Source organism: Benincasa hispida, chromosome 10 (genome assembly GCF_027475165.1).
Source record: "Benincasa hispida cultivar pf3 chromosome 10, pf3_genome.v1.1, whole genome shotgun sequence".
NCBI classification, from domain to species: domain Eukaryota; kingdom Viridiplantae; phylum Streptophyta; class Magnoliopsida; order Cucurbitales; family Cucurbitaceae; genus Benincasa; species Benincasa hispida.
In genome coordinates this window covers 4,858,587-4,930,675 of record NC_143487.1, presented here as the reverse complement: position 1 = coordinate 4,930,675, position 72,089 = coordinate 4,858,587, and the positions used below count along the sequence as shown (strand labels likewise).

At 34.6% G+C, this 72,089-nt stretch overlaps 5 protein-coding genes across 8 annotated transcripts in view; 3 read left to right on the top strand and 2 right to left on the bottom strand.

The window, feature by feature from the left end:
- LOC120089362 (rhodanese-like domain-containing protein / PPIC-type PPIASE domain-containing protein) overlaps nucleotides 1-12,735 on the top strand; it is a 14,700-nt gene extending 1,965 nt beyond the window's left edge. Inside the window, exons 2-8 of the mRNA XM_039046802.2 lie at nucleotides 365-481; nucleotides 785-876; nucleotides 9,351-9,451; nucleotides 9,553-9,663; nucleotides 10,146-10,254; nucleotides 11,490-11,540; nucleotides 12,514-12,735. Of these exons, the coding sequence (XP_038902730.1) occupies nucleotides 365-481; nucleotides 785-876; nucleotides 9,351-9,451; nucleotides 9,553-9,663; nucleotides 10,146-10,254; nucleotides 11,490-11,540; nucleotides 12,514-12,594 (662 nt within the window). The 3' untranslated portion in view covers nucleotides 12,595-12,735. The remainder of the gene's footprint in view (nucleotides 1-364; nucleotides 482-784; nucleotides 877-9,350; nucleotides 9,452-9,552; nucleotides 9,664-10,145; nucleotides 10,255-11,489; nucleotides 11,541-12,513) is intronic.
- Nucleotides 12,736-19,408: 6,673 nt separating this feature from the next.
- On the top strand, nucleotides 19,409-22,094 carry LOC120088682 (calcium-dependent protein kinase 2-like). Its single transcript, XM_039046101.2, has 8 exons — nucleotides 19,409-20,305; nucleotides 20,415-20,558; nucleotides 20,633-20,785; nucleotides 20,946-21,061; nucleotides 21,175-21,342; nucleotides 21,422-21,549; nucleotides 21,655-21,754; nucleotides 21,847-22,094. Exons 1-8 carry the CDS (start codon nucleotides 19,603-19,605, stop codon nucleotides 21,937-21,939), a joined length of 1,605 nt encoding a protein of 534 aa, XP_038902029.1. The 5' UTR covers nucleotides 19,409-19,602; the 3' UTR covers nucleotides 21,940-22,094.
- A 2,884-nt stretch (nucleotides 22,095-24,978) lies between these two features.
- LOC120089468 (RNA-binding (RRM/RBD/RNP motifs) family protein) lies at nucleotides 24,979-27,032 on the bottom strand. Of its 2 annotated transcripts, none has more exons than XM_039046948.2 (2): nucleotides 26,561-27,031; nucleotides 24,979-25,216 (listed from the first exon to the last, which is right to left on the bottom strand). In XM_039046948.2, the coding sequence occupies exon 1, from the start codon at nucleotides 26,939-26,941 to the stop codon at nucleotides 26,564-26,566; it is 378 nt and encodes a 125-aa protein (XP_038902876.1). In that variant the 5' UTR covers nucleotides 26,942-27,031; the 3' UTR covers nucleotides 24,979-25,216; nucleotides 26,561-26,563. The 2 variants fall into 2 exon arrangements, with proteins under 2 accessions (XP_038902876.1, XP_038902877.1); XM_039046949.2 differs by lacking the exon at nucleotides 24,979-25,216 and adding an exon at nucleotides 26,269-26,469 and having other exon boundaries at nucleotides 26,561-27,032.
- A 768-nt stretch (nucleotides 27,033-27,800) lies between these two features.
- On the top strand, nucleotides 27,801-30,478 carry LOC120088135 (RPM1-interacting protein 4 (RIN4) family protein). Of its 2 annotated transcripts, none has more exons than XM_039045224.2 (3): nucleotides 27,801-27,910; nucleotides 28,768-29,082; nucleotides 30,236-30,478. In XM_039045224.2, the coding sequence occupies exons 1-3, from the start codon at nucleotides 27,893-27,895 to the stop codon at nucleotides 30,281-30,283; spliced, it is 381 nt and encodes a 126-aa protein (XP_038901152.1). In that variant the 5' UTR covers nucleotides 27,801-27,892; the 3' UTR covers nucleotides 30,284-30,478. The 2 variants fall into 2 exon arrangements, with proteins under 2 accessions (XP_038901152.1, XP_038901151.1); XM_039045223.2 differs by having other exon boundaries at nucleotides 30,233-30,478.
- Nucleotides 30,446-36,137, bottom strand: PYD2 (pyrimidine 2). 2 transcript variants are annotated; one of them, XR_005484833.2, is made up of 13 exons: nucleotides 35,861-36,096; nucleotides 35,534-35,695; nucleotides 35,332-35,383; nucleotides 34,442-34,711; nucleotides 34,114-34,325; nucleotides 33,727-33,847; nucleotides 33,073-33,160; nucleotides 32,893-32,971; nucleotides 32,520-32,607; nucleotides 32,288-32,328; nucleotides 32,142-32,211; nucleotides 31,613-31,769; nucleotides 30,446-30,852 (listed from the first exon to the last, which is right to left on the bottom strand). XR_005484833.2 is itself a non-coding variant. In XM_039045221.2 (13 exons), the coding sequence occupies exons 1-13, from the start codon at nucleotides 35,963-35,965 to the stop codon at nucleotides 30,661-30,663; spliced, it is 1,620 nt and encodes a 539-aa protein (XP_038901149.1). In that variant the 5' UTR covers nucleotides 35,966-36,137; the 3' UTR covers nucleotides 30,446-30,660. The 2 variants fall into 2 exon arrangements, 1 of the variants encoding a protein (XP_038901149.1); XM_039045221.2 differs by having other exon boundaries at nucleotides 32,142-32,194; nucleotides 35,861-36,137.
- Between the last annotated feature and the right edge of the window lie 35,952 nt (nucleotides 36,138-72,089).

The window sequence follows — 72,089 nt, the reverse complement described above, 5'->3', positions numbered from 1 at the left end:
TCTTTTAGCAGATATGTGTATGCTAGATGTCTGTTTCTAGTCTAATAGCATGTACCCTAAGAAGATCTCAGCATGACTATACAAAGTGCGAGGCTCTCACATCATAGTAGTCATCCTTCAATCCATTTGTCTCAGTATTGTTGGATGTTCTTATGCCATGGATATCTTTTATCTATGAAATTGATCTCCTATAACAAATTCCAAATATATGAGTGAAGTGGGTTAAATAACTAGAATTCAAGAATGTTGCAGACATGCATAGTTATTCACTCTGAGAAATAGATGCAGCTACACATGGATGCAAGCACCATTAGATTGTATGACCTACTTCGATGTTCATTTGCTTTATATCCATCATTTTCAGCTTCTATTAGTTCTGCTGGAGGCAGTGGAGATAGTAGGGAATTATTGGTGCAGCACTTGCTTGTTAAAGAAGATGACATTAAGCTCTTGTTGGATCTTCAGCAGAGAATTGCCGGAGGTTAGTATTAATATACATTAACATGGTCTGACGCACTTCATCTTACCCCCTCCCAGTGAGAGTACAGTCTGAAGTTGTATAATTTAAGTGCCGTTGATTTTTTGTTTTCCTTCTGGCGAGATACACGCTTTCATTAAATATTAAGGTGACATGGAAATATTAGATGAGAGAAGCTCAAGAGTATAAATATTACAAATATTACATCATATGAACATGGATTTTTTGTCTTTTACATATATTTGTGGTAGTTCTGACTAAACGTTCAATGATGTCTCATGTTCTATTTTCCTTTGCTGCATTCAGGTGAGGATCTAAGCGATCTTGCTGTGGAGTACTCAGTCTGTCCATCCAAAGAAGAAGGGGGAATGCTTGGATGGGTGAGGAAGGGGCAAATGGTACGCATTATGATGTCAAGTGATGATTTAATTTTCGCCTACATTCTTAAGTATTAAAGAACTTAAAACTTTATTATCTATACAAATTACGTGTGGTTATGATTAGTTCTTCGAATTTCTAAGCTATAGTGGAAGAACACACCTAAGATTGTGGTTGGTATTTCCTATCTCTTAGTGGTTCATTTCATATTCTAATGTGATTTTGATAGACCCTCGGTGTTGAAGGTCTATGGCCGGAGGAATAGGAAAGGATAAGGTTCGTTATGTAGTGGGCCCCATAGGAGTCTTGTTAGTTAAGAGGGACATGAATCTATTATGGTTGTTTTGTTTACTCTCTTTTTATATCATGTATCTGTGAGAGGGAGGGATATCTTTGAACAATCGTCTTGTATCAGGTCTCTTAGAGAATTGTGGAGAGATTGGGAGGCTCTCGAAATCCTTCCCCGTTGTTGATAAATAAAGTTGAGGCTTAGGCCTATCAACTTTGGTAGCAAAGCGGTTGGTTTTGGAATGGTGGGGAAAATGGAAGCTAGAGTGATTGATTTGGAGGAGAAGATGACTAGCCTATCGGCCAAAGTAGCAAAGATTGAACGGTTGGTGGAAGCTCGATTCACTGAAGCTTCTGGCCGCCACAGGGTGTTGGAAGAGGAGATGGAAACCAGATCTGTAGAAGCTAAAGCACGATGAGCGAATGTGGAACATAGATCGGAAACAACATTTTCCTTAATGAGATAGAGATAGGATATGAAGAAGTAGATGCAAGTAATAGGAGTGTTGGGGGGAGGATCGGTGAAGGAGGTGTCATCATCGGAAAAAACAATTACGGATAAGGGGAAGAAACCCATGGATGAAAATGCAGCTCAGGAAGGGAAGGGGGATCAGAACCCAAACCTCATGAGTGACGGGGAGACCAGTGCTCTGACGATTAGCGCTCCCTGCAATCCGAACAATTGAGAAGTCCCTCTGTTTGATATGCGGCTACGAAAATTAGAGGTTCCCATTTTCAAAGGGGAAGAGGAGGAAAATGTTGATGGATGGCTACACCGTGTGAAGAGATACTTCGTGGTGAATGGGCCGACGAAGAGGGATAAGTTGGATGCTGTTGTCCTTTGTCTGGAAGGAAAAGCTCTGGATTCGTCGGTGGAAGGAAGATAGGGAGCCCATTGGAAGCTGGAGTGTGTTTTGCAACTTGCTGTGGAAGCGCTTCCGGCCGTCAGATCATGGTGACAAACATGCTCAATTGTTGAATATGGAAAATCTCCTCCTACCTTGTACATATGATTTTATTCCCTGTAATTAGGTTTTATTTTTATTCTTACCATATGTACATTTTTTGACTGTTATAGGTTTTTCCATACTTAGCGCTATCATAGAGTTGTATATATAAGGGGTGCTCCCTCTTGTAAAATTATCACAAGAAATAAAAAGAAAGAGTTATGTATTACAACATGGTATCAGAGCCATCTCTTTGAATCTTTTCTATTGGTTTCACGTCTGAAACCTTAGAAAAGAAAAAAAACAGAACATTGAAATCTCAAACATACCGTTTTCCTTGAAGCAGTACATCAGATTCTTTGGAGCTTCACGTCTGAAGCAAATTCGTACTCTAACTCTGACGAACGGCCGGTACTAATTGAAGCATTCCCGGTCGAAAACACATTCTTCGGTCGACGACCACGGAGCTCGTTCATCAATCGAAATTCGTCAACTGTGGCTCAAAGTCATCGACCGTGGGTGCCGATTCTCGTAAGCATTGTCTTTGATCGTGGGTGGCCACTGATTGTGGATGCAGAGTGGCGATCGGCTGCTGAACTGGGTCGGATCGTGTTAAGGAAGATCGTGACGAGTCGAGCAATCTTTAAACCTAATCGGGTCGGTAAGTTTTTGTGAACCTGATCAGGTCGGGTCTGGAGCAGCATTTTTCGGATTTTTTGTTAACCTAATCGGGTCGATAAACCAGGTCTGGAGTAGCTCCTTGAAATCGGGTCTGGAGCAACGTTTTTCGGTTTTTTGTTAACCTAATTGGGTTGATAAACCGGGTCTGGAGAGTTTTTTTTTTTTTTTTATAAGTTTTCCTTTTTTATCTTCCCCTATTTCGTCCTTAATTTCTTGTTTTGCCAATCATCTATTTTTCTATGGCATCTATAAATTCTAACAATATTGAAGGGACCATTCTTCCAATCACTAATCATAAATTAAATGGAAAAAATTATCTACATTGGTCACAATCAGTCATGATGTTCATATGTGGAAAAGGAAAGGAAGACTACCTGTCAAGCAAAAATCCTATCCCAGACCAAACTGATCAAAGATACAAGACATAGAAAGCAGAAAATAATATGGTTATGTCATGGCTAATCAACTCCATGACGACAAAAATTGATGAAGGATTTTTACTCTTCTCAATTGCAAGCAAAATTTGGGAAGCAGCCCGTTAAACTTATTTTGACCAAGGAAATACTGCAGAATCATTTGAAATTGAAGGAAAAATCCATGAGCTACAACAAGGGGATATGTAAGTCACTCACTATTTCACTCAACTATCTCGCCTTTGGCAGCAGCTAGATGTTTTTGAAAGCCATAAGTGGGAGTGCACTACAGATGAAGTTATGTTAAAAAAGATAGTTGAAAAGAAACGAGTGTTCAAATTCCTACTTGGCCTTAATAAAGAACTCAATGAGGTACGTGGTAGAATCTTAGCTATTAAACCATTACCTAACATCAGAGAAGTGTTTGCAGAAGTACGAAGAGAAGAAAGTAGGAAGAAACTAATGTTAGGAGTGATTGCAAGTTCTGAATCTGAAGGATCAGCCTTACTTGCTCGAAACCTTGGTAATGAGGTACGTACAAATACTCATGATAACCGTTACAATCGAAACCAGAACTACACAGGAACTGAAAATCGGCCACGAAAACCAAGACCATAGTGTAAACACTGTAAAAAACCAGGACACACTAAAGAAGCGTGTTGGGATATTCATGAAAAACCTCCAGATTGGAAGCCCAACAAAGGTGCAGGAGACAGACGTGGAAAGGCATATCAAGCAAGTACATCATCAAAAGGTAACGTCAACCCTGAATATAATGTGTTTACTAAGGAGCAGTTGGACCTTCTCCAAAAATTATTCGGCCAACCGAAACCTACTCAAAAGACATCAAAAACCATATACACTTATTTATTGTTTGAGTAGATTCTACACCGGCTGGTATATCCATATACACTTCTTCTAAGTCTCCATTAAGGAAGGCATTCTTTATGTCTAATTGGTGAAGAACCCAATCATTATTCACATCTAGGGAAAACAGGACACGAATAGTATTTAATTTTGCCACCGGGGCAAATGTTTCTTGATAGTCAATGCCATAGGACTGGGTGAATCATTTGGCGATGAGTCTGGCTTTGAACCTATCTATTTCTCCATTAGCCTTGTACTTGATGGTGAAGACCCATTTGCATCCTACTGTTTTCTTTCTTGGAGGTAGGTCTATTATTTCCCATGTGTTGTTCTTTTCCAAGGACTTTATTTCATCTAATACAGCTTGCTTCCAATTAATGTCCTTGAGGGCTTCATAGACATTGTTTGGAATGTAAACTTGGGATAGTATAGTTGTGAATGCTTTAAACTTGGGAGAGAGCTTTTTATAGGATAGGTAGTTTTGGATTGGATGCATCGTACAGGTTCTTACCCCTTTCCTTTTGCAATGGGAAGATCAATGTCTTCAGTAGGTGTTTCAACTGTGGAGTTAGAGACATGATTTTCCTGTATTTCGGTTGGATTTTGATTGAGTACTGGTGCACGTTCAAGGGTGTTCTTCCTTCTAGTATAGTCTATAGGATCTTTCCTACTTTCTGGTGGGCCTTGATTGGGAATATCTATTTCATGTATACAAGGAACATATGGAGCACTCTCTTCAATGAGATCTAGTTTTTGGTTTCCTTCGTTTTCCTTCGTTTTTCGTTTTCTATGAGGGTGGAAGGTTCAGTGGTGTCTTGCTTTTTGAAGTAAGATTGGGTTTCAAAGAAGGTTACATCCATAGATGTATAGAACCTTTTTGTAGTTGGTGAATAGCATTTGTATCCCTTTTGGCTTGGAACATAGTCGAGAAAGATGCATTTTATTGCGTTAGGATCTAACTTACTCCCATTGGGTCTATGATCTTGGACAAAAACTGTGCAACCAAATATTTTTAAACGGACTTGAGAAAATAATCTATCATGAGGAAATACTTCCTTAAGTTTTTGTAAGGGGGTTTTGAAGCCTAATATTCGAGAGGGCATTCTATTAATAAGGTATGTGGCTGTTAGAACCGCTTCTCCCCAAAAACAATGGGGGGTGTTGGCGTGACACATTAAAGTTCTAGAAACTTTTAGGAGATGTCTGTTTTTTCTCTCCGCAATTCCATTTTGCTGGGGAGTGTTAGGACATATACTCAGGTGGGCAATACCCTTTTCGTTTAAATTTTTTTTAAGGAAGTGTTAAAATAATCCTTAGCATTGTCAGTGTGAAGGATTTGGATTTTGGTGTTAAAGAGATTGAGAATCATGGCAAACAGATTTTGGAATATGGAAGTAACTTCAGATTTTTCTTTCATTAAAAATACCCAAGTAAGTCTAGTGTGATCATCGATAAATGAAACAAACCATTTAGCTCCTGTTACATTCTGAACTCTACTAGGTCCCCAAACATCACTATGCATCATAGAAAAGGGATAAGAGGGTTTATATGCGCTTACTGGATATGAGGATCGAGCCAACTTTGCCATTTCACAAGACTCACATTGAAACACCTGAGAACTTTTATTGAAAATATCTGGAAACATTCGTTTCAAATATAGAAAATTGGGATGTCCTAAACGATTATGCCATAACATTATTGTACTATCATAATTGTCTTTAGAAGCAACAAAAGTAGATGTACTAACATAATTATCTTTAGAGACAACAAAATTAGATGTACTAGATGCACTATCATAATAGTCTTTAGAAATAAAACGAGATTTACTAAGACCCAACTCCTTGACTTGTGGCTTAAGAGCATTTAGTATGTAGAGACTGGAGGTTTCTGTTAAACCTCCAGTCTTCCCTGCTCTTTTCCAACTTACGATTGATTAACAAGAAGAGTAAGAGAATAAGAATAAGAGAGATTTAACAAATCACTCCAGCTTTTTATTTATAAACCTTGACAGAAGTCAAATTCCAGCAGTGGAATACAGAGGAAAAAGAAAATACTGAACAGACAAATAAACGGCAAACTCAGGAAAAATTAGAAAGAAAACTAAACCATCCCAGCCTGGAATTCGAGAGATGCTGGTATCCTCTCCTCAAGGTCGAATCCCCTTTCAGCCAAATTCTCCCTTCTCCTTTCCTTCTTCTCTTCCTATTTGTTTACCTCTTTGTGGTCCCACCTCCAACGGCTTCCTCAACAAATTTGCCCTTTGCCAGCTATCTTCACCTTCCACTATCTTTCTAACTAACTCTTGATGTAATTTTTCCTTTTTGTCCCTCATTTTATAGGTGAATATAATGGGGGGTTTTACAGTTTCCTTAGCATTGTCAATCATCTTCCCCGAATTCAAATCCTAAAATATGCAATTATGTGAGTAGAAAGTTGCACTGCAGTTTTTCATAGACGTTAGTTTGCTTATGGAAAGAAGATTGCATTTAAGATTTGGGACATGCAACACATTCTCTAATACTAGATCTTTAGATACAAACACATTATCAATTCCCATTACTTTAGAATAGGTACCATCGACAATCTTTACAGTAATTTGATTGTTACAGTGTGTGTAGTTAGTTAAAAGTGAGATGTCACCTGTCTTGTGATCTGATGCACCAGAGTCAATAATCCAAGTACTACAATTTTCTTTGGTTGTATTAAGGGCCCAAAGAAAGTTATCTGATTGTGCCATTGTTGCTACGCTGGTTTCTCATGTCTTTTGAGTAGGTTTCAGTTGGCCGAATAATTTTTGGAGAAGGTCCAACTGCTCCTTAGTAAACACATTATATTCAGGGTTGACGTTACCTTCTGATGATGTACTTGCTTGATATGCCTTTCCACTTCTGTCTTCTGCACCTTTGTTGGGCTTCCAATCTGGAGGTTTTCCATGAATATCTCAACACACTTCTTTAGTGTGTCTTGGTTTTTTATAGTGTTCACACTATGGTCTTGGTTTTCGTTGCCGATTTTCAGTTCTTGTGTAGTTCTGATTTTGATGGTAACAGTTATCATGAGTATTTGTACGTACCTCATTACCAAGGTTTCGAGCAAGTAAGGTTGATCCTTCAGATTTAGAGCTTGCAGTCACTCCTAATATTAGTTTCTTCCTACTTTCTTTTCTTCGTACTTCTGCAAACACTTCTTTGATGTTAGGTAATAGTTTAATAGCTAAGATTCTACCACGTACCTCATCTAGTTCTTTATTAAGCCCAAATAGGAATTTGAACACTCGTTTCTTTTCAACTATCTTTTTGAATGTAGCTTTATCTGCAGTGCACTCCCACTTGGCTTTCAAAAACATCCAGTTGCTGCTAAAGGTGAGATAGTTGAGTGAAATAGTGAGTGACTTGCATATCCCCTTGTCGTAGCTCATGGATTTTTCCTTCAATTTCAAATGACTCTACAGTATTTTCTTGGTCAGAATAAGTTTCACGGGCTGCTTCCCAAATTTCGCTTGCAGTTGAGAAGAGTAAAAATCCTTCATCAATCTTTGTCGTCATGGAGTTGATTAGCCATGACATAATCATATTATTTTCCGCTTTCCATGTCTTGTATCTTTGATCAGTTTAGTCTGGGATAGGAATTTTGCTTGACAGGTAGTCTTCCTTTCCTTTTCCACATATGAACATCATGACTGATTGTGACCAATGTAGATAATTCCTTCTATTTAATTTGTGATTAGTGATTGGAAGAATAGTCCCTTCAGTATTGTTAGAATTTATGGATGCCATAGAAAAATAGATGATTGGCAAAAACAAGAAATTAAGGATGAAATAGGGGAAAGTAAAAATGAAAACTTATAAAAACCTCTTCAGACCCGTTTTTTGTCAAATATTGCTCCATACTCGGTTAGGTTAAAAAAAAAAGAAAATGTTGCTCCAGACTCGGTTTATTAACCCGATTAGGTTAACAAAAAACCCGAAAAACGTTGTCCCAGATCTGGTTCCAAAGAGCTGCTCCAGACCCGACCCGATCAGGCTGACAAAACTTACCGACCTGATTAGGTTTAAAGCCTGCTTGACTTCGTCACGATCTTCCTTAACACGATCCGACCCGGTTCAGCAGTCGATCGCCACTCTGCATCCACGATCAGCGGCCACCCACGAATGGAGACGACGCTTACGAGAATTGGCACCCACGTTCAACGACTTTGAGCCACAGTTGACGACTTTCGATTGATGAACGAGCTTCGGTTGACGACTTTGAGCCACGATTAGTACCAGCCGTTCGTGAGAGTTGGAGTACGAATTTGCTTCGGACGTGAAGCTCCAAAGAATCTGATGTACTGCTTCAAAGAAAACGGTATGTTTGAGATTTCAACTTTTTGTTTTTTCTTTTCTAGGGTTTCGGATGTGAAACCAATAGAAAAGATTCAAAGAGATGGCTCTGATACCATGTTGTAATACATAACTCTTTCCTTTTTATTTCTTGTGATGATTTTACAAGAGGGAGCACCCCTTATATATACAACTATGATAGCTAAGTATGGAAAGACCTATAATAGTAAAAAATTGTACATAAGGTAAGAATAAAAATAAAACCTAATTACAGGGAATAAAATCATATGTACAAGGTAGGAGGAGATTTTCCATAATCAACAATAATTTACCCATCATTCCCCTTCCACACAAGATTGCTTCTTGATCTCTTGGTACAAATAACCCCCGTTGCCTTGTTGGGGCTGCGAAAATCCTCAGCCACTGAGGCGGATTTGCAAGTCTTAATTCAGTGGGATAATAGTTCACTAGAAGATGCAGCTTGGGAGCAGGCTGATGTAATTCAACCCCTTTTTCCTGATTTCTACCTCGAGGACAAGGTGGCTCTTTGGGGGGTGGGTAATGATAGACCCTGGTGTTGAAGGTCTATGACACAGACGAATAGGAAAGGATAAGGTTTGTTATGCAGTGGGCCCCATAGGAATGTTGTTAGTTAAGAGGGGCATGAGTCTGTTATGGTGTTTTGTTTACTCCATGTATCTGCGAGGGGGAGGGATATCTTTGAACAATCGTCTTGTATTGGGTCGCTTAGAGAATTGTGGAGAGATTGGGAGGCTCTCGAAATCCTTCTCCGTTGTTGATAAATAAAGTTGAGACTTAGGCCTATCAGATTCTTCAAACAGAGAGAATGATGTAATGTTAAGAGTATGCAATGCAGTCAAGAAATGAGTTTGGTTATACTAGCTTCATAATGAGCTGCTTTTTCGTTTTTCTTTATCCACAGCATGATCAATCTTTTGTGGTGACATATGTCCAGGTACCAGAGTTTGAGGAGGCTGCCTTTAATGCACCCTTAAACAAAGTGGTAAAATGTAAAACAAAGTTTGGATGGCATTTATTGCAGGTTCTGTCTGAGAGGTATGACCACAAGACAAATTTCTTCCAAGTTACTTGAATGCCTAGACTGTGATACTGCATCATTGTATAATATTTTGCACATTTGCAAATCTTCCTCTTAGAGAACAATCGGTACTTCTGGAGATTCAACCTGAGGAGCTTCATTTGAAAATGCAAGATCCGAACTTCTTGAACGAGGCACAGTTGATTGATGTCCGAGAACCAGAAGAAGTGTATGCACTTATTCCTCTACTCTTTTCTGTGGGTTCACTGATGTTTTGAAGAATCCCTTTTGGCTTCCTTATTTTGTCAAAGATAGTGAAAAGGGGTTCATCCAAATCCAAACATTTGATTGACATTAGTTGCAACTAGTGGACTTCACTCCATATCATATTATATTGATCAAGTAACTGTGAACTTGCCCATTATCAAGTCCCTTAAATTGTCGGATTTGTCATTGGGAACTTATTTCAGTCACTCCAATCATGTATAGAAATTTGTTTAGGTATTTGAATGAACCAAAGTACATATAGAGCTCATTTGTGTGGTGGATCTTGCTAATTGTGCCAGATATTTCAAATTTGAATTGTTCTACCTTGTCTAACTGTACGGAAAATTTTGTTTTCCTCCCATATATTGTATCTCGTAAAAGGAAAAAAAAATTATTCCATATTATATTATGTATGAAGCTATCCTGAACTCTTTTTTTTAACAGGGACCAGGCTTCTTTGCCAGCTTTTCAGGTACTACCTCTCCGCCAATTTGGAAGCTGGGGTCCAGAAGTAACTACGAAGTTTGATCCTCAAAAGGATACTTACGTAATGGTAAATGATTTATATTTTCTTTAAACATGAACTACGGTTTATTGAAAAGATGAAATATACAAACGTGCCCAGGGGATTAAAAGGAAACTTTCCAATTGGAAGCAATTAAATGAGTATAGTTAGAGACGAGAGAACTTCTTTGGATTTTCATTCCAAATAGAAGCAAAAAGAAGTAACTGGACGCCTAACCTCCACAAATTCTTGGTCTCTTGGAAACTTCTCATGTTTCTCTTCAATCACTAAAAATAGCCCACACAATATTAGACCAGAAAAATATCCTTTTGCTTTTGGAAGGTGCCCCACACAACTGGGAAACGAACCCCTCATCTCCAGTCTAGGAAATTTGACTACGTTTCCATGGGAAAACCACAATAGACAAATAAGTGATCACCACTTTATTGTTGTTCATACAGCCCTCATCAATTCGGTTGAGGAGCAAGTAAAGAATTTCTGGCTTAGATTTTATCAATTGTATTCATCCCTTCTCCGAACAAAATCCATAGAGAAACTTTTTATTTTATCCTTTTAGAGATCTATTTTTTCAAATAGCTTTAGCATTGTTGCTTAGCTCTTTTTAAAATTTAATCCTGATTTGCTTCACGTTTGTTTTTATGTTTGAAAAGAAATAGTATACCCTTCGTTACCACAAAAAGATACCACGAAAATCCTCTTTGATGGCTTCGTTATAAACAAAAAGAATAATTAAGAAAGAGATTTCCATTATATTCTAATTGGTTTCTTTCATTTCATGAGGGACAACTAAACAAGTGGACACGATATCCTGGATTCCTTTTAAGTTGATGTTTGCATGTTTTATGTGTGTATATATATATGTTATTATTATTATTATTATTTTTCAATGTTGTGAAAAAATGAAAGAATATAAGGACATATAAAAAACAAGCCCAAAAAACAACCCCGTAAAATATTGGATGTATTGGATGTATTTTGAGGGTTAGGCTAACCCATCTTGGATACATTTGAAACCTGTAAAATTGCTGGCGAAGTTTAATCTTATTGGGTTTCAACAGTAGTATATAATTTATAAATTTATATCATTACAAAATCTTAGAATTCAATATAGATAATTAATTTATTTGTATTTGGTATGAAATTTAGAATTAAGATAAAATCCCACCCATATTGCGGCCTACCATTTTCGAAATATGCCTGTTTTTTCATGAAAAGCCGGTTTTGCTTGAGTTTTTTTAAACTTTGTTTGCCAATGAATGCAGTGTCACCATGGAGTGAGGTCGTTGCAGGTCGCAAGATACTTACAGACGCAGGTAATATCACCGTGAAATTTCCCCTCAATGCATTATAGAGATGTCAATGTCATTTATACACTTCATTGGTGATTTTTTTTTTTATCTCCTTCAAGCCCTGGAAGAAGCAGTCGTCTCAAGTTTGAATATCTGAGGCTATTTATGTCAATAGCTAAACATTCATAGTGTTGTTAATCATATTTACACTAGAATCAAGGGAGATTTTTCAAAAATAGAAAAATAAGGAAAATTATTTACATAAAATAGCAAAATTTAATCTTCTTTGATAGAGGTTGATAGAAGTCTATCGGTGTCTTATCAATAATAGAAACTGATAATATCATTGATACTATGTGATAGATGCCGATAGAAATCTATTAATATTTCTTTTTTCTATTTCTGTAAATAGTTTGACATTTTTTCTATATGTAAAAATTTCCTTAGAATTTCCAGTAAGCTATAATAAAAAGGCTAGGAGGAAATAAGGTGAATCTATGGTGATCACCTACTTAGTATTTGATATCCTTCGAGTTTCCAAATATTGAGAATCATCGATTAAAAAAAGCAAAAAAGCAATTGAGTTTATCAGCTTCTTACTGCATCTCACTCATTTAAGCCTAGGGCCAGAGGATATTGATAGGAATAGTATCGGGGTGTTATTAGGATATCAAGGATATGTTAGAAATTAGTTAGTGAGGTTGTTATGATATTTGGTTATAAATAGAGCGGGAGAGGGAGGGAGTAAGAGGTGGTTCAAGGCTCGAGTGATCTTAAAAAAGGGAGGATCCAAGTTTCTCAAATTATTTAGTTTGTCTTGTAAGTCCTTTACATTTTATATTATAATGTATTGTGGTCTTGTTTTGGTTCTTATCGGATACTTTTCCTTTTCACTTTCGCGGTTAACATTTATCAATATCTATCCTTAATATATTGTATATTTTTTTCCTTTTGGAAGGGTAGAGTGGCTTTATTTATTCTTACTTATAATATTCAGGGTTTTAAGAATGTCTACAATGTGTCTGGAGGAATTCATGCATACTCTCTCAAAGTTGATCCATCTATCCCTACCTACTGACATATTGCCCTTTCCCTTTTCTCCATTTTTTTTTTTCAGTTTAATAATTGTATGGTCGAAAAATTGAATCATCGATTTTTGAAATTGTAATAGGTATTTTATTCACTAAACTATATTTAGATTGACCCATCTTTCTTCCAACTCTTGTCTCAATCATGATTTTGTGTTTCCACGTTTGTTTTGAATTGTATTATGAGTTTTTTTTTTCCTTCCTTCCTTATGCCTCTTTTATTTATTTATTTTTTAAATTTCCTTGGGTTAAGATATACTACTAATTCTCTTAAACATTTTGGTCATCAAACTTTTATTTACAACAATTTGTTCATTAGATGTTAGTGGTCTTAGTTTTCACTACCTTGCAGACATAACTGTGATTTTAATTCTTTGCTCACCTAAATTGATTATGTTTCAGAAATGAGAATGAATATTAGTTGAAAACAAATTCACAAACTGATTTGCAATGAAGCGTTGGAGTTGGTGATTGAATCTCTGATTTCGAAATTGATGATACAAATTTACTCTTGTTTGACAACTAAATTATTATATTATTGTTCAATAATGTGGGGTGGGAATAGTACTTTTTTTTACTTTTATTTTTTGAATGAGTAGTTTTAAATTAATATACACCTTCCACAAAAGATATGTTAAATTATTTGAGTTATTTTGACTAAATAAATAAAGCATTTTTTTTAATGAAATACAGCAGACTGTATGCTAGACATGTTGTATAATGTAATTAACATTATTTGTGGCTTTTCGGAAGTGTTTGGGGTAAGGCGTGGAATAGTGAACTTGAAGGAGTTTCTAAGGACTTGTGAACTCTAGAAGCCCATAATGTAAGGAGTCGATATTGTATAAAATTGATGTTTTTAGTAATGGATCAACAAACTTCTTGAGTCAAATAAGGAGTGGAGTTTATAACTCTTATTTCTCAACATTTGGGACCAAATCTACCTTTTGGAAGTATATATATATATTTGACATAGGGCAAAAAAGTAATGGCCCTTTTAAAAATAACCAAAAAACTTTAAAAAAAAAGTGTCATGTCTGAAATGTAAAATGTAAATAGTACAAAATTTTAGTAACAAATCAAGGAGCAAAATTATAAAATATATATTAAGTTATTAACATCATTTACAGCATCATCCATCTAAATTGATGTGGCATGTGTAAAAATTGATGTGAATGATACTGAAAAATTAAAAATATCTTTTCAAATCGATGTGAATGATGATAATATAATTTAATCATCTATATAGTTGAAATTTGGTCCGGAATTTATCATCTTTTAGTACAATGGGAATGAAACATTAAAAAGGAACCAAAGGGGTAAATCAATGATGACAGACACAGTGGGAGTGATGGAGGATACTCCTCAATGAAAACTTCATTCAACAGAAATGTTACACGTGGAAAGCAAGATCATGAATTGCCATATTATCAACTTGTAGTGTGAACGTCAAACCACTAACACTACCTCGTTACTTACAAATGGTCTCATCAACTTAAGGGCTATTTGGGGTCTAACATAATATGAATTGGTATATCATCTCAGTGTTTAGGAGTCCATTATCCTATCTTACCGATTTTAATTATTTGTAGGTCCATTTTCCTTCTCTGTTTCGTATCTCACTGTTTCATTTTCCTCCGCGTATGGTATGTCACGTTTCATTTTCCTTCCACTTCACACTTGAACATATTCGATCATACTCGATCATACTCAATCATGATTGAACATACTCGATCATGCTTGAACATACTTGATCGTCCATACTCAATCATACTTGATCATACTCGATCATATTTGTTCATACTCGATCATGCTTGAACATACTCGATCATACTCGATCATATTTGTTCATACTCGATCATACCAGAATTGAACTGGATGCTTTTTATTCCTCGATGAAGATATATTTGTAAATCATATAATGATGTAAAAATACCATAAAGGGCATAACAGAAACTTCAATAACAGAATGGTATGACTAATATCTAACTAATTAGTTTTATGTATAATACCAGCCATGTTTAATTTTTCTAAACAATCTATGATGAGACTATTTTGTTTCTTGTTTCATTTTTAATATTGTGTCTTGTTCTGTGTCTTTCTCCTCAAATTTTCAATTTCATTTTTAATCCTGCCATTTTTTATTTTCTAACTATGTTTGATTTTCTAGCCATGTTTAATTTCAAATTTTCGTTTTCAATTTCATGTCTCATTTTGATTTTCCAACCATGTTTAATTTTAAATTTTTCTATACATACAACCTATTGTTTCGTTTTTAATATTGTTCTATGTTGTTATAATCATGATGCCCATGTGAATCTTGAATTGTGTTAGTCCTATTTATTAATTTTTTGCATGTTTCAATATTATGCATTATTAGTTACTTCATTTATTAAATTGTCCACTAACTTTAGTAATGACTGTTCTGATTGTTTGCTAATTTTATTAATAACTATTTTGATTATTTGTTGATTTTATTCCACTTGCGTATTTCCACTGTCCATTCAACCACTTCATTAATGACTCAACCAATTTATTAATTGGATTTGAGTTCATTTACCCATGATGGATGCAAACTTTTCTAAGCAAGTTGTAAAATGGTCATGTATACATCAAATTATGTAAATTTTTTTGAGGGAAATGATTTTAATCAATTTCATATCCAGTCTCAATTTTTTTTAATCAGTGGAATGAATTTAATGAATTTCATATCCGGTCTAAATTAATACTATTTTGTAAAATCATTAATGAATTTCATATCCGGTCTAAATTAACACTATTTTGTAAAACCATTTGGCTTTCTAATGAGAAGTTTGGAATGAATAATATCAAATTGAATTGTATATCATATCTTGAGATTGGAAAAAAAAAAAGAAATATATAGTGTTCATACAGACAAATTATTATAGAGAACAAAAACTGAACCAAATAGCACTAACATATGAACTCTGCACACCCAAACACAAACATATGAACTCAGACATAACAACTTTGCACACTTAAACAGAGACATCATAACTCCTCATATATTAGAACTCCAGACATCCTATATCATCCCAGCGCCCCAAACAACCCCTTGGTCTTTTTCTAACATTAACTTTCATATAATCTTTGAATCAATGATAAAATTGATTTCTTCATGTAATGTTGTTGCTTTGCCTCAACTAATCTAAGAACACTTCAAAATTTTCGTTGCAAGCAGTGACTCCTAAAAAAGAATGTATAAATTTAAACTCTATTTGGTAACGATTTGATTTTTGTTTTTTAGTTTTTGAAAATTAAGCCTATAAATGCTCCATTCCATCATTAGATTTTATGCTTTGTTATATACTTCTTACTAATGCTTTCAAATGTCAAGCCAAATTTTGAAAATTAAGAAACAACATAGTTTTTAAAACTTATTTTTGCTTTTAAAATTTTGCTAAGAATTCAACTATTGTACTTAAGAAATATGTCAACTATTGTAAGAAAATGAGAGGAAATATGCTTAATTTTTTTTAAAAAAATTCATTTTTGCTTTTAGATTTTTGCTAATAATTCAACTATTATGATTAAGAAATATGCAAACTATTGTAAAAAAATGAAAGGAAATAGTCTTAATTGTTTTAAACTCTTAGAGGTTGTTTGGGGTAAGGAATTATTATTAGAACTGGTTGCACAAATAATAATCAGATCTAAAATAATAAAGATGTAGAACGAGGATAAACATATTAGGGATATAGTACAAAATTAGCGTCAAATATAATTGATACCAACTATCAGTGATAACTATATAGGTAAAATACCAAAAAGCCCATACGCAACACATCATTCACGCTTCTTCTTCCGATTTTCTCAAATTAAAAACTATCGGTGATAGCTACTGATAACTATTATTAGTTGCTATCATTAATAGTTTCTATCAATGATAACTTTCAATTTGAGAAATATTAATACAACCTCAAAATAGTAACACTTGAGATATCACCTTTTAATTTGGTATCAGTTTTCAATGGCTATCATTGATACACTTGATCAATTGGAATCAAACTTGAAATATTAACACCGAAGGCTATAAGTGGATATCGATGATAAACTTTTATAAGTAGTTATCAACTTTTAAAAGGAAATTATCATCTTTCAAAGATTAACATTTAAAATTATAAGTGATAGAAGTCTATCAATAAGAGATCTATAAGTGACTATCTCTAATATTTACCCAAGTCATATCACCTATATCATTAATATCATTCTTTTTATTGATATATACTCAAGTCATGTCACTAATATACATATATCATTGATAGTTATGGCAATCATTGATAACTTCAATCAATGGCTATCACCGATAGCTTTTAGTAGTGGCTATCAATGATAGAATCTCATCGAATGAAATTGACTTTTATACCATTGACATCATCGATAGATTGATATCACCTAAGTTATATTACCGATATCACTGATATCACTTATACCGTAGTTATTGGTGATGGCTTCTATCATTGATAACATGCTATTAGAGATAACTTCTGTCATTCTTTTTTACCATCAAATAGCATGTCATCATCAATAACTTCTATCACCGGTAAACATGTTATTAGTGATAACTTCTAGGCATTCCACTTACACTTTAGTTCGAGATTCAACTTTATTAATTAAATTCACTAAGTTGGCTATCAATGATAGACTTTTATAAGTGACTATTAACTGTGAAAAAAGCATCAAAGATTAAGCTATCAATGATAGAAAATATTAGTAGCTATTACCGATAAACTTTCATTTGCTATTTATATTTAGTAGTTCATCATAATAATCAAACTTGATGATTGACTTGTTGGTGTTAAGTCACTTATGAATTGGATACTTTCAAATTTTGGGTACAAAACCTAGTCTCATAAAATTAAAAAAAAAAAAGAAATGAAAGAAGCAAAAATCGGATAAAGAAAAGAAAAGAAAAGAAATAAAGAAAGAAAGAAAATAAGGAAAAACTGGAGAAAGAAAAGAAAATAAAAAAAGATAAAAAAAAAAAATAAAAGAAATGAAGAAGTAAAAATCGAAGAAAGGAAAAAAAAAAGTGTGCAACAAGACAAGACAAGACAAGGGAGAATACAATTTTTATATTTGCAAATATTTTAAAGATGTGATATATTTTTAGATTTTTTTTAAAAAAAATTATTTTACTATCTATTACAAATATCCTTGTTATTATAATTATAGATTGTTATAGTTTGGTTATAATCGTTTGTATTTGCAGTATAAATTATTTTAGTTTGAGTTATAATAATATGTGTTTGAGGTATAAACTACTTTAATTTGAGAAGAAAATAGTAAACACGTAGTAAAGAATAAAAAAATGATGAAGGTAAAATAGTAAAAACTGTAACAAATGAAAATTTTGAAATAATATTAACTGTAGCTAATTGAATATTAGAAAATAGTATGTACGCTAACAAGAGATGGTTATTATAGTCTTAGCATAATTTCGGTTAAATACAGTCATTTTTATAATAATTTTAAATTCAAATAGAAAAAAAAAAAAAAAAAAAAAGGTCCAAAAGGGATGGAGTAAGAGTCGAAAACGATCGTATTTTTATTTTGTATATTTTCTAAAAGAGTAACCTATTTTATAACGGTCAAATCTACATTTGTTACCATTTGTTTTATTTTGATCTGAAAAAGAGGAAATATAGTTAAATATTCATAGGCTGTTAAGTGATTGATATTTTGATAGTTGCAAACACGTATTTTGCCCTTAGTTTAGTTTTAAAAACATGTTAAAACTTTTAGAGCAAATCACAATTTAGTTTATTCGATAAATCTCTCGTAAATAGTTATTGCGATAGTGATAATGTATAGGAATTTATCTAATCTTAAAAACTATTTATGAGATTTTATATAAATCGACTACAATTTAACAAAGAAAAAAAAAATAATAATCAAAATAATCAAAACACTATTTTAGTCCTTATATTTTGATTTCTTTTCAATATTAGTCTATACTTTTAATAAACCCTAAATTTGTTATTATATTTTATTATATGAAATTAATTATATTATTTGTTCCTTAAATTAATTGCTCTATGTTTATTTTAGTTGGTTGAATTGATCTTTCCATATCTCATACCAATATTTTTTTTATTAAAATCAAATTGAGTGCTTAAAAGTATTAGTTTTAATTACTTGACTATTTTGGGTTGAATTTATTTGCATGAATTTATTGTTTAAATCACTTGTTAACGAAAAGTTTGTTGATTTGTTTAATTGGACCCACATTAGTAGAAAATTATAAATGAGTTTGATTAAACCTATTCACCGTTCTAGGATTGTCATACCAATCATATAATATATATATGATAAAATTGTTAAAAATATTTTCAAGTATAACAAATTTAGATCACGTTTATAGAAAGTTCATTAGTGTTTACTAATGATAGAAAGAAGTGTATCATTGATAGAGATTGGTAGAAGTATATCATTAATATTATTAGTGATAGAAATTTGTATAAATTTATCATTGATAGAACGTCTATAGATATTTGTTTTTTTGCTATTTCTGCTAATAGTCTGACATTTTTGGTGTATGTAAAAGGTTTCTCTAAAATTGATTGATTTTACTTAGCTAATTTGGATAATAAAAGAATAGGTTTAAGAGACAAACTTAAAAGATTTATAATTGAAAAAAAAAAAAAGAAAAGAAAGAAAGAAAGAAACATCAACAGACAAGAATGTATTTTTAAGAAAAAAAAGGAAAAAAACAGTTGAAAATAAGCGGGAAAGGCTCAGAACCTTAGAAATGGAAGCGGAAGGTATTGGGAAGACAGTGTCAATGGGTTGCTTCCTGAAATTGCTCTCAATCGATCCCGAGTCATCCAAGCTGTCTTCTCCTCAATTTCCACCATTTTTCTTCTTCTTTTTCTCTTTCTTTCTCATTCTCTATACATGGATTTTTCTCTCTCGTTCACCTTTGGTTCTCCCCCAATTCCCTATTCACTCTTGTCTTCTAACCCACCACCTCCGCCATGGGCAACTGTTGCTCTCGTGAAAACCCCGACGAGGCTCCCACCAGCGTGAAGGGAGAAGAATCCAACCCCGATAATTCCAAGGGTGATGGCGGAAATACCAACCAGAACAACTCCGTCAATAATCCATCCAATAAACCTGCTCCTTCTGCCTCGCCGGCGGCTTCCACCAAACCTTCCAAGTCCTCCCAGATCGGTACTGTTTTAGGGCGGCCGATGGAAGACGTTCGATCTACTTACTCCATTGGCAAGGAGCTGGGAAGGGGTCAATTCGGGGTAACCCATTTATGTACTCATAAGGCCTCTGGCGAACAGTTGGCCTGCAAAACCATTGCCAAGAGGAAACTTGTAAATAAGGAAGATATTGAAGATGTTAGAAGGGAAGTCCAGATTATGCATCATTTAACTGGTCAGCCTAACATTGTTGAACTTAAGGGAGCTTACGAAGATAAGCATTCTGTTCATTTAGTCATGGAGTTGTGCGCTGGAGGAGAGTTGTTTGATCGTATCATAGCCAAAGGCCATTACACCGAGCGAGCCGCCGCGTCCTTGCTCCGAACTATTGTCCAGATTGTTCATACTTGCCATTCCATGGGGGTTATTCATAGAGATCTTAAGCCTGAAAACTTCCTGTTGCTCAGTAAAGACGAGGATTCTCCCCTCAAGGCTACCGATTTCGGTTTATCAGTCTTCTATAAGCAAGGTTTGTTCAATATAACCTGACTGTTTCTGTTATACTTGTACATTATCTTGAAATCCCCGATTTATCTTGTTCTTATTCTGGTATGAATGTTGTTGTTGTTGTTCTATAGGAGAGGTATTTAAGGATATTGTTGGTAGTGCATATTATATTGCCCCAGAAGTCTTGAAGAGGAGATATGGACCTGAAGTTGATATTTGGAGCGTTGGAGTTATGCTATACATTTTATTGTGTGGTGTTCCACCTTTCTGGGCAGGTAGTTTTATTGATCTCTTTGTTGGGTTGTTATTACCAAAAGCAATCATTTGATTAGAGAAAATTGGATGACAGAATCCGAACACGGAATATTCAATGCCATCTTGCGTGGTCACATTGATTTCACTAGCGATCCATGGCCTACAATATCACCTGCAGCAAAGGATCTTGTAAGGAAGATGTTGAATTCAGACCCCAAGCAGAGATTGACAGCCTTCCAAGTTCTAAGTAAGTTCCTTCCTACACAAAGCTGAATAAGATAAAATAACTATGGATGGTTGAATGAAACTATGAAGGAAAATTAGGAAGAGAGAAGGCATCTTTATGAATTATGACCATCAAACAATGCCTCTCACTACATGAATATCATTTCCTTTTTCTCTATCAGATCATCCATGGATTAAGGAGGATGGAGAAGCACCTGATACACCACTTGACAATGCGGTGCTCAATAGGCTCAAACAGTTCCGTGCGATGAACAAATTCAAAAAAGTTGCCCTTAGGGTAAGCGATAACGAACCCTTTGTTTCAAGCTACCCCCTCACTAGAGAAAGAATAAAAGAAGAGACAACAACAAAGGATTTTAAAAATTCTAAATAATGTGTCAAATGGGGCAGGTGATTGCGGGATGTCTTTCAGAGGAAGAAATCATGGGGCTCAAGCAAATGTTCAAGAGCATGGATACTGATAACAGTGGGACAATAACGCTTGAAGAGCTAAAACAAGGACTAGCAAAGCAAGGCACAAAACTCTCTGAATATGAAGTTAAACAATTAATGGAAGCCGTAAGTCTTTTCCCTATCCGTCTCAATTCAAAATTAGTGTTCTTGCTTGAATCTGAATTTTACTTGCTGGTTTCTACAGGCTGATGCCGATGGCAATGGAACTATAGACTATGATGAGTTTATAACAGCAACAATGCACCTGAACCGAATGGATAGAGAAGAACATCTTTACACTGCCTTCCAGTATTTCGACAAAGATAACAGCGGGTAACGGAATCACATTCAAGTCAACTAATTGCTTAAGTTTTCAGTTTGAAATGGATAAGGGAGTGGTCATTGATGATTGAACTTCTAACTTTGTTCTGTATTCAGATATATCACTACGGAAGAGTTAGAGCAAGCTCTTAGAGAATACGGCATGCACGATGGAAGGGACATTAAGGAGATCCTTTCTGAAGTGGATGCAGACAATGTAAGTTGCTAAAAATCGTTATTCTCACACTGCTGTGGATGTCAAGACCAGAAACTGACCAAACATATCATGTTTATGAATAATTTGTACAGGATGGTCGCATCAACTATGATGAATTTGTGGCGATGATGCGAAAAGGAAATCCAGAAGCGAATCCCAAAAAGCGTCGTGATGTTTTCGTTTGATATTGGTTTGTTGGGAGTGAACTGGAGGAGATGATAAGAACTACCACCTGAATGTTTTGTTCTTCAGTGGAGAAATTAATATGAAGGTGAAGTTTTACAGATGTTCATTGTACATTATTTTATGTAAAGTGAATGGGAAGGGTTGAAGCAAAAAAGAGTGTTTTTTATCTCGAGCATGCATATATTTACAGTGTGAATGGTGGTTGCTTTCAGAGATAGAAAATCGTCTTTATAAAAAAAAGAAAATGAAAAGGAAAGGAAAGGAAAGGAAAGGAAAGGAAAGGGAAGGGAAGGCCAATCTTACCTCTAATTCTTAGGATTTAATGGTGATTTTCTGATGTTATTAGCTGTTCTTGTCCACTATTAGACAGAATAATTATTGATCTTGTGGTTGACTGACGGACTAGAAACATGAATTCATTTGAAAATGTCTCTAATTGTATTCATAAAACAAAGAAAGCTAATAGTTTCTGAACCCAGTTTCTGTACAATTTAAATATATGGTATCTTTGAGATTGTTCAGTTGAAATCCTTTCAAGAATGGGATGTATATGGAAAATATGGAAGTATTGGATAATTGTATTATGTTTTATATCAAATTTATATACATGGTAATATCTAATGGTTGTGTGATGATTATTAATTCATTAGTATGAAGTGTCTTACTATAATAAATGTACATTTTTTTCTTTACAAATTAACGGAAAAAAGCTGGTGATCAAATATTAATAGATTAAATTTCTTCGAACTTTATATAGTACCTATTTGCATAATTCAATAAGTCAGTAAATAATAAATTAATTTATTTGATGTAACCCACATTATTACAAAATGTTACTATTATAACAAACAATAAATAGAATATCACACTACTAAAAATTGCGAACTTTAGGTGGGCATCAGAGATTATTACTAACCTGATAAATAGTATAGTATAAAATCGAAAAGGACAATCCTATGGGTTACCCACTGGTAAACAATAAGCCGACTCAAATCAACTAAATAAGTAAAACAACTTCACGTAGTGGAAGATGAGAGAGAAGGAAAACAAGTATTTTTATTTTTAATTTACATTAAAGAAGTTTTTATACAAATGTGAAAGTTATATATTATCTTTTAAAAAAAAAAAAAGTATACATTTATATAAAACCTTTGAGGTGTGTTTGGGACAAGGGCTATCCTAAAACTATAATAACTACTATTTGCTATAGTAAATACTATTTTATAGTTCTCAATTAGCTACGGTCAATACTATTTCAAAACTCCAATTTACTACCATATTTACTATTTTCTATAGTTTTTATTGTTTTACATTCACCATTTTTTTATTATTTGCGATAGTATTTACTATTTTATTCCCAAACTAAAATAATTTATACCTCAAACATATACTATTATAAGTCAAACTAAAATAATCGAGATCTCAAACACCTAAGACTATAATGGCCAGCTCCTTGTCCCAAAAGTCCCCTAAGGATGTGTTTGGGCAAAAACTATCCTAAGACTATAATAGTCACCACTTGCTACATAGTATTCCACAATTAGCCACAATCAACGCTATTACAAAATCCACATTTGCTACAGTATTTACTATCTTACATTCATCATTTTTCATTATTTGCTACAATGTTTACTATTTCATTGTCAAACTAAAAGAGGGAGAGGAGGGAGTGGGCTGGGCAAGAAGTTGATTATTATAGTCCTAGGTTATTATAGTTGGATTATCATAGTTATATTTGAGATGTAGATTATTTTAGTTTGAGTTCTAATAGTATGTGCTTGGGGTGTATATTATTTGGATTTGAGAAGAAAATAGTAAATACTATAGCAAAGAAAAAAAAATGATGAATGTAAAATAGTAAAACATGTAGCAAATAGTAAATACTCTAGCAAATGAGAATTTTGAAATAGTGTTGACTTTAGCTAACTGATGAATTCAAAATATTTATTGTAGCAAGAGGTAATTATTAAAGTCTTAAGATAGTTTTTGCCTCATACACACCTAAATAGTTTACAACTCAAACACATACTATTACAACCCAAACTAAAATAATCTACACCCTAAGCACAAACTATTATAACCCAAAATAATCTACACCCTAAGCACAAACTATTATAACCCAAAATAATCTACACCCTAAGCACAAACTATTATAACCCAACTATAATAACCAACTCCATAGGAGAATTTGTACGGATGACTCAAAAATTGGGTCAAAAATATCAAATGACCTCAATTTTCCCAAAAAAAAAAAAAAAAAACAAAACAAAACAAAAGCCAAATGATCATTTATTAACGTCAAATTCGAGTAAAATTATCAAAACGATACCCTTGTGCATGCGAAATGACCTCTTGCTCACTCAGCTTCTCACTCTCTCGCACTCTAATCCCATGCCTCTCTCACTCCATCTTTCCTCTTTCACATCGCTCTCCTCCCTCACAGATCTGTTGTCTCGTCCAATCTCGCTCTCACTTTCACTTTAACTCTCGATCGGACTATTCAATCTCGCTCTCGTTTGGTCTCGCTCTAGTTCACCCTCCATGATCTTGCTCTAGCTGAGGTTTGTTGCATCAAGATTGTCCATGCCGTGCAAAAAGTCATTTTGACACCTTTTTTTGAAAAGTTGGACCATTTTACATTTTGGACCCAATTTTTAGGCCATCACTATAATTATTCAAACTCCTTGTCTCTCACATCCCCTAACTTTTAAAATTGAGAGTCTAAATTAATTAATTATGTAAAGTTTAGAATTTAAATTTATACAATTACTAGTTTTAGATTCTAATTGATACAACTCTCAAAACCAAAGGGTAGAAATTGAAAATTGCACTAAATAATATTTTAAAAAGAAAATGCTTTCATTTGTAATTTATGAATTTGCACCCAAGTGAACTTTGCTAATAGTAATTGACATGATATTCTTGCTTGAAGGTTTGATCCTATCGAGCCGTTGTACTTCTAAATTTTGTGAGTTCACAAATCAAACACAATAATGAGCACACGTCATATACAAAAGGATCTGTATGAGGAAATTCCATCAGAGCAAGATACGTTAATATATATAACTAAACTATGCTCAAGAATCTTCTTTCATGCTCGCAATGAATGTAAAAGATACAACCCAATCAATATAAAAAGTAAAACCCACGGAATTGTAATATAACAACAAACATGGAAGGGAAAGCTTTAGGTCAGGGCGAACAAGATGCCTCCTTTCTGAACCATCCTCCTCAAAGATACTTTTCCTTTTCTTCTCAAATGCTCCACAGGAATTCCTAACAGCAGCGCAAATAAAAAGGCCTTTAGCACTTAGTATCCTTAAAACTTTGATAGTTTTCCACAAGAATATGCTTGAATCTGAAGAGGTGTAACTTAGATTGATATATTAGAAAATGTCAATATAAGTGATAGATAGATATCCTCACTTTCACTCGTATTTCCATACATGGTGTGTACCTGTTCGGGATGACTTTCTCTCACACCATGGGCCTTCAATATAAAATATTGGTCATGGAACATAAATTTATGACATTCAATGTTTTGCAAGGGCTATTCATTAGAACTCATGGGCACAGATGTCCAACTTACCGAACAAATCTCGTTCAAGTAAGGTTGTAAGGTCATCTGTGCAAGGGCTATTCAGATAGCACAGCACAGAAGGTCTAAGCCTAAGAGAGCCGAAGCACTCACAAAATACAAATAGAGGGAAAGGGTATAAGAAAATCAGCCAACATAGGCAATAATACATCTTATAAGCATATGAACATTGCAAATTAAGAAGTCTCCATCAGTAGAAAGTTACTATAGATACAACAAAAGAAGGTAAATAGAGCTATAACAAATTCGTACTATCTAACTAACTCATAGGTTGGTCTCTAATTTGCCACAACTTCCTCCATATTACTCTCCCAACAAAAACCTTTTGAGCAACCCAAATAGATCCTAGTCGTGCAAAGCGCAAACAGATTTCCACAAATATGTTATCATAACATTAGAACTAAAGGAGACAATTATACAACCTATAAAACAGATCCTGTTCAAGTAAGGTCGTCAAAGACGTTATCGTAACAGTTGTGCGGACTTTCAATTTCTAATGCAAACTCATATTCACTTCTTCCTTGCACAATGGAGGACAAACACTGATCTACCATTTTATCAACTTCAGAAAGAAGATGATAATCCCAAACGATAAATTATATTCAATGCTTTAAAGTGCCAAACCTGATTAGTAAGATGTCTGATGGCTACACAGATCATCGAGATGGCAGAAATCTAATATGCACAATTACTTCAATTAGATAAAAGCCACCATACCAAGCTTACTACATATTCACAAAGTCATAACTTGGACATTTATATAGAAGTTAACTACCCAAGAACTGCAACCATATAAGAGAAATGAAAAAGGCCGGACAAGCGTTAAGAACGAGTGCTTACAATTTAATTGTAATTAACAGAAACAGATCATGGCATGATCAGAGCAATGATAGCAACCATCAATTAAGAACATTAGTACACCTATGAAACCCTAGAAAGAGATAACTTCAAGTTACAAACAATTTGACTCAATTCCAGGATTGCTAAAGAAAATCTTAAGAAAATTAAGCTTCATATTACACCTTTTACTTATCTTTCGTGGAAACACCGTACTTCTCCTGCATCCTAGCGAGTTCATCCTCTTTCTTCTTCTGGTCGAACTTTTTGCTCATCTTAGCTTGCTGGTAGTACAACACGATCAGATACCGATTGGCAACGTTGAAACCGGAGAGATGATCCACCGCCGTCTTAGCATCATAGATATCTTCGTAAACAACAAAGGCGGTACCTCTAGTATCCTTGTTCGTCCCAATCCGAATCTGCCGTATCGCCCCGTACTTGCCGAAAATATCGTACATCTCTTCGCTGGTAATGTTGAAGGGCAAATTTCGTACGAACAAGACTCTGTTGACCTCCGGCGGCAGCCTCGTATTACCCTTGCGGGGAAGGCTGAATGTGGCCATGGACGAAAGTCTCTAAAGAGCCTGTTTGGGAGAGAAAAGAAACTGCGAGAAAATTCGAAATGCGGGAAATATCGGAGGGGAGGTGATTTGTGTCGTTTTAATTTGGTATTTATCTATTATGGGCCTCAGCGAGCAGGCCCATCAATTTTTATGGGCTTGGATATCGAAGAGAAGTGGGCTGGATCCGACTTAGGCCCATTAGGCAACCAGCCAGTTACCATCGTCGTTGAAACTTATCAAAATAATAATAATAATACTTGGATGGAGAACCCAGCTGCTCTCTTCTTTGTACAATTGGAGAAAATATTTGACAACCATGAGAAAAAATATTAACACTTGGACAATTCTAAACTATACCAAATATTTAAGTCCATATCGCATGATTATAACTTTTATAAAGAGCCCTTTTAAATATAAAATAATATTTAAAAATATTTACACTTTATAAAGCAACAAGTATTATAAGTACAAAACACTTTTAGAATTTTTTTACACTTTTAAAAATTTTTGCTATGAAATGTAAATATTTTTTAGATTTTTTTATTTATATTGGTTAGATATATGAGAAAGAGAAATTAGGGAGAGGAAAAAAAAAACATCAAAATCATATACAAAATGTGATTAGAGTAACAAAAAAGTACTCATTTTTTTTGCCCTCATAGCTCTCTCATGCTAAATAAAGGAGAGATCTGTTTTAACAAGGAAGTAAAATGAAGGTGGAAGAACACAATTGATTGTTAAATTTTATTTTCTTCCTTTCTTTTTTAGATAAAGAATTTGGTTTTTTTTTTTATGGTGTTTGTCTAATTTGGATGTACCTATTTTGAAGTTGTTTGTATTTAGAACAAACATATATAGAGAAATGGCAGTTTTTTTATTTGAAGGTTTCTCACATTCATTTTCCCTCTCTCTTTTTTGGTCTCCTACCTCCTCCTCTCCTCTTGAGACCCTATGGCCGCTCGGACGGAGGTTTGTTTTTTTTTTTTTTATTTGTTATCTAATGATTATGCCCTTTTTTTTATTTCGATTCCAATTCCTTTTATTTAACTTTTGATTGTTTTGATTATGTTTTGAAATCCAAATCAATTGGAGTTCAATCTGGGCTTTAATTCTTTCTAACTTTTCAATTTGGCTCTAAATGCTATATTAATTAAAAGTGGGTCCCTATGAAAATTCTCTTATTTTTCCATCTTATACAGTATATTTGTAGTAATGTCGTATTATTAAGATCTCCAAAGAAAGAAAAAGCAGCTTTCGGAAGATAATTGTGGCTCATGGTTTAATTATTTATGTTTTAGCAGGTAATTATTAGATTTATGTATGATGGTTTGGCATTAAACTTTGGGAATCTTTTAAATTCAGATTAGGTAAAAGAATGAACTATAGAAACTAATTGTTAAAAAGTCTGATCAAGAGATGTTAATCTTCCAAAATTTCCGGCAAAAAATTATAAAATTTTCACCCAGAACGTCCATAGTTCTTTTCTGAAATAGAAAGTAATGAAAAATTTTGGGTGCAACCATACGCAATAAAAATCTCCCATATCTTCCATGTGGCAGTTTTTTTAAATAATCTTTTTATTTCTTTTTTATCATGTATAAAAAAGTACTGCATGGAAATTAATTGTACCTAATCATTACTCTTCTCTTATTATCTTCCTATTTGATTCTCTTGCATCTGGATCAATCCCAAAGCAAAAACAACGATAATGAATAAAAATCAATCAGAATCACAAAAATTGGTGAGGTGAGGAAGAGAGATATGATGAGTTCCTTTTGAAAATGTAATTGAAAGTTTGGTTGGTGTGTGTGTGTGTGTTTATGCAGAAAAATAGGTGGAGATCAGTTCCAGAATTTGGGGGGTGGGATCACAATGCGCCTGGAGCAAGCAATTATTCTGTTGTATTTACTCAAGCTCGTGCCGACAGGAAACAGCGAAAAACTGACTTAACTGAGTTCAAAAGAACAAGCCTAGGGAATGAAAGAGAGTTAATGGCAGCCACGGGTAAATGTCATCGCCACCAAAAACATCACCATCATCGACATCATCACCACCATGAACAACAACACCAACACCAACACCAACACCGCCACCATCACCACCACCGTCATCAACCACCAGCAGATGACTCTGTTGTCCCAGTAAGCACTTCCATTTTTTTTTTTTTCTTTTTAGTACAAACAATTTGAAAAATGATGGATTTGGGCCTCCGACCTCGAGGAAATGAGTACTTATAAAAAAAACTCACAAAATACATAAATCATGTATACTCATAAAAAAAACTAACAAAATATCAAATCATGGGTAGTCGTGGCCACAGATTGAATCTGTTCTCTCAAAGTCTTTTAACAAACCTATGATCATCTCAACGAGCTAATCCAAACTCTGAACTTAATGAAGCAAACCTAAATTAAACAAGAATCGAATGTAATATTTGAAACCAGAAGCTGAAGAAAATATGTATAAAACATAGTACCTGTTGGATACTGAGGCTGAGGAACAATTGCTGTATGCTTGTATCTATCCCCTTAATGGAAGGTTGTTTTTATATCATCCATGATGGTGGCAACTTCATTTATAGCCTTCTGTGAAGTTACCCTCTTCCAGTAATCAGAGCTTTTTCCCAAATTTAACCATAGCTATTACTTTAAAGTAATGCACAATTATCTAAAAGTTAAGACTACAGTTCTTCCTAAAGTAGTGTCTTGTTCAAGCATACAATGAACACAAGGATATTTGTGATATTATTTATAACAGCAGGCTATCTAAGATCATTATAAGGATACTCCTTATGATATACAATATACGATTGATAGGATAACTTTCTACGATCACTATTTAGAGTTCCTTGTTATCCAACAGCACAAAGTAAGGAAATAAGCAAGAACAGATAGTTTCCCAGCACATTCAAGAGGGCTGGTTTCTCTCCCCTGAGAACATATACGTTCCTACATAAAATTCAAGATAACGGCCTCTACCCTAAAGCAAAATATATAAAGACAATCCCTTCCCTCTTACAGCAGTGCGCGTTCCCTTCAGCCTTTGTCTAGGGCAAAAGTCCCTTCTTGTCCTGCCTGGAATAGACCTTATGGATTGGGGGCCTACAATCATTTCAAGATGGATCTGATATTGACCTAAAAATTAATAATAAATAAATAGATAACCAAAATCTTTTAGTAACGACTAATGTGTAAGGAACATGAGTAATTACATCATAACATTTTTAAAAAAAAATTGAATTAATATAAATATTCGTGATTTAATCCTTGCTCTTTCATTTCTCTTATCCAGCAGAAGAAAAAGAAGATTCTGACCTACATCAATTGTTGTATCAGGCCTTGATACGAGACAGAAGCCAAACCACTCCTCTATGTTTTAGTCATATTATGCTGTTCTGAATCTTTTTTTTTTTTTACTGGCATGTAAGTGTAGATGAGACACGTTCATCATATGGATAATTGCATCAATTTCCCCCCTCCCTGCATCTTATTTAGGTTCTTTAGCTTATAAAAATGGAACCTTGAAATTTATTTCTTACTTCATGGAGCAAAACAAGATAAATAAACTATGCTATAACATAATATCCTGTCAAGTATCTTAAAAAGAAGTTGCTATAGATCTACATGGTGGATACAGGCCATGCAATCTCGGTTATTCCATCTATATCAACTATCCATCATCTATTCTACCCGTTTTCACAAACTACGATGATTGGAGGTTTAAGTTGAGGAATGAAAACGTTTCACCGGAGCACGGGTCGAGGACAGGTACTGAGCATCTGCCTTGTGAATTCCATCAAACAAGTAATTAAAAGCTGGCATCTCTATGTACTTCCCAGCACCTGGAACGACTTTTAGCTCATTGTTTTCCCAAACAATTCTTCCTCCAGCAATTGTCACTTCAACCTTCCCCTGTGAAAAATATGTGCGCTCTTAAACATAAGCAGATTACTGTGTCCAGAAAGTTGTGTTAATATTGCATGTGATGATGACTAGAACAGATTAAACAGTTCAATATGGGCATGCATACATTGACAAAGTTCACGACAAGTAGTGTGCACCAAAAAGGATCTATTGGACAAGATTTGATATGTATGCGATTATCTACAGTTTGAATTCGTATTCTGAGCAAATTTGAATTTTAAAATACGTGCAAGTATAATGATGAAAATAGGGCCAATGTACATGGTTCTGGAGAGAAAAAAAAAATCCAGGATCAAGTGGTCTTTATACAAAGGAAAATTTACGAAGGAATAAAATAACAGGAATTCACACAGAATCGAGTACAAGTATACTTTATTGGTAATTGACTACAAGGCTCACATATAATTCAATTGATTCGCTTTCCCATTCTTTTCTTAGAGTTCCCTCCCGTTTCTCCACTACAACTCTATTTTTCTTTTGTCACTCCTAATTAACAAAGTATCTGCCCCAAGGTTGTTACTAAATTAGAACTAACTCCCTTCTAACGGTTGTTCAAAGGAATTCACACAAAATTATGATTTATGAATAAGCTGTTCTTAAAGATGTCGAGTCTTGTCTCTTAAAGCCTAACATTAACTTAATTACCACATTATCCATTCGTACCTCTTAAAATTATAGCACAAAGCAAGCAAAAATCACATAATTCTATTGTCATAAGAGAACTGCAGTATGGTTTTCAAGCTTCTACCTTCCCTTTCTTTCCGTCATAGACATTTGTGTCAGTTCTAGAGTGATGAGCCTTTGCAGATATTTCAAAACTTGCATTTGGATTGAGTATAATTATGTCTGCATCAGATCCAGGAAGAATTGCTCCTTTCTTTGGATAGATATTGAAAATCCTAGCACTGAGTAAATAATAGTAAACATTAAAACACCTTGTGTAATGTAGGCAACAAAAGTTGTTTGACACTTTATCTAAGTAAAATAAGTGCCAAAACATGAGAGGTGGGGAAATTCAAACTTCTAATCTCTTAGTCGAAGGCACATGCCTTAACTAGTTAAGCTATGGTAACAAATAAAAAGTTATACAAAACCACTTTAAAAATAAGAATGGACAAGGAGTTCCTCTAGAGGTCATTAAATAGAGACGAGACCACATACCATTCGTAATTCTCTCTCTCTCGCGAACAAGAAACAATTTCTTTTTTTTACAAGTTGCAAACTTTTTGTTTGATTTATGAAAAGAAAAAAGAAGTGTTTCAAACAAGACCACATACCATTCAGTGCTTGTAATCCGAACATAATCACGAGCAGATATTTGACCAGACTCCTGAATGTTAGAGATTTCTGGATGAGAATCATAAGAAAATGCAAACTTAATTGTATATTCTGAAAGAATAAAATAAATGCACGTACAACTTACCACCATTGTATTCCATACCAAATGCATTCTTTCCTCGATACCTGAAGATTCCAAGTTGTCAAACATCGAAGCAAAGAAAGTATCATAATTGAATTGGATATGCATTAAATCCAGGTCCTCAAGATCTCACGTTGATTGCTAATACAGACCACCTAATCTGTCATATCACTAGAAAAAGAAGAGGAAGAAAGAGAGACAGAGGGAGAGAGAAGGTAATATCTATAGCAATTACCATTGACGCCATTAGGAATTTTTCGAAAGTCATCGATCCCTATGGCTTTCTGTGTAGAATTAAAGACACAGTGATCGGTTCCCACAAGCTGCAAATTATAAGCACGTTGAGAAATAATCATCATCTAAACATGGAGATTTTAAAATGTTGCAATAATGTACCCAACTGTTAGGATTACAATACTAACATAGTTTCTGGAGATCTTAATTTTTCATAAATACGCTCACATAGGACACACATTCACAATGAGAAACCAGAACTCAAGCTGTAAATAGTAGCCTTCTGAAATTTGCATGATAGCATAACTAAATTAATTTGTCAGGCATTTTCAACGACAGTATAGCAAATGTTTCATTTCCGTAGTTATAATAACCTGCAGAACTCCAGTTGAAAGTGCTGCTTGAAGGGCCTTATCATGTCCCGATGGTCTAATAGGAGGACTCATGACATACCTGACGATGATACGGTCGTGATGCATTAGACTTTTTACTTGAAAAAAACAATATAGCGATAAGGATAAGGTTGTACAAGAAATACTAGAACAGCTAGTTACTTGGCTGCGTTGACAAAGTCAGGGTCCCAAAGCCCAGATTCATCTAGAACTAACCCAGAAACAACTGGCTCTCCAATTACCTTCTGCCCTGCAGCACAAAATAAAAGTTATCTGCCAGCCCAAGAAAATAGACTGTCATATAGCAGAGAAATAATTCCAACGGAGAAGGATCATAACAATTCGTGAGGAGGAAAAATAGAGGAGCCAGTAACAGATGGCAGCAAAAAATAGAGGAGCCAGTAACCATGTGAGAAGGCGAGTCGAACATTTCAGTCACATGAATTGCATTTGATTCAGAGAACCAGGGGTAAAAAGACATTTTTAAAATAAAGACATCAAGGCCAACCACACAAAGGTTTCAAAAGGAAGGATCTTTGATTTTTTCTCCTACTTTAAAAGCCACCTTTTCACGCACACAGCCAAAGTTCTTCAGTGCAATACTACTTGTGCACCCTTTTGGACAATTTGGGTTGGACAAAATGAAAAAGCCTTTGAAGATGTTCATAGACCTATTGGTTTGCAGCACGCCTAAACCAATAGACACAAGTAATAAATTCATTGAACTACAGGGTACACTATGATGATTCTGATTCATTAAGAACTGTCAGTTAAATATACCATAGAAATTTTAAAACATAGAATAGAATCTGGCACCTGCTTTTCGAGCTTTGGCTATTTCTTCCATTGCATCAATGCTCATAACATGAACCACATATAGAGGAGTGTTCACAAAACTAGCCAGACGGATTGCTCGGGAAGTTGCCTCTCCTTCTAACTGCGTTAATTTCAAGCACACACAAAGAAAGAAATACCCATGAACGGAGAATGGCAAGTGAATTAACAAAAATAAACCGTCCATTACCCATGAGTTCAACCAGACAAATAATCAGTAAAATAATGTGCATAAAAGAGTAACTTCATCCAAAAGTTCCATAAATTCAAATAATAGTCTCATCCAATAATAAAGCAAGCAGATAACAGTGACAAGCAAGTGGCACAAATGCATTCAATAGATTTTTTTCTTCTTCTTCTTTTAATTACCACAGCAGGCCGTGAAAGAGCATGTCCCTCTGGACCAGTTATACCAAGTTCAATCATTCTCTCCTGTCCTTCAAATACAGCATCACCATTTTCAGCATGCACCATGGCCAAGGCACCAAGAGATTTGCACTTCTTCAATCCTTGTAACAAGAGCTCGTCACTGATCATTAACACCCCCTTGTATGCTAAGAAGAACTTGAAAGAATTTATCCCTGAAAGTCAGAAAATGTGAAGAATGAATATTGATGAGAAAACTTTTAATGATATTTCGAGATGAAGGCAATTTGATCCATAGTCTATTGGCTTAAGGTGAAAAATGATAAGTAACCCTTCTCTTTCACCATGATTTCCATTTCCTGTGAGACAACTTCATCCCATTTTGTGATTGCCATATGAAAACCATAATCCATGCACGATTTCTTTGCTTTTTTCTTGTATGATTCAAACCCTGCTGATAGGCTTCCGTTCACTGGAATAACAAAGTCAATGTGCATGGTCGTTCCACCAGCTAATGCTGCAGCCTGCCCAGTGAAGAAGTCATCAACTGTTTCAGTACCCATAAACTCGAAAGCAAGATGTGTGTGAGGATCGATTCCTCCTGCCAAAATTCCAGGGGAAGAAAGTTTCAAATTTCAATCAACCACATCAAAATGTACCGTGTATTTTGCTGATTCTAAGATTAGAAATGAACTAGAAAATTGAAAGCGAACTGGTTCAAATAGTCCTGATGGAATAAGACATCCATTGTATGCATGTATTGAAAGAATTTGCTCATATTCAGAGGAAAATTTTGAGAAGTAGGTATCGAGGACAAGATTCGAGAGTTCCTCTCTCTTCCCATAATCCAATAGACTAAGCCCAAAAAAATGCCTATGTGCGTGCAAAACTACATCATATACAACATCAGCTGCTCATTCTTTTCCCGCGCTTCATTTATAATGATACTGAAGGCGTTTAATTTTTCAAAGAAACATGTGAAGCTATGGGTATCGCAGTCAATAGAATTTTAATGATGGTATAAAATAACCTGACGCACTCTTATGAGACAATATTTTTTGAAAATTTTACAAGAAAGGGAGCATCGAGGATGCAATTGAGTAGGGTAGCCAATGGAGATTGAAGTGTCTATACATATCCTTCATTAAAATTGATGCCAATACACTTAAGGCATGCTTTACTAACTTAAAAGCAGGAAACAAGCAACAATTGTAATTTAACCTGGCATGACATATTTTCCAGTGGCATCTAGGACCGCAACATCATCCCCAACCTATTATTGGCAATTAAGCGAGTTAACATAATATTCAACAGCACAGATCAAGAGTAACAGATCGCCATTCATAACCAAAGCTTTTGAAGTCACAAACTCGCATCAGTCATCACAGTGAATTGCTTCACCGTGTTATGAATAAAAACATACCTTGATATTAGACTTCACAGCAATAATAATCCCGTCTTCCACATAAACATCAGCAACCTCCTGATGATGAGCATTCACAACAGTTCCACCCCTTATCAGTAGCTTCGACGATGATGCTATACCACATGTTGACTTATCGATTCCAATACCAGCGTCACAAAACTGAAATATGATTGAGAAAAGATGGCGTGAGAAATAGATTCATGTTTCAAGAAATTAAAATCGCAAATCCAATTGAGTAAAATTTTGGCATCGAAACACGAATAAGATCGTATTTCTTCGTTTTTTTCAACCGTAAAATGGATGTCAGTCAACGGTTCAGAGTACCTGATCAGATTGTGCGACAAAACAGAATGAAGAAAGAAGGAGAATAAGAACGAAGAGCTGACGTCGCTCCATGAATCTCAGTGCACCGCTGAATGGAAGCTTCATCAACGCTCAAAGAACTACTTGAAGTGAGAAAGAACGGATCAAAGCCGAACTCTTTCCCGGTAATATCCCATTTCTAAAATTTGGATCGAATGAAGTCCACGTCTGTTTCCTAAACTCTTAATGGATTTATTTTTCCTTTTTTTTTTTTTCTTCCTTTTCTTAAATAACTTTTTTCATGTAACAAAAGTTTGGTTGGAAAAAGTTCGAGATTAATTTGTATTTTGATTTTTTTTAGTGTATTTATGAAAATTTTGTTTGAGACAACATTTTAATTATAAATTATAATGATTATTTTTAGAGAAATTATTTTAAATGTCAAACTCTCGAACCTATTTTTAAATTTAGCAAAATGTCATAGTCTATCTGTGATTTATCAATATCTATTAGTGATAGATGATACTAATCTATCAAGGATAGACATTTTATTGTATTTATAAATATTTTGATTTATTTTTCTGTATTTAAAAACTACCCTTATTTTTTTATTTTTTTTTTAAATTGTCATTATTCTAAAATGGTCATATTGAAATGAAACTATATAAATATATTTTTAATCTTGTAACTTTTTTTTTTCCTTTGGAACAAAAAAAATTAGTATTTTACCTATGTGTTTGAAATAACTTGGAAACAGAGTAAAAAAAATTGATTCTTTATAAGTACTTATAGGAAAGTTAATAATTTAAAATGTATTTAGACTCGTTTGGATTAAGATTTTTTTTTTAAATAATGTTATTTTAATATATTAGCAAAAATAGGGTAGGGTTGAAAAGATTGACAAAAATAGGTTTTTTAATCATGTACCCAGTATACGATTAGCTTTAAATTGTGTACCCGATACACGAGTGCCTGTTGATCTAGAACGCGCAGATTGCCATTGTAGCAGTCATGCAGCATTGACTGCGGGTACACGATTACCTTAAGTCGTGTACCGGGTACATGACTTCCTTCTCCATTAAACGGCCCGACCCTTCTTCTTCCTCCATCCAAAACCTTCTTCCTTCAAAAACGTCGATCTTCCTCCATCTTCCTCTGTCTAAACTGTTGGGGTTGATGCCTTAAAGTCTCGTGTCCTGTAGTTTGTAAACAGTTTGTACGAACGTATGTGTTGTTAATATATGATATTTACTTCACATCTTATATTATTGCACATTTGCTTGTTTTATTTGTTGTACCACAAACCAATAAACATAAAATCTCTGGTTATCTGTATGTGACTCAAGCATGTATATGGTAACATACAAGTGGATCATGTCTTGAGTGATAACCAAAATGGTCTGTAGTATATGAATATAGGAGGAAAACCTTATCCTGGTAACGCTACGGATGCGGCCCGCTTTGTAGAATAGTCACAAATGTTGTGACTTGTCACATATGGTCTACTTCTGATCATTCGTGTTGGGGACATGCGAGCAAGGGCGTCCTATACAAAGAGTTTGTATAAGACCTGACCACGAAGTGTTAACGTCTCGTCATATAACACTGTTCATAATAAAGACTTCACTTCACTAGGATGACCATGGGTAACATGACCTCAATCCTGAGTGAGTTGGGAACTCCTGCCATTAAAGGCAGTCATTTGATTTGTATGAATGCGAGTGGTCAGGTCGCCGATTCAAACCTACCATTTTGGGAATTCGTCTGATTTGGGAGTTGGGAACTCAGCTACACAAGATGGAATTCGCTCCTTCCCCGAGGCAGGGATAAGTAGATAGATAGCTCCTTAAGGGCTGATTCCGGGGCTTGAACGATGTGGCGCCACACACCTTCTCTTGGCCCGAAAGGTGTTCACACATAGTTGGACTATGTTGTATTGTTCATTAGAGGAATCAGTGGTACTTAAGGAGTGAGATGTAACTACATGGGTAAAACAGTAAATTGGTCTAGTTGTACTTACGAGCATCTGTGAAGGGTCATCGTACTCATGATTGGTTATATTCGATGGACACATAAATATATCTGTGGTAAGAAGAGTTCAGCTGTTGGTTTTTAGTGGAATGTCTAACAGTTAACAGATGGTGGATTTCGTGACTAAAGAGTTTAGTCAGCTATTCACGGACCGTTGGAGTTTCGAGCCACAGGTCCATTAGGTCCCTGGGTAGCTTGGATAAAGTCGAGAACCAGTATTTGGGTTAATTTGAAATGTTCAAATTGACAAGAGGAAGTTCGATTATACATGATATAATTGGACTGGTTAATTATATATGATATGATTGGTTAAATGTATGAGATACATTATTTTGGAGGAAATTAGATATAAATATGATTTATATCAAGTAGAGGAGAAAATACTATAGTAGATATGTGATATCAAACTATAAAATAAAAATATAATATGATTATATTTATTAATTAATTAGTTGGTTAATTATATGACAATTAATCCAAAATTCACGTTCGGACGTGGGTTAGTGGGGCAACGTCGGTTATTGTAACCGATGAGTTAAAATGAAAATGGTTTTCATTTTGATCGATGATCCAAATAATTTGTAAGAGCACGTGCTGGAGAATAGAGAACGATCGCTTAAGAAAATCGATAGCCTATACAATAGTCGCTCTTCGTCTAGACGACCGTCTACCTCGCGCCTAAACGATTGCACATTGTTTCCTACACGATCGGATAGCTTATCTAAATGATTGTATAGTGTGCCGGTTTTACTAAACGATTGTATACCTTTTCCCAAACGATCGTTCAGTAAATCCTACACGATCATGTAGCTCCTTCAAAACGATAAGCATTTCTGCTATGCGATAGCGGTTCTTTCCCTCACACTTGCTTATCACCTACACGATTCGTCTTTCCTTCTTCCTCTACCAAATTCACCAAATACCACCCTTTGGGTTTTCACTCCCAGAATACCCGGGGCTCATCAGTGGTGGTGTCGTCCCCGCGACGTTCGTGCTGCTGTTGTTGATGCTGCTGCTGGGCGTTGGTAGATTGCGTGGAGGTTTTCCATTGCGTTGGAGTTCCAAAGTGTAAAGAACATCTTCATCTGGTATGGAACTCTTTCCCTTATGATCTTGTTGTTTATAGCATATCATTAATTAAGATTTGTTTGTATAACTGTATGTATTGAATGTATAATATTGTATTTCGGTCACTGTGAGATCAGAGCGATCCGAACGCACTCATGAAACTCTTAGATATGAGATCCTTCAATTGGTATCAGAGTCAGGTTCTGATACTCCGATTTCATCTGTTGCAACGAAATGAGATTTACATTCATGGTGGGTGCATTTCTATGCTGTTTAATGTTTAAACTTGTTATGGATGTGCAGATCAATGGATGTTTTCAGGATGATTAGCCTCAGGTTGATTTAAATCCTTTTACATTTGCGATTGTTTGTAAAGGCTCATGCGTTTTTGGGCAGTAATAATCGTTATCGAGTCTATATTCAAAGTTTGTTTGAAGTTTTGAGTTGTTCGTCGAAGAAGCAGATATGTGCAAGCATTGTATAAGAGTGGTACGCAATCTGGGCAAGCGTTGCAGTTCTTCGAGGAAGGAGGCAATCTAAGGTTGATCCCATCGTGCAGAAAATGTGTTACGCGATCGTTGTTGATCACATCGTAAAGATGAAGAAGTACGCGATCGTTGTTGAACGCATCAATTAAAATGATGGGGTATGCGATCAAGTGTTGATCGCATCGTTTTGATGATCGGGTACGCCATCGCTAAGTATCCCGTCGTGTAGACAATGAGATGCTCGTGGATCGCTTAATGCGCGGGCGCGCTAAACGATCATTTAGGTCAGCAAGCTTCATTGCTTAGTAACTGACTAAATGATCGCTTAATATCGCAAAGAAAATTGTTTACCTGGTTGCACGCATCGTGTAGACGATGAGATGCTCGTGTATTGTTTAAAGCGCGCGCGCTAGACGGTCGTTTTGTTTAGCAAGCTTCATCGCCTAGTAATGTGAGGTAAATTTTTTGCCCGTCGTTGTGCTACACGATCACATAGACGATCAGGCTTCGCAGCCTCGTCGTCGTCTACGCAATCGTTTACTTATACTTCTATCGTTTAGTGTGCGCTGAACGATCGTCTACCTACTGGAGTTTACTACACGATGAATACCTCCTGGCGGTTCAAGACCCGGTTCGCCTGTGAACCGATTAGCTCGATGAAAAATGTAATAGATAGGATTTTTTCATTCCGATTTTTTTGTAAAGGCTCATCCCGGTTCATTAATCCTTTATTTATTACATGCGATGTATGTTTTTTATATGTCATATGGTATGCACGTATAATAAATCCCACCTTAATTTATGTAATGGTCATGCATCATCTCTTTATTGTAATTGTTATAATTTAGAGAAGCATGAGTTAATTATGTAAGCATACTCATGCATCATATAATATAAGAGTTATATTTATGCATGCATAAAAAGCATTGACATGCATCATCTTTATATTATAATTGTTATAGTATAAGGGTGAATGATAGCATATTTGCTCGGTTATTATGCGTTATATAAAAGTTATATATAGTAATGATCGGACATTGCATTAAGCATGACACATAGGTTACTTTATAATTGTTATAAATGCCTCGTTGTGCGCAATGGTTTTAGTTGTTTATTTTGAAAAGTTAAAGAGAAATTATAACTAAACGAAATAAGAAAAACATGTATGCTCACTTAGGTTTAATTCATGGTTTTAAAGTATTTAAAACTTGGATCACATAGACCTAAGATCACGGTTCTAATATGATTAGCAACCCTAAGGCTTTAATCTCTTAATCGGTTTAATATGATTAAATTGGCTAATAAAAGGTTAAAGTGTAGCAAATCTATCTATAAAGGACCTTTTGTCTAAGGCGGGTTCTATCTAGGCTGGGGTATTTAAGTTGACAGAAACGTAATACCCCTACCTGAGAACTTACTTGGAAAGGTGAATTAGATAAATTTGATGCATGCATGCAAGTTAAGGATAGTCCATTAAAGTGTTTAAATGTGACTACTTGAACTTGTTTATATTTCATAGATAAACGTGTTTATGAGCAGAGTTTAATAAGACGACTTAGACTATAATCAGTAGCTGGATTGTCTAGGTTAATGAATCCCTAGGTGGAACATTCAGTGGGAGGTACTTAGGGCATGAGATGCTTCACTTAAGTTTTTCACGTTTCTCCTAAATAGTCCACACTGTGAGATCTACCATTGGCCTCGCGACACCTTTGGTGTGTCCCCCCAACGGATGGTGTTTGGGTAGGTCAATATTAAGGTGGATGGAGAGAGTGTTCATAGTAAATGGGAGTGGGAAGTGCGACAGCATATCCTTCGGTCTCCTTTGTTAGGTTGAATAATGTTACTGTGCATCGCCTGGAGACACCCTGGGAGTGTCCCCCTAAAGGATGGCAGTTTTGCGCATTTCTTTATTTGATCTTCTGTAAGATAAGGTAACTTAGTCTCTTGTCCTAATATGCTTCTTCCCTACGGTGGGCTCATTAGGGCGGGACTCTGGCACCGAAAGCGAGGGGTTACACTTACGCGAAATAGTTAAAGGTTAACAATTCTGGACCGAAAAATGGTGGCTGTTAGGTTCAGTTCCAAGAGTTGGTTTTGCTTAATGGTTGATAATGTCTCATCCCAGCGAAGGGACAACTGATCACCCATCGGTGACGTTTGTCCTGCCTCACTAGGGCATCATTGCAAAATAGAAGTCTATAACTTAGGGTATTTGAAACTGTTTTGCAAAACTGATTGGTTTAAAAGTGGTTTAGCAAAATCTAATAAAGTTTTGTTCGTATTTTCAGCAACATTTTCAAAATGGCAACAACCACGTTATCATTGCTATGCGCTGAAAAACTTACCGGCGATAATTTCGCAATATGGAAATACATGATCACGACGATACTGATCATCGAGGATCTCATGTTCGCTCTCACAGAGGCTTGTCCTCCTATTGCAGCTCCGAATGCAGCTCGAAATGTTCGGGAGGCATACGAACGATGGACAAGGGCGAATGAGAAGGCCTGAGCCTACATCTTGGCAAGTCTTTCTGAAGTCTTGGCCAAGAAACATGAGCCTATGGTCTCAGCGCGTGAGGTCATGGAGTCACTGCGGGGATGTTTGGACAACCGTCTGAACAGCTTATGCATGTGGCTCTTAAATACATATTCAACTAAAAAATGGAAGAAGACACATCTGTTCGTGAACATGTGCTAAACATTATGGTCCACTTTAATGTGGCGGAGTTGAATGGGTCTACTATCGATGAGGGCAGCCAGGTTAGCATAATCCTGCATTCTTTGCCAGAGAGCTTCTTGCACTTTGTTAGTAATGTGATTCTTAACAAAATGAAATATAACCTTACAACTCTCCTAAACGAGTTGCAGACATACCAATCTTTATTGAAAAGTAAGGAAATGCATAAGGGTGAGGCAAAGGTTGTTCATCCAACAGGACGTTCCATAGAGGTTCAACCTCATGAACGAAGTCTGCACCTTCTGTTTCTAACTCTGCAAAGGGGAAGAAGAAGAATGGTGGTAAGGGAAAAGGGAAGGCACCTGCTAACCCACCGCCTATCGCCCTAAGTAGGCGTCAACAAGTTGCTAAGGGAAAATGTTTCCACTGCAACCAAGATGGACACTGGAAGAGGAACTGTCCTCAATATCTGAAAGAGAATAATGCAACCAAGGCTAAGGCTGATACAGGTAAATGTGATTTACTTGTGCTTGAAACTTGTTTAGTGGAGAATGATGATTCTGCCTGGATAATTGATTCAGGCGCCACTAATCATGTTTGTTATTCTTTTAAGGGGATTAGATCTTGGCGACAGCTGGAGGTTGTTGAGATGATGATGCGAGTAGATGGTAGTAATTTATCAATGATAGATAATTTGCTACATTTATAAATATTTTGATTTGTTTTTCTGTATTTAAAAACTACCCTTATTTTTAATTTTTTTTCTTAAATCGTCATTATTTTAAAATGGTCATATTGAAATTAAACTATATAAATATATTTTTAATCTTGTAACTATTTTTTTCCTTTGGAAAAAAAAAATAGTATTTTACCCGTGTGTTTGAAATAACTTGAAAAAAGAATAAACAAAATTGATCCTTTATAGGTACTTATAGGAAAGTTAATAATTTAAAATATATTTAGACACGTTTGGATTAAGATTTTTTTTAAAAAAATAATTTTATTTTAATATATATTACCAAAAATAGGGCAGGGTTGAAATGATTGACAAAAATAGTTTTTTTTAATCGTGTACCTAATACACAATTAGCTCTAAATCATGTATTCGATACATGAGTGCCTGTTGATTTGGCACATGAGTGCCTGTTGATTTGGCACATGCAGCCTGCCACTGTGGCAATCATGCAGCATTGACTGAGATAATCGTGTATCTGATACCTTAAGTCGTGTATCGAGTACACAAATTCCTTCTCCATTAAATCGTCACGGACCTTCTTCTTCCTCCATCCGAAACCTTCTTCCTCCGAAAACGCCGATCTTCCTCCATCTAAACATCGTCCGAAAACCTCCCAATATATTATTCGATAATTTAATCATCCGTCCAAACATCGTCCAAACATTGTCCAAAAACTTCGATATTTCTCGGTCTTCCTCCTTCCCCATTAATCCATCCATCTTTCTTCAATTTTCTTTTGAGCTAAAATTTTTTCTTTAATTTTTTCCAATATATATATTTATTTATAAAAATGAGGATGGAGTTCGAAAATGTATAGTTTATGGATCCATGATTTAAATGTATAATCTTCATATATATATCTTTTTGTTTGTATTTGGGCTGAACTTAATGTGTAGTTTATAGATTCATGATTTATTTTTGGATATATGTTGAACTTAGAAATTAGATGACTACTTTTCCTAGTACGATTCAATCACAAGGTGATTTATCACACCTAACGACGCTTACTATTACTGCATGGTAAGAGATTTAAAATCAGACATTTTCCATATAATGATATGAATATTGTTTAATATTTATTTTTTTCATTGTACAAAATAATTTTATCGGAGATGTATAACAATATTTAGTGCAGCACAACTTACCAGAGTTGGTTTCAACGTGTCAATAAACATTGGTCAACATAGAAGGTATTATTCAACAAACAAGACGACTCAATGTTGCTGACACCAATCGATGGCATATTCGCCGTAGACGACAACGACAGCCGGATGAACCTAATTTAGAGGGACACGAAGACACCCGGCCAGGGGGTCGTTTTTAAATTTCATGTAAACTTTTATTTTCAAATTAAAGAACTAATTGTAAATATTCTTTAGTATCATAATATATATAATTTTTTAATATGAGTGCAAAATAATTATGTTTTCATTGTAGATTAAATATATAATTAAGTTTAATAATGAAGGAATTTGTGGACCCGTTTTTAAAGTTTTAAAATTGTTGTACATCTCCAATTAAAAACTAATAATTAGTCAATCTATTTTTTTTAAAAAAAAATAAATCGTGGACCCAGTCCACGAGTCTCCATGCAACCAATCAACCAAGTCAGCTGATGTGGTGCTGATTGAATTAAACGTTAATCGTATACCCGTACACTATTTCACTACCCTACTTTTGTCAATATTTTTCGCACTCACCTATTTTTAAAAATACTTTTCCATATACCCCAATTTTGTCAATAATTTGAAAAAAATACTATATTTTTTAACTTCATCTCTGGATTAACTTAAGAAACTATGTTTTTCAAGAAACTCATTTTTATTTAAAAAATTTCGATAAAAAATGATTAAAATATAATTAAAAAGCTATTTTGAGTGGTTCTCAAACATTTAAATTTCTTTCTAAATGACTTACTTTTTAAACAAAACACTTGAAAATACATTCCAAAAATATTCTTAATATCTATGATTTTATACTATCAAAATTGTTTTTCAAATCTTAATAAACAACACCTTGACAATTGTAAATTAATTTATAAGACTGTATAGATAATATATCTATAATTTCTCGATAAGGTAGTTTTTATTTTTTTAAAAAAATCCAATGTTCCAAGTACTTTATATTTCTTATAACATTAAAAAAAAAAAAAAAAATGCTACAGCGTTGATCGTTTAATCATGGGTTATACAGAATAGATAGTTTTAAAAAACAAAATAAATAGTTAATATGTAGGGGTGTAAATGGATTTGGTTTGGTTAGATTGGATTAAGCGAATTTTTTGGACCAACTCAAAATCAGATTGGCTACTTGAATGACCCAAATATGGTCTCAACCCAACCCAACTCTTCGATTGAGTTCGATTGGGTTGTCAGATTTTTATTTTATTTTTTTTGAGGTTGTTTTTTATTAACGTAAAATACTTAAATTTTTCTATAACACATATTAATAACTAAATTTTCATTGAAACCCAAATGTTAAATATCAAAATCCAATATGTTTATTACAAACTTCAAGCAAACATCATAACAATATATAAGTTATAATATAAATATTTTTTTAATAATATTAGAAATTCGGGTTGGATTATGTCAACCAGAATTTTTAAAATTATAATCCAAATCCAACCTAACCCGAAAAAAATATAAAAATTTCAATCCAATCCAACACTTAAATTTAGCTTGGTAGTCTGGATTGTTCACGTTGTTGGTCATTTGAACATCCCTATTAATATGTGGCCGAATTTGTGCCAATAAATTATTGACGCCACTATGAGTTTAAGAACTCCTTGAACCAAATTGGTAGTAGAATTATTTAAGATCTGTTTGATAGAGATTTTGAAAAGATAAATCTGGAAACAAATGATTAAATGAAAACATGGTTGTATTTTATGTTTTTAGATATATGTTTGGTAGTAGAATTCAAAAATTGGATTCTAATTTAAACAATTACAAACTAGTTGTAGTTACCCACTAAATATTAGTTGACAACAAACTGTTATTAATTTGTTTATGAAGATGTTTTTATGTTAAAAAAATGTATAATTATTATTTTGAAATATTATATAATTTACAGGATAAATTAAAATGTTTTGTCGCTATGATTTAGAAGAAATTAAAATCTAGGTCTTATGGTTTGTAATTAGAATTTACCCCCTAGGTTTGATAGAACTTCATAAATATTCCCTACCATAAGGACTATTTAGAGGATTTAAGAAATCATAAAGACTATATATAAAGTTATATCAAACCATAGAATTAATTTCTAAAATTTAAAACCATATGGAATAACTTTTAACTTTATCTAAACCATAAGAATCAAATTTGAAATTTATCCTAATTTATAATACATTACATAATATATATATATATTTATTTATTAATTTTAAAAAAGTTAAATTGAGTTTATAATGTGACTTATTATATTTCTACATGTTTTTGTTTTTATTTAATATAATTATGCATTTAAAATTTTAAAATACAAATTCCAGATAAATGAAAACATAAAAATGTTTATCAGAATTTACATTGTTTGAATCACAAAATCCAAAAACAGTTTCAAGAAATAGAATTCGGTTATCTGCTAAACGCATATTTGTTGAATTCAGTGAATCTAAAAACATAAAATAGAATTCAGATTGTGAACCAAACAATCTGTTTGTTCACCTTATCCAATTCCACATTTGCAACACCCTTGAATTATATTAAATATGCCTTGATTTATTAATTGTTTTACATTTTAAATTTTTTCTCATCTTATAGAAGTTTTTTTCTTTAATTTAATATTTATAATTATACATACATGATATGTTTCAACAAGATACTTTTCCTTTTATTTTTCTTAAATTTATGCTTACATTTTTCTATTTAACACTTAAATGTTATAGGTCAGACGAATTATCGTATGAGATCAGTTGAAATGTACGTAAATTTGTTTAAATACTCATAAATATATTAAAAAAAAACTTACATTTTTCTAAAATCCAAACTACATATTTCTTTTGATGATACATAATTCAAGTCAATTAAAAAATATAGGTTTTTGAAAATTAATCTTTTAAATTTCCAAAATTCAGCTCAAATTTTGAAAATATTCATCGAATATTAGAAATAGTTTAAAAAATGAATAAATATGTATTTATAAAAAAGATTAATTATAAAAAATCTAAAAATTATCAAATGACTGACTGCATCCAAATATTTTTCTTTTTAAAATATGTCTTAATTTTCAATATATTGAAAATTGTTGTAAAATTGAAGAGCACAATGAGACACAACAGGAATACAGATATCTAAAAAATATAATAATATATGAAAATAAAATAACATAATATTGAAAATTAAAAATTCTATGAAAATTGTCTCAAGAATTTTCTCCAACTTTTTGGATATCTCACCAATTTTGGCTTCTCTACAAAGACCACTAATGACCACTATTTATAGAAATTCAGGCAAATACGATCCTTTGACACTAAGCATGTGTATTCACTTTACACATATGTTATGATTTTTAGAAGATTGCCTTAGATATTCATTATATGTATGCAATATGTCTTGTAAAAACCTTACTAGGAAAAAAATCCAAAGAAAAAAAAAACTCAGTGAAGGAAAAAAAAAAAGGTACATATTTCAAACAATATAATATTTGTTCCCTTCATGAAAACATCATTTGATATCTCTGAGTTGTCACCTTCCAATGTTGTGTACCAATTTTTCAAAGGTTGCCAGGTAATGATTTTGTAGATATGTCTGTCAGGTTATCTTTCGAACAAATTTGTTGTACAATGATGTTGTCATTTTCTTAAAGATCATGAATGTAGAAAAGCTTGGATGAAATATGTTTTGTTCTATCTCCTTTATATACCCTCATTTAATTTGGGTTATACATGTTGTATTGTCTTCATATAAAATTGTTGAAAGATTTTTACTAAAAGACAAGTCACATGTTTCACAGATGAGTTGAGTCGTTGATAGCCATACACATTCTCTACTAGTCTTGTGAATTGCAAGAACAACATGATTTGAGGAACATCGTCATGATATAGGAATTCCTCCACATGTGAACAAATAACCTATTTGAGACCTAACTTTGCGTGGACCAGATAAATATCCAAAATTTGCATAAACCAACTAGATCGAATTTTGATATATTTGAATAAAACAAACTCATAACCATCGTTCCTCGGAGATAACGGAATCTATTCTTAACTTTATTCGAACATCTTTTTGTTGGAGAAGAACTATATCTTGTGTTGGGTTGATGCCCTAAATCTCGTGGGTCTTGTAGTTCGTAATTGTATTGTACAAATACTTTATTTATCTAATGAAATAAGAGGTATTTTATTTAACATTTAGTTGCATTAACCCATAAAACCAATAAACTAATATCCAGGGTTATCTTTTGTAACTTAAACATGTATGTATAGATATATAGGTGGATCATAGTGATAACCTAAACGGTCTGTAGTAGATGAACAAGGTTGGGTACCTTATCTTGATGATATTACAAAAACGACCCGCTTTGTAGTTGTTACAATTATTGTAAAGTGCTACAAATGATCTGATCCTAGTCATTCGTGTGGAGACATATAAACGAGGTTATTCTATACAAAGAGTTTGTATAAGACCAGCCCACGAAATGAATAGTCTCTCTATATAACACCATTGATAAATTAGACTTACATTTCACTAGGATAACCATAGATGACTTGACCTGAGTCATAAGTGAGTCGTGAACTCCTGTCTATGAAGACTCTTTGATCTACATGGGTGAGAGTGGCCTATTTCTCCGACTCAATATGCCTACCATTTTGAGGATTCACCTGATTAAGGAGTTGGGAATACAACTACACAATAAGGAATTCACTTATTGTCTATAATTAAAGTAAGTAGAGAAATTGCTCCCTTAGGGGCTGATTCCGGGGCTTGAATAATGTGGCACCACATTCTCTCCTGGCCTGATAGGAGTTTGGTTTTAGTAGGACTATAACTTATTGTTTATTAGAGGGATCAGTGGTACTTAAGGAGTTAGATGTAACTATAAGGGCAAAATGATAATTTTGACCTAGTTGTACTTACCAGTAATTTGTGAAGGATCGATGCATTGTTGATTGGTTATATTGAATGGACATGAAAATATATTTATAGTGAGAAGAGTATAGTTGTGGATCTTTAGTTGAGTGATCGATAGTTAATGGAAGTTAGTTAATTTAGTTTAAGAGTTTAATTAATTAATTAAGTACCATTGGAGTTTAAATCTATAAGTCCATAAGGTCTTCTCGTTAGCTCAATTGAGAATAATAAGAATTAAATTAATTTTGGGTTAATTTGAATTATTCAAATTAATAAAGGAAATTAATTATATAAAATATAATTAATGTAAAATTATGTGAGATATATTTAGTATATTGTATATGGTACATTATAATATAAAGTTTTATTTGAGAGAAAAATAAATATTTGAATATGATTTAAATATTAATATGAATTTGATTTATAGGTTAATGAGAGAATAATAAACAATATGTTATTTGTTATATTGATACATACATACATACATACATATATATATATATTAAAGTTTTTTAAATTTAATAATCAAATTATTAGCGAGGGAATTATTTGATAACCCCATCGGTTTCTCTTCATTTAACATATGAAAATAGGAAATATCGAGTTTTTTCATATTAATTTTGGTAGAGTTGGTGTTGTGATTTTGCTCTAAAAAATCAAGAAATTCTTCCCTTTCCAAAACTATTCTTGAAGCCCACAAACTCTCAAAGATTTTCTATCGTTCGAGAATATCGAGGTCTCCACATGGTGGCGTTCGGTTGATTGAAAATTTGCTATTGTGTTAATTGAAGATTGAATACAATTGAATATGATTCAAATGATTAAATATGTGATATTTAATTTGGTAATTAATTAATTATTTAATTTAATTCAATTAATTGAATTAAAACTATAGGTTATGTGAGAGATATTAATCTAAATATGATTTAAATGAAATTATTAATTTAATTTGATTAAATTAATTATTTATTTGATTTAATTTGTTAAATTAAATAATAATAAAATTAAAAATGAATCTCGTATGTGGAAATTATGAGAGACGTGAAACATTGCCCACGTTTACCTCCCTCTCCAATAGTCTCTCACGCCTGATATACTTGCAGAGGTGAAAAAAATATATCCTGAGAAACAATGTCTCTAGATTTCTCAAGAAAAATCACACAATTCTTGTAGTTTTGAAATCCAAATTTAAGATTGATTCCCATAACCAATAATGTCAAAGAGAATAGAAAGGTTTCCAAGTTTGTTTGTTTATTATTATTATTATTATTATTATTTTTTTTTTTGTGGGTTCATGATTTCCATCCCAAGGAGAATTAGTGATTTCATTTGAGTCGACAACAAGAGTAAGTGATGACATTCCCTTCTCTATAAGATTAAATAAAAAAAATAAAATAAATAAAGCATGCTTAACCTGAATTATACGATAGGTTGAGAATTTTAGCTATATGTTCTTATTCTATATGTTTTATTAGTGTATTGGTATTTTGAATTCTAAATCAATTACAATTGATTCTTGGTTCTTCTGTTGCATTAGGACTTTTATCCCTACAATTGATATCAAAGCATCTCGTTTAATTAATTTAGAAATTTCAAAATTTGTACTGGTGGTTTGCGAATGAATGTTTGCGGTTTAATTTGACCTTAGATTTACATCTTTTCTTTTTATTTAAACACACACTAGGCCACTATTTTCTCATTGTCTAATTTTGCTCTCAAGCACTAAAAGTTACTCCTAAGCTAAAAATTGGTCTTTCGAGGTGACAACGAAAATCCGAGAGGGATAACCCGTTTCTAAGACTCTTTAGGATTTATAGAGAAGAATTTTTCGACCTAGGTTCATTATGCATGGGTTTTCATGGTTTTTTTTTTAAAAAAGAGAAATAGCTCAAAATCATGAAAGAATTTCTTTTCTTGAAAGCATAAAATCAGTGAGTGCATCATCCACTTATCATTGAAAGGAAACGAAAAATAGATCAAATAGATCATGCAAACACCAAATACTCAAACAAATTTTTAACACAAAGGTTTTTATTCCATTTCACAACAAAGGAAGAATATTCAGATCATAAAAAGTCGAGCTCATATGCCAAAGGCTAACTAGAGTTCACATATATACAAGAATCAATTCAATCATAAAAAAGAATTCAGCAGTCGTGCTTCAACTATACCAAGTATTCTGCTATCCTAGAAAAAAAAATGTATATGCTATGCACAAAATCAGAAAATAAGAAGCACGCTTCGCACCCACCCCAACTTTAAAAATATGCATTGTCCTCAATGTATTGCAAAGTTAAAATTCATGCAAAAGGACAAAAAGAGGGAGCTAGGCGAATAGAAAAACTCCCTTGGATTAGGACACAAGCATGAATTTGGGAAAAACTTCTCGACAAAAAGCCAAAAATATAATTTTCTGAAAAAAGAAAGAGAATTATCGACATTCTTTTAGTTATTACTTTTGTATAGAATTATCAACATTCTTTCAGCTATTGCTTTTGTATTTTTTTTTTTTTTTTTAATTTCTATTGTTAAAAACTAACAGAAAGAAACATAAGAAATAAAGAAAAAAAAATGAAAGCAGATAAATTTGATGCATGGTTGCCTCTAGGAAGCGTAAATTTTTATCGTCATTTGCTCAATGTTGGGTGAGGATGGACTTAAATGAATGAAGGTGAAGTGAAAGCCAAGCTCGAGAAAGCAAGGTTTGCTTCCCCTTCATTGAAAATCTTGAGACGGTGTCCATTCACCTCGAATTCCTTTCCAGTCTCCAAGCTCCTAATCTCAACTGCAGCATAGGAAAAAGATTAATAATTTCAAATGAACCAAGCCACTTGGACTTAAGCTTACCTGACATGAGTTGGAGATGCGAATTAAAAGCAACACCTTTTGACCGGCTTGTTTTTTCCTTGTAGAGTCTAGAGTTTTCGTAGGCTTCAAGTCTTAACTCTTCAAACTCTTGCAGTTCTAGAAGTCTTTCTTCACCGGCTTGGGCTAAACTCATGTTGCATTGCTTCACCGCCCAGTAGACTTTGTGCTCGATTTATACTGGTAAATGGTACACCTTGCCATAGACAAGTTTGAAAGGTGTCATCCCAATGGGAGTCTTATAAGCTATCCTATATGCCCAAAGAGCATCGTCGAGGCACGTGCTCCAATCATTCTTTTTTGGGTTAAGGTCTTCTAAAGATACTCTTAATCTCTCGATTGGATATCTCGACTTAGCCATTCCTCTGAGGATAGGTGTGGCAACTCGATGATGGACTCCATACTTCCTTAGAAGGGTTTCAATGGTCCGGTTATAGAAGTGGGAACCTCGATCACCGATTATAGCGTGTGGGATACCAAACCTAGAAAATATGTTAGCCTTCCAAATTCTTGAAACAACAGTAGTATTGTTAGTCCTAGTGGAGATATCCTCAACCCACTTTGACACATAAATCGACGGTTAAAAAATATATAAATATCCATAAGAAAAGGGAAAGAGCCTCATAAAATCCATGCCCTATACATCAAAAACCATAAAGACAAGAATTGAGTTAAGTGGCATTTCATTATTTCTAGAAAGAGATCCTGACCTCTGACATTTCTCGCAAGATTTATATAATGCATAACAGTCAGCAAATAGAGAGTTCCAGATCAAACCACTATCTAAGACCTTCCTATTAGTTCTCTTAGGGCTAAAATGCCCACCACATGCCAGCTCATGACAGAATGATAGTACTGACTCAAATTCTTCATCTGGAATACACCTCCTAACAATTTGGTCACAACAAATCTTCCAAAGGTAAGATAGATCCCAAATGACGTATTTAGAGCCACTACACAATTTAATTCTCCTAGAAGTAGGCATATCATGAGGTAAAGAAATTAACCATATCACTGTATCATGGTATCGATGGTTATCTGGAACAAGTACTCGTCAGGAAAATCCTCTCACATAGGTGTAAGATCTTCTTCTTGCACTCTCCTGCTCAAGTGGTCTGCTACTAAATTTTATGCTCCCCTTCTATATTTGATGGTCAGGTTAAATTTTTAAAGGAGAAAGATCCACCGAACAAGTCGAGGCTTGGACTTCTTTTTAGTCATAAGGTACCTAAGGGAAGAATGGTCAGTATAAATTTTAACAGGAAAACCAGAAATATAAGATCGAAATTTCTTTAATGCGAAAACAATAGCCAAAAACTATTTTTCAGTCGTAGTGTATTTGATTTGGGTAGATCGGGGGTCCTTGAAGCAAAGCATATGACATGGCTTTTCTTATCAACCCATTGACCCAAAACTTCTTCCGCTACTAGATTATTAGCATCACACTTAATTTCAAATGGGACGTCCCATTGTGGGGGTTGAAGAATTGAGGTAGTGGTTATCTTTTCCTTTTAAGTGTCAAAGGCCTTTTGGCACTCGTTATCAAACTCAAATGGAGCATCTTTCTGCAACAATGTGGAAAAAGGAAGAGCTAACTTCTAAAATTCCTCGATAAAATGCTTGTAAAAACCTACGCTACCAAGAAAAGAACAAATTTTCCTAATACATGTAGTATAGGGAATGTTAGCAATAGCATCTATCTTTGCCTTATCTACTTCAATACCTTTAGCAGAAACTAGATGTCTTAACACAAGACCATGGGAAGCCATGAAATGACACTTTTCATAGTTAAGCACAAGATTAGTTTCAATACAATGTTTCATCGCAAGACTGAGGTTATGCAAACAATCATCAAAAGACTGTCCTTAAACTACAAAATCATCCATAAAAACCTCAATGCACTTTTCTATGAAATTTGAAAAGATGCTCATCATACACCTTTGGAACGTACCTGGGGTCGTGCAGGTAAATATTGTATTTTCTTGATCTTCTTGCACAATCGGGATTTGGTAAAATCGGGAAAATCCATCAAGAAAGTAAAATAATGGCTTCCCGACAAGTCGTTCCGCCATTTGATCAAGAAAAGAAATTGGAAAATGATATTTTTTTTATTACCTCATTAAGCTTTCGAAAGTCAATGCACATCCTCCATCTGTTCTGAACGCGCATTGGCACCATCTCTCCTTTATTGTTTTTCAAAATTTTCATGCCGATCTTCTTTGGTACAATGTGAATTGGCTTACCCACTTACTGTCAGGAACTAGGTAAATGATATCAGCATCGTTGAGCTTGATGATTTCCTTAAGAACAACCTCCTTCATTGTGGGGTAGAGCCTTCTTTAAGGTTGAATTGTGGCTTTGGCTCTGTCCTTTTGTAGGAATGTATCAGCCACAGTGGAAGCAACAAGGATCATCTGAGCACTCTAATTCATTAATTTTGGCAAAATATAAAGCATGCTCTTGCAGAAAATAAGTGAGTTTCATGACATACCTTTGTAGAACCTCTTCAAAGCTCGTTCTCTAGCTGTAATCTTCTCCGAATCTTGTTACAGACCATCTCGAGATCTTCCCCACTATTCTCTTGGTGCTTCAGATTGATTTGTGGGACTCAAAACAAGCTTTAATCAAGGGATAAAGGAGAATTGCTCACAATAGAAATCTTGTTGAAAAACACTTTCTTCAGCACGAATTTTTTTCTAAAATTCTCTTTTGATTGCATGATTGAAATTCACTCCAAACTCTTCAATATATTGCAGACCATCATGCATGGAAGAGAGCTGCATGAGTTGTAACTCATGCATGGAGTAAATGAAGAAGAGCAAAATGAAAAATGTGTGAGCTTGAAGAAGATGGATAATGGAAAAAGTTGTTTTCCCATTTTGTGTATTGTTTTTCCAATTTTCCAATTTTATCTCAAAGTCAAAACTTGATTTTTCCAAAATCCATTTTGATTTTAAAAATAAAAATTTTAATTTTATAAAATTAATTTCTAAATAAAACTTAATCAATTTAATATAAAATATTAAATTAATTTTACACACATCCATCTTTATATATTTAAATCATATTTAATTATAAATTCTCCTATTCCATTTAATTCTCAAATTAAACACGTAATTATATCTCATATAATTATTGATTCCCTTAATTCTAATTTGAATGTTTCAAATTAACTTATCATGCTATTTTAGAACTAGTTCATTACGAGCTAGTAGGGGGACCTCGCGGACCTATAAATCATGGGCTCCAACGATCCGAGATTAATTGATTAAACTCATTAGACCAATTAATCCCCATTCATTAACTAATGAGTCACTACACTAAAGCCCATAATTGCACTCCCCTCACTGTAGATATATTATGTCCACATGATTTAACCATAATCAGTAAGTCGACCCTTCACAGGTTGTTCGTAATAACGGCTAAGTCAAATATCTGTTTTACCCCCGAGATTACGTCTTATTCCTCAAATTTCTACTGATCCTCTAATGAACAACAGGTTTGTGATTCAATCACTAAACAAACTCTCTCAGCCCAGTGAGAGGGTGGGGCCCCTTGTTCAAGATATGGATTCAGTACTTGAGAGAACAACCTTTCTACGTGAAATAGTCAGTCTTATACAGTAAATAGCATTATAAAGTAAGAGTAACTTATTTCTTAGTATGACCTTATACAAATTCATTGTATAGGACGCCCCCACTCCTCATGTCATAACATGTATGAATTAGGATCATATCGTATGTAGCACTTTACAACTCTTTGTAACAACTACAGAGTAGGCCACATCCAATAGTGTTACCAAAATAATGTACTATAGATCATTTTGACTATTTATTCGAACTTGATCCACTTTTACATCTCCACATAAAGTTCAAGTACTCATGTAATAGTCATGGGTCTTAGTTTATTGGCTTTAGACTTTCATACAATTTATGAAATCAATAATAAGTTTATTTATTATAGAAAATATTTATCATTTTACAAACTGCGAGTTTTAGGACATAAAACCCAATACCTTCAAGGTGATCTTATGCATACAGGGAGAAGGACTTATCTCTTTAATGTCATCAAGTGTCCATCCAATGGCTTTCTTATACGTTTTCATTGTCTCCACTAGAGAGCCCTCTTGGGTTGTTGTCAATTATGTGGAGATTATCACAGGAAAGGTGTTTCCTTCGCCTAGCTACACGTACTTCAAATTATTAGAGAGAGTTTTTAACTCAATCCTTTGTACCTCCGAATTACAAAGATCAATATCAAAAGAAGGTTTATCATTGTTGCTAACATTAACAGAAGAAAGAGATAGATCATGTGAATTCAAATCAATCCAGAGGGCAATCAACGCATAAGAATCCTCATCATTATGCAAAACAATCTCATCGACAAAATCATGAGTTTCAACATGCAAAGAGACAAATATTCTTCAGGAAACTTCATTACGTCATACATATTGAATGAGACAACTTCTCCATCAAATTCCACAGGAAGACATCTTTTATCAACATCAATTTTTGTTTTTACAGTTTTTATAAATGGTCTTCCTAACAAAATTATAGAAGAAGCATGGGTAGAAATCTCATCCATTTTCAAAATGTAAAAGTTAACAGGAAAAATTAAGTCTTTTATTTGAAGCAAAACATCCTCAACTATTCCTAGAGGCTGAATGTAAGATCTATTGGCCAACTGAATTCATACGACAGTTTTTTTTGTTGTAAATCATTTAATTTAAGATCACCGCACACATGATAATGAAGGTGTTGGGGTTGATGCTCTAAAGTCTCGTATTCTGTAGTTTATAAACAGTTTATACAAACGCTTGTGTTGTTAATATATGATATTTACTTCACATCTTGTATTTTTGCTCAGTTGCTTGTTTTATTTGCTTTACCACAATAAACTTAAAATCCCTGGTTATTTGTATGTGACTCAAGCATGTATGTGGTAACATACAAGTGGATCATGTCTTGAGTGATAACCAAAATGGTCTAGTATATGGATATAGAAGGGAAACCTTATCCTGGTAACGCTACAGATGCGGCCCGCTTTGTAGAATAGTTACAAGTGTTGTGACTTGTCACATATGGTCTGATCCTGATCTTTCATGTTGGGGACATGCGAGCGGGGGCGTTCTATACAAAGAGTTTGTATAAGACCTGACCACGAAGTGTTAACGTCTCGTCATATAACACCATTCATGATAGAGATTTCACTTCACTAGGATGACCATGGGTAACATGACCTCAATCTTGAGTGAGTTGGGAACTCTTTCCATTGAGGGCAGTCCTTTGATTTGTATGAGTGCGAGTAGTCAGGTCGCCGATTCAAACCTACCATTTTGGGAATTCGTCTGATTTGGGAGCTGGGAACTCAGCTACACAAGATGGAATTCACTTCTTTCACGATGCGGCGCCACACACCTTCTCTTGGCCCGAGAGGTGTTCACACATAGTTGGACTATGTTGTATTGTTTGTTAGAGGAATCAGTGGTATTTAAGAAGTGAGATGTAACTACATGGGTAAAACGGTAAATTGGTCTAATTATACTTACGAGCATTTGTGAAGGGTCATCGTACTCATGATTGGTTATATCCGATGGACACATAAATATATCTGTGGTAAGAAGAGTTCAGCTGTTGGTCTTTAGTAGAATGCTTGACAGTTAATAGATGGTGGATCTCGTAGCTAAAGAGTTTAGTCAACTATTCACGAATCGTTGGAACTTCGAGCCACAGGTCCATTAGGTCACCTGGATAGCTTGGATAAAGTCGAAAACCAGTGTTTTGGTTAATTTGAAATGTACAAATCGACAAGAGGAAGTTCGATTATATATGATATAATTTGAGTGGTTAATTATATATGACATAATTGGCTAAATGTATGAGATACATTATTTTGGAGGAAATTATATATAAATATGATTTATATCAAGTAGAAGAGAAAATACTATAGTAGATATGTGATATCAAACTATAGGATAAAAATATAATATGATTATATTTATTATTAATTAATTGGTTAATTATCATATAATTAAGCCAAAATCACGTTTGGATGTAGGTTAGTGGGAATGAGTCGGTTATTGTAATCGATGAAATAAAAATGAAATGGTTTCATTTTTTGAATCAATCGTTCGTCGATCGTCCAAGAGATTTCGTAAGAGTGCACTGGTATTTTCTAAACGATCACTTACGTAAAACGAAAGTCCATACGATAGTTCTTTTCGTCTAGACGATCGTCCACCTCCCACCTAAACAATCGCACACTATTTTTACACGATCGCATAGCTTCTCTAAACGATTGAATAGTGTGCCGATTTTGCTAAACGATCGTATACCTTTGTCTAAATGATCGTTCAGAAAATCCTACACGATCGTGTAGCTTCTCCTAAATGATAAGCATTCTGCTATGCGATAGCGTCTTTCTCCCTCCCACTTGCTTACCGCCTACACTATTCGTGTTTCCTCCTTCCTCTACCAAATTCACCAAAGACCACGCTTTGGGTTATCACTCTGAGACTACCCGGGGCTCTTTAGTGGTGGTGTCGTCCCCATGGCGTTCATGTTCGTGGTTGTTCGTGTTACTGCAGTCGACGCTTCCGCTGGGCGTTGGTAGATCACGTGGGGGTTTTCCGCTGCTGTGAGTGCCGAAGATTGAAGATTTTCTTCAACTGGTATGGTACTCTTTCCCTTGTTACTTTGTTGTTAATAGCATGCCGATAATTAGTATTTGTTTGCATAACTGTTCGTATGAATGTATAATGTTGTATTTCAGCCACTGTGAGATCGGAGCGATCTGAACATGCTCATGGAACTCATAGGTCAGAGATCCTTCAATTAGTATTGAAGCCAAGTTCTGATACTCTGATTTCATATGTTGCAATGAAATGAGATTTACATTCATGGTGGGTGCATTTCTACACTGATTTAATGGTTAAATTTGTTGTGGATGTGCAAATTAATGGATGTTTTCGGGATGCTTAGCCTCGGTTTAATTTAGATCATTTTACATTTGCGATTGTTTGTAAAGGCCCTGCGTTTTTGGGCAGTAATAATCGTTATCGAGTCTGTATTCAAAATTTGTTTGAAGTTTTGAGTCGTTCATCGAAGAAGTTCTGGGCAAGCGTTGCGATTCTTCGAAGAAGGAGGCGATCTAGGGTTGATCGCATCGTGCAAAAGATGTTTACGCGATCGCTGATGAACGCATCAGTTAAACGATAGGGCATGCTATCAAGTTTTGATCGCATGTATTGACGATCAGGTACGCGATTGCTGAGTATCGTGTCATGTAGATGATGAGATGCTCGTGGATCGCTTAACACACGCGCTAGACGATCGTTTAGGTCTGCATGCTTCATCGTTTAGTAACTGATTAAACGATCGCTTAGCATCACAAGGTAAATCGTTTACCTGGTTGCATGCATCGTGTAAATGATAAGATGCTCGCATATCGTTTAAAGCACGCGCGCTAATTGATCGTTTAGGTCAGCAAGCTTCATTACTTAGTAACTAACTAAATTGTTGCTTGGTAACGCATGGTAAATCGTTTACCTGTTGTCGCGCTACACGATCGCATGGACGGTTAGGCTTCGCAGCCTCGTCATCGTCTACGCAATCGTTTAAATGATGCTTCTATTGTCTAGTGCGTGCTAAACGATCATCTACCTACTAGAGTTTACTATGCGATGGCGTCTTCCTGGCGGTTCAAGACCCGGTTCACCTGTGAACCGGTTTGCTCGATGAAAATGTAATAGATAAGGTTTTTTCATTCTGGTTTTTTTTAAAGGCTCATCCCAGTCCATTAATCCTTTATTTATTACATGCGATGTATGTTTTTATATGTCATATGGTATGTATATATAGTAAATCCCACCTTAGGTTATGCAATGGTCATGCATCGTCTCTTTATTGTAATTGTTATAATTTAGAGAAGCATGATTTAATTATGTAAGAGCATGCTCATGCATCATATAATATAAGAGTTATATTTATGACTGCATAAAAAGCATTGACATGCATCATCTTTATATTATAATTGTTATAGTATAAGGGTGAATGATAGCATGTTTTCTTGATTGTTTCGCGTTATATAAAAGTTATATATAGTAATGACCAAAAATTGCATGAAGCATGACACATAGGTTACTTTATAAATGTTATAAATGCCTCGTCGTGCGCAATGTTTTTAGTTGTTTCTTTTTAAAAGTTAAAGAGAAATTAGAACTAAAAGAAATAAGAAAGACTTGCATACTCACTTAGGTTTAATTCATGGTTTAAAAGTGTTTAAAACTTGGATCATATAGACCTAAGATCACGGTTCTAATATGATTAGCAACCCTAAGGCTTTAATCTTTTAATTAGTTTAATAGGATTAAATTACCAAAAACTGAATACAACTTCTCACTAAGTCGGTTATTAGAAGAAAAAACCGAAATCAATTATCTTATAATTGATTTAATTATAAATAAATATAGTAACTAATTTATCATATTATATCTAATATCACATCATATGTAATATATATAAACCATAGTTCTTTTTCTCCTTTTTGGCATTTAATATAAGTCATATTTATATTAATTTCTCGAATTAATGTATCTAATATATCAAATCAATTATATCATATATAATTGAATCATTTTAATTATATCATGTATAATCAAATTCCCTCTTGTTAATTTGAACATTTTAAATTAACCCAAAAACTGGTTCTCAACACGAATCCATTGAGCTACCAAGGGGACCTTATGGACCTGTAGCTTGAAGCTCCAGCGGTACGTGAATAACTGACTAAACTCTTTAATCATGATATCCACCATCCGTTAACTGTGGGGCATTCCACTGAAGATCAATAGCTGCATTCTTCACACTATAGATATATTTATGTGTCCATTGAATTTAACCAATCAACAGTACGATGAACCTTCACAAATCGCTCGCACGTACAACTGGTCAATTTACCGTTTTGGCCCCGTAGTTACATCTAACTCCTTAAGTACCACTGATTTCTCTAATGAACAATACGTCATAGTCCTACTATGAGTAAACCCTTCTTGGACCAAGAGAAAGCGTGGTGCCGCATTGCTCAAGCCTCAGAATCAGCTCTTAAGGGAGCAATTTATCTACTTATCCCTGCTTTGGGAAATAGTGAATTCCGTCTTGTGTAGCTGAGTTCCCAACTCCCTAATCAGACAAATCCTCAAAGTGGTAGGTTTGATTCGACAATCTAGCCACTCGCATTTATGCAAATTAAAAGATCGTCCTCATAGGCAATAGTTCACAACTCACTCATGATTAAAGTCATGTTACCTATGGTCATCCTTAATATTTGAATCATATTCCAATATTTATCTCTCCCATCAAACTTTATATTATAATGTATCCATATACATTATATTAATTGCATTTCATACAATTAATTTCGTTTAATTAATTTGAACAATTCAAATTAATCTAAAAGTAATTAATTCTTATTTACTTCTTATTGAGCTAGCAAGGGGACCTTATAGATCTACACATTAGAAGCTTTAATGATACAAGATTAATTAATTAAACTCTTTAATTAAATTAATCAACCTTCATTAATTGTCAGTCACTCCACTAAAGACCAATAGTTGCACTCTTCGTACTGTAGATATATACCTGTATCCGTGGATATAACCAATCATTAGTAAGTTGACCCTTCACAAATTGCTCGTAACTATGCTTGGTCAAATTACCATTTTACCCTTGTAGTTACATCTAATTTCTTAAGTACCGTTGATCCTTTTGCTGAATAATTAGATATAGTTTAACTATAAACTAAACTCCTCTTTGGCTAGTGGAAGGGCGAGATGCCTCATTGTTCAAGACCTAGAATCAACCCTTAAGTGAGCAATTCATCTACTTTCCCTATAACCAGGAATGAGTAAATTCTATTTTGTGTAGTTGTGTTTCCAGCTCCCCACTCGGACGAAACCCCAAAATGGTCGGCACATTGAGTTGGCAAATCTGACCACTCTCAACCATACAGATTAAAGAACTGTCCTTATAGGCAAGAGTTCACAACTCACTCAGGCTTAAAGGTCAAGTTACCCATGGTCATCCTAGTGAAATGTAACTCTTTTCAAGTAACAACATTATAAAAAGAGACTAATCATTTCTTGGTCCGGTCTTATACAAACTCTTTGTACAAAATACCCTCACTCACATGTCTCCATATGAACGATCAAGAACACATCATTTGTAACACTCTCCAATAATTATAATAATTACTAAGTAGGTCGTATCCATAAGGTCACCAGGATAAGGTACCTAGCCTTATCCATATACTACAGACCATTCAGGTTATTACTTAAATATGATCCACTTGTATGTCAACCACATACATGTTTAAGTTACATTAGATAACCTAGGATCTTAGTTTATTGGATTTAGTTTAATGCAAACTAAATGTCAAATAAAATAAAGCTTTATTTTATTAAATAAATAATGCGTGTACAAATAATTTACAAACTACGAAACCCACGAAATTTAGGGTATTAACCCCAAAAGATAAGTCCACATATATCATCATGAATTCGTTCTATAAATGCAAGTGATTCAGACCCCACTTTAGCAATGACGATTTAATTTAAATGACTACGATGTCGTGAAACACTATCGCCTAAGCGATCTCGTAGCTAGCACCTCCGTATCGCATACACGCGATCACATAGGTAGTAACTAAGCGATGAAGCTTGCTAACTACACGATCATCTAGCGCGCGCCTTTTACTAAAACGACAAGCATTGCATGCTCCCACTACGATTGTCTACCACCAGCGCCTACACGATCGCACAACCAATGCTACGCAATAGAGTAAATGATTTACCCCATCGCTTAACATTAGCTAAACGATCGTTTCGAAAATACTACATGATCGTCTAGAAAAATCTAAACGATCGCTTGGTTAAATCCCAACGATCATTTACCTGAGGCTACACGATCCGACCAAAGCTTGGTCTTTTTCTTCGTTGAGAACCACATCGCCATGCATCGAAGCTTCATCACGAACGACTCGATGAACTCAAACCTTTTGAATTACAGACTCGATTGCGATGTTAATTTCGCCCAAAAACACAGAGGCCCTTACAATTAACACTTTGTAATACTAAAAGCTTTAACAAAAAAGGCAATTTAAACCCGAAACATTCATCAACGCAACCACAGATGCATAAAATAATTAACTACAAATGCAAAAGCCCACCTTAACTGTAAAATGAGTTCAATTCAAAGTTATAATTTTGAATATCAGAGAACCTGGCTCTGATACCAATTGAAGGAAATCGGATTCGAGATTTCCATGAGCAGTGGAAATAAGAACATTCCAAATCACAATCATGAATGAACATCACATATTATAGTCATCTACACAAACATGCGGTTATACAATTAATATAGAAATTACAGAATGAATAACTCAAATGAACAAAGAGAAAACTCTACGAACATTTGAAGATGCGTCTCCACACTCCTTTGTGCACGACCGCTCAAACAACAGCAACCTCGAATGCTCGATCTACACGACCGAAACACAGTATGAACACATCGCACTCGTCCTCAACGATCGCCTCGGCCACGAAATCCTCAACAACAGCACGAACGGCCTCCACAGCACCTCAACGGTGTTGAGTTGAGTATGACACCACCAACAAGGCTACCTTGGTATTCTCAGTGTGAGAATATAGAGGGTGGGCTCTGTTCGGACTTGGATTAAGACAGACGAAGAAGGAAACACCGACCGTGTACACGATCGGGCAAGTGGGAAATCGATGCCCAATCGTTTAGCTAAAGTCATGCGATTGTCTAGCAAAAGCTATGCAGTCGTTTAGCTCGGTCTATCGCCTACAGACACTACATGATCGTTTACTTTGGGCAAGCGATCGTCTAACAAAAACTATGAGATCGGTTGATAAATACTGTACAATCGTTTAGCTCACCACTACACTATCGTTTAGCTAGCCCAAGCTGTCGTTTAGTAAATCTGTACAGAGTCTAGTCATCTCGTGGTCCAGATCGTATATAAACTCTTTGTATATGACACACTCGCTTGCACGTTTCCACATGAATGGTCAGGATCTACCATCTTAGTAGTTTACAACACTTGCAAACCTTTACAAAGCAAGCCGTATCCGTAGTGTCACCAGGATCACAACATTGCATACATTAAGCTACATCAAGCTTTCTACAGCAAAAGCATAGGGAATCTGTCTCATTTTCTCAACCTCTTGAGGTGTCTTAGGACATTAATCCTTAGACAAAACGATTCCATGCCTGAAGGGTTACAAACCCCTATTGGAATCCTGTATCCTGTACCTGATCAACATTTGATCAATGTACGATGCCTGAGACAGAGCTAACCGTTTTTTCTTGTGATCTCAAAAGATCTGATCCCTAGAACATATTGTACCTCACCCAAATCTTTCATTTGGAACTGGGTAGCTAGCCACTTCTTAATGTCAGTCATATACCCTACATCATTCCCAATGAGTAGGATATCATCCACATACAGTACCAGGAAAGCTACTGAGTTGTTGATGATATTCTTGTAAACACAAGGCTCATCAACGTTCTAGTCAAAGCTAAACGAATTGACAGCAGTGTCAAATCTGATGTTCCAAGATCTAGATGCTTGTTTTAGCCCATAAATGGACTTATTAAGCTTGCAAACTCTTTGCTCTTGATCTGGAACTACAAACCCATCTGGTTGAGTCATATAGATGGTCTCCTCAAGATTACTATTAAGAAAGACAGTTTTGACGTCCATTTGCCATATTTCATAATCATAAAATGTGGCTATGGACAGAAGAATCCTGATAGACTTCAGCATGACAACAGGTGAGAAAGTCTCCTCATAGTAAACTCCCTCAACTTGGGTATAACCGTTTGCCACAAGTCTAACCTTAAAGGTTTGCACCTTTCCATCTACACCGCTCTTTCGCTTATAGAACCACTTACACCCAATAGGTCTCACCCTATCAAGTGGATCAACAAGCTCCCAGACATTATTGATGTACATAGACTCCATTTCTTGGTTCATGGCTTTAACCCATTCATCTTTGTCAACATCCTCCATTGCTTTCTTAAAAGACAACGGATCCTCAACCCTATCATTTGTAATGACATTTTAGGCTCCAGTCAAACCTATGTAGCGATCTGATGGGTTCATAACCCTCTCATTACGTCAAGGCAGTCTCAACTCTTGAGCTGGTTGACTAGACGTTCCGACCTCAACAACTTTAGTTGATCTGTCGGCTTGTTCAACAACTCTTGTTAAACCCTCAGCAGTCTTAGTCTCACCAGAGATCTCACGTAAAACGAGCTTACTTTGTGGCTTATGATCCCTTATGTGATCTTCTTCTAAGAAGATAACATTTGTGGAAACAAACACTTTGTTCTCACTTGGATCATAGAAGTATCCTCCTCTCATTTCCTTGGGGTAGCCTATAAAGAGGCAAACCTTCAAACACGGTTCCAACTTCTTTGGGTTAGTCACTAGCACATGGGATAGCCCCAAATCCTAAAGTGACATAAACTACCTTCACGGCCTTTCCATAACTCAAAAGGTGTTTTAGAAACACTTATCGAGGGAATGTTGTTCAGGATATAACATGCAGTCTGCACTGCATAACCCCAAAACGAGTCTGGAAGATGAGCATAACTCATCATAGACTGAACCATGTCTAACAAGGTTCTGTTTCTTCTTTCTGATACACCATTCTGATGAGGTGTACCAGGAGTCGAGAGTTGGGACGCAATCCCATGTTCTATCATATAGTTCTGGAATTGGAGGTCCATATATTCTCCATCATGATCAGATCGTAGTGTTTTTATCTTCTTACCTAACAAGTTTTCAACTTCAGCCTTATACTCCTTGAACTTGTCAAGGGCTTCCGACTTACATTGCATTAGGTAAAGATACCCAAACCTTGAATGATCATCTATGAAAGAGATGAAATATTCATACCCACCTCGAGCTCTAACATTCATCGAACCACAAAGGTCTGAATGTACAAGCTCCAAGGCTTCCTTGGCTCTGTAACCTTTTCCAATAAAAGGTCGTTTGGTCATCTTTCCTTTGAGGCATGATTCGCATACCAGCAAGGAGTTTCTTCTAAACTCTTTAGAAGTCCACTTTGCACCAACTTCTCAATCCTATTGAGGTTGATGTGACCTAACCTAAGATGCCAAAGATGGGCGTTTTCTTTAAGAAAAACCTTTGGTTTTTTAGCTGTTGTTGTCGTATTGAACATTTCAGTGTTAAACAAGGATTTTATGACTAACGACCTTAGTACATATAAGTTATTTTCCATTGAACTATAACCAATCTCCATTCCATTCTTGAAAATAAACACTTTATTCTTAGAAAAGAAGACGGTATAGCCTTGTTCAATGAGACAAGAAACTGAGATCAAGTTCCTCTTAATATAAAGAACTACAAAAACATTATCCAATAACAAATAACGTTTCTTGTCAACAAATAACTTCAGCCTGCCTACAGCAACAGCTGAAACAACCTCACCAGTACCGACTCGAAGAGTCATCTTTTCCTATGGCAACGTTTGCCAGAAACTGAATCCTTGGTATGAGGAACTGACATGATTGGTAACACGTGAATTTAGGATCCAGGCAGTATCATCATTCTCTACCAAACACGTCTTCAAGACCAATAAATCATATTTATTGTCTTGTCTCATTTTTTGGAGAGTAGTGGAACGAGGTCGTTTGCCACGAAATTCGTTTCACACGAGTCTTTCCATTATAAGTAATTGGTCATTTTAAAAAGCTTTAAATAGAAATACTAATGAGTTGCTGAAAAGAAAAACACATTGACCTACGCTAGGTTTTGAGCAAATACCCATTGTAAAATAAAACAACATCCAATAAGGTTTTAGCAAAACTAACATGAACCCCGTGTGACATCTAGTTTCGCAATGATGCTTCAAAGGTTTAGGACAGAAGCCGCCGAAGGGAGGTCAGTTATCCCTCCTCTGAATTGAGAAGTTTTTAACCAGCCATTAATACCAAAACAACTCTTGCTCCTATAACGACTAGCCATAATTGATTTGGCCAAAAGATCATTAACTTACTTAACAATCTCTCGTAAGTGTGACCCGCCATTTCAAGCCCTAGAGGTCCATCCCAAAAGGCCAATCCAAAGGGAAAAAATTCCAATTGGGGCAAAACCTAAAGCGACCCTATCCATTTATGGACTTCACCTTGATATTGACCAATTGCATAAAACCCATTCAAAAGGGGACGCACAAAGGCGACACGAGGGAGTATAGAATGATCTCACGGTGTGAACCAATGACAGAGACCATAGGACGTGTTGACACACACCCTTCACCCACTTACTATAAACACTCTCTCCGTCCACCTTGATATTGACTCATGCAAACATCATCCGAAGGGGGATGCTCCCAAGACACCACAAGGCCAAGCATGAATCTCACGGTGTGAACATACAAGGAAAAACTTGAGTAGAATCATAGACATATTTGATATGACTCTTCCTCCCACTGAATATTTTATAACCTAGGGTTTGGCTTACTTAGAAAAAAACACACCTAAGGATTTTAACTAAGTGACTTTTAGGTTTGCCCAAGAGTAACATTTACCTTGGATAGTGAAACAACATTTGATCATCATCCATTAAATTCTTTAACGGAGTCTTTGACCAAAACGTCGCATGCTTGTTGAAAATCTATCTAATTCACCTTTCCAGGTAGGTTCCCAAGTAGGGGTATTACGTTTCCATCAACTTAAGAACCCCAGCCTAGCCAGAACCCGCGTTAGACAAAAGGTCCCTTATAGATAGGCTTATAAAAAATTTAATCTTTTATTTCAACCAATTTAATCTTATTAAACCAATTTTAAAAGATTAATCTAGATTGCTAAACTTTTTAGAACACTTGGAACTTAGGTCTATCTCAATCCAATTTAAAAACTCTTTTAAAAAACTTGAGTTCACCATAAGTCCGCATGCAACTCTGAATTATTAATTTTAGGTCTAATTTCCTTTATAACAATTATAAACGGAAACAACCACCACAATGCGAAGCTAACACATGCAAGGCATTCATAACGCTTATAAACAGCCTAAGTGTCATGCACAATGCTAATAGAACACGAGACATACGCAACGAAATTAGGATCTAATTACACTCTAATTGCTCTTAAATTAAAGGAAATAAGCATGCATCATGAAGGGAAAAACAGTGAATTAAAAGTGTAGGATACTACCTTTGAAGCTCCCGAAAACCGCTTTTCCTCGTTGAATCTCGACCCGAACTCTTTCGAACTACCACTAGAATTGACCTACTATCCTCTGGACTCAGAACCGAGTTGTGGGACCCGGTGGATGAAGAAAACCGAGAGAGAGAAAAGAGATGGAAAATAAGATGGAATTTGGGTAGATTTGGGTTTTTCTCTTTTTTTAAAAAAAGTTGTGATTTTTCCAGCCCAGATATGAAAACCAATTTCCAAAATTGCAAAAACTCTTTTTATTCAAAATGAAAACCCAATTTATAGAAAAATCCATGCAACAATTGCATGAACTAAATGCATAAAAATCTCAACACCTATATTCTACTATTATAGTGGGCTTAATGTCTCCACTATAAGCCAACATCTAGCCCACTATTTTGTTAGTAGAATTATCCAACAAAAGTTTGGATTTTCCCACTAACTATAGTCAAAGGGCAAAATAGTCATTTGGTCAAAGTCAAACTTTGACCAAAAAGTCAACATTTTGACTTTTTATGATTTTTCCCGTGTTGACTAATTTTGACCTCCTGAGCATGAATCCGCATTCATTTTCTCGAAATTCAAATCAAATTTGAATATAAGGTCGGTCAAAGTTTGATTTTTCAAAGTCAAAAGTCAACTCTTTGACTTTTTACATCTTTGACCATTTCCATTATTTCCGAGCTTCCGAATATGAACATATTCATATTCTTGATATTTAAATCACATTTAAATATTAAAGCTGTATTTCTAAGCTAAAAAATCTGGCCACTATATCACATATACTTGTCGGTTTCTCTCTCTACCTAATTCGAACAATTCGAATTATTCTATCATACTGTTCTAAGTTTATTCTATATGAGCTAGTAGGGGAACATAATGGACCTATAGATCATGGACTCCAATGATCCGAGATTAGCTAGCTAAACTCTTTAGATGGAGCTAATCAACATTCGTTAACTAACGGGTCATTCTAATAAAGTCTCGTAGTTGCACTCCCCTCACTATAGATATATTTATGTCCATTTGATATAACCATGATTAGTAAGTTAATCCTTCACATGTTGTTCGTAATCTCGGCTGAGTCATAAAAACCGTTTTACCCCCAAGACTACATTTTGTTACTTAAGTTCCACTGATTCTCTAATGAACAATTGGTTTAAGGTCCAACCTATAAACCGAATCCCTCTCGGGCCAAAGAGAGGGTGGGGCCCCTTGTTCAAGACCTGGATTCAGTACTAAAGGGAACAACCTATCTACTGTCCCTATAACGGGTAGGAGTGAATTCCGTTTTGCACTCTATGTTCCCAATTATCCATCCGATCTTACCCCTGAAATGGGAGGCTTATTGGGCCAGCGATATTGAGCTACCCTCACCTATGCAGATCTAAGGATAATTCTGAGTGAACAGAAGTTCATAGTTAGCTCAGGATTAAGATTAAGTTACTTAGGTCATCAATTAAAGAAATAGTCAATTTATACATAAAACGGTATTTAGAACGTAAAAAATGACTATTTCATGGTTCAGTCTTATGTAAACTCTTTGTATAGGATGCCCTCACTCACATATCTCTATATGGACGATTCAGGATCACATCGTTTGTACTAACTACAAAGTGGGCCGCATCTATAGTGTCCTCAGAATAAGGTGCCCAACCTTATTCATATACTATATACCATTTTGGTTATATATTTGAACTTGATCCACCTTTATGTCACTACATAAAGTTCAAACTACATTAAATAGCCTCGGGACCTTAGTTTATTGGATTCAAGATTACAATTTCAATAACAAATTTATCGAAAAACAAAACAGAATATATTTATTAATTAACAAACTATGAGTTTTAGGACATAAAATCCAACAAATGCCTTGTCCATTCATTGCTACTTTTTTTATATAACACTTATACAAAACAACAATGAAACAAGCAAAACATGCTTCCATTCACCCTTAAACTATAACACGTATAATAAAAGGATGATGCATGATAATGCTCACTACATGCAAAATATAACTCTTATATTTCATGATGCATGTGCATGCTTTCAAGTAATTTCTTCGTACAATATTATAACATTTATAATACATGATGCATGAATAAACACTTTGGCATATAAGTACCATACATCGCATATATAAACAACCAAAGTTGATGAACCAGGTAAAATATCCTTAAAATCACAAAAATAAAGCCAACTATTACAAATACAAGGAGTCTCCAGTTCAAACAGGCGAACCAGGTCTTGAACCGCTTAGGAAAAACATCGCTTCTCCAGCCATCGTATACTAAACACTCCACGATCGTCTACATGATAAAACAAATGGCTCTATCACTTACCAGTGCTCCCAGAGCTAAATGATCGTTTAGCATTTACTACCAATTGAAGGAAATCAGACTTCGAGACATGGTCCACTTGTATATCACATATACATGCTTAAGTTCACATAAGATAACCAATGAGCTTTGTTTATTGGATATGAGTAAATTCCAGAATTAAATATCACTTATTTTATTCATTAAACAATGTGTATCTTTACAAAACAACGAGACTCTAGGAGAATTAGGACACCAATCCCAACAGACCATTCATATGAAGACATTCGAGTGGGAGTATCCTATACAAAGAGTTTGTATAAGACCAAACCACGAGATGATTAGTCTTTTTATATAACGTCGTTGATAGTTGAGACTTACATTTCACTAGGATGACTATAGGTGACATGACCTTAATCCAGAGTGAGTTGGGAACTCCTGCTCATGAGGGCGGTCCTTTGATTTGTATGGGTGATGGTGGCCAGATTGTCAACTTAACAAGTCTACCATTTTGGAGATTCGTCTGATTAGGGAGCTGGGAACTCAGTTACACAAGATGAAATTCACTCATTCCTTGAAGCGAGAGTAAGTAGATAAATCGCTCCCTTAAGGGCTGATTCCAGGTCTTAAACATAGTGGCCATACCCTCTCTTTGGAAGAGATGACTTAGTCATAGTAGGACTATGACTTATTGTTCATTAGAGGAATCAGTGGTACTTAAGAAGTTAAATGTAACTATAGGGGCAAAATAGTAAATTGGCCCAACTATACTTATGAGCGATTTATGAAGAGTTATCACACTATTGACTGGTTATATCCAATGGACACAGAAATATATTTGTAGTGCGAAGAGTGCAACTGTCAGCCTTTAGTGGAGTGACCAACAATTAACGGATGGTGGATCTCGTGATTAAATAGTTTAGTTAATTATTCATATACCGTTGGAGCTTCAAGCTACAAGTCCATAAGGTCCCCTTGGTAGCTCAATGGGTACAAGTTGAGAATTAGGTTTTTGGTTAGTTTGAAGTGTTTAAATTAATAAAAGGAAATTTAATTATACGTGATATAATTAAATTAATTCAATTATATGTGATATAATTGATTTGATGTATTAGATACATTAATTGGAGGAATTAATATAAATATGATTTATATAAATACTATAACATAGAAAAAGAACTATGGTTTATATGTTTCATATAATGAAATATTAAAACTATAGGTTATAAATATAATATGATAAGTTGGTTATCATATTTATCTATAATATATTAATTATATGATAATTAATTCCTTTTCTTTAATAACCAATTGAGTGGGAGGTTTTTATACGATTATGGTAACTGTGAGATAAAAGGAAAATCGTTTTCCAAAAATCATATGATTCACTTGGAATGATCATTCATTTGTGTCGTTTGACAAAATAAAGGACTACCGAGTAAAAATGTTTTACTAAACGATAGTGTCTCACAGCCTAGACGATTGAGTACCAAGTTTACTATATAATAGTTACTTGCTTACTCGTTGCTTCATGATCGAGTAGCAAAATCTATACGATAGGCTTCTTCTTACTAAACGATCGAGTATCTAATCTATACGATAGACTTCATCCATCTCCCACTTACTCGATCGTCTATCTCCTTCTTTCCTTTATCCAAAGTCACACAGAGCCCACTACCAAGGTAACTCTTGTGGTGGTGTTCCTGTCCTGATCAAGGTTTGAGAA

Coding starts and splice junctions, on each gene's coding strand:
- LOC120088682 (XM_039046101.2), top strand. CDS start 19,603: ATGGGCAACTGTTGCTCTCGTGAAAACCCCGACGAGGCTCCCACCAGC. Junction 20,559..20,632: donor TGTTCCACCTTTCTGGGCAG/GTAGTTTTATTG, acceptor ATTGGATGACAG/AATCCGAACACGGAATATTC. Junction 20,786..20,945: donor GACAGCCTTCCAAGTTCTAA/GTAAGTTCCTTC, acceptor TTTCTCTATCAG/ATCATCCATGGATTAAGGAG.
- LOC120089468 (XM_039046949.2), bottom strand. CDS start 26,941: ATGGCCACATTCAGCCTTCCCCGCAAGGGTAATACGAGGCTGCCGCCG.
- LOC120088135 (XM_039045223.2), top strand. Junction 29,083..30,232: donor CAGATGACTCTGTTGTCCCA/GTAAGCACTTCC, acceptor TCTCTTATCCAG/CAGAAGAAAAAGAAGATTCT.
- PYD2 (XM_039045221.2), bottom strand. CDS start 35,965: ATGAAGCTTCCATTCAGCGGTGCACTGAGATTCATGGAGCGACGTCAG. Junction 35,696..35,860: donor TTGTCGCACAATCTGATCAG/GTACTCTGAACC, acceptor ATCATATTTCAG/TTTTGTGACGCTGGTATTGG. Junction 34,712..35,331: donor TGGAAAATATGTCATGCCAG/GTTAAATTACAA, acceptor GAATTTTGGCAG/GAGGAATCGATCCTCACACA.